At 45.7% G+C, this 66870-nt stretch overlaps 1 protein-coding gene, 1 long non-coding RNA gene and 3 pseudogenes across 5 annotated transcripts; 2 read left to right on the top strand and 3 right to left on the bottom strand.

Moving 5' to 3' along the window:
- Positions 1-10118: 10118 nt before the first annotated feature.
- On the bottom strand, positions 10119-10212 carry LOC123171656 (uncharacterized; annotated as a pseudogene).
- A 2237-nt stretch (positions 10213-12449) lies between these two features.
- LOC123171658 (uncharacterized) lies at positions 12450-12544 on the bottom strand (annotated as a pseudogene).
- Positions 12545-27248: 14704 nt separating this feature from the next.
- On the top strand, positions 27249-31978 carry LOC123165162 (uncharacterized; annotated as a pseudogene).
- A 1606-nt stretch (positions 31979-33584) lies between these two features.
- LOC123165163 (external alternative NAD(P)H-ubiquinone oxidoreductase B1, mitochondrial) lies at positions 33585-38667 on the top strand. The gene is made up of 10 exons (XM_044582793.1): positions 33585-33834; positions 34235-34496; positions 34599-34805; positions 35013-35263; positions 36069-36288; positions 36387-36491; positions 36803-37075; positions 37200-37327; positions 37858-37977; positions 38134-38667. Exons 1-10 carry the CDS (start codon positions 33725-33727, stop codon positions 38219-38221), a joined length of 1764 nt encoding a protein of 587 aa, XP_044438728.1. The 5' UTR covers positions 33585-33724; the 3' UTR covers positions 38222-38667.
- A 1223-nt stretch (positions 38668-39890) lies between these two features.
- LOC123165164 (uncharacterized) lies at positions 39891-43436 on the bottom strand. 4 transcript variants are annotated; one of them, XR_006482815.1, is made up of 4 exons: positions 43101-43436; positions 42813-42970; positions 41239-42224; positions 39891-40361 (listed from the first exon to the last, which is right to left on the bottom strand). It is a non-coding gene; the product is annotated as an uncharacterized lncRNA (long non-coding RNA). The 4 variants fall into 4 exon arrangements; XR_006482817.1 differs by having other exon boundaries at positions 41239-41894; positions 42012-42970; positions 43101-43433; XR_006482816.1 differs by having other exon boundaries at positions 41239-42914; positions 43101-43433.
- Positions 43437-66870: the final 23434 nt, after the last annotated feature.

Here is a 66870-nt window from a genome sequence, read left to right on the forward strand (position 1 = left end):
ATTTACCAAAGGCATTATGTATCCGAGGAAAAGCTCACCAGCTTATTTAATATGGAGGACATTGTCGGATAAAATCTGACAAAAGGGTCTGGTGGTCCACAAGGGATCTGATGTGAGCATCAGTACTCTACCAGAGGAAGAAGAATGCAAGGAGATCAGACTATAGAAACAACTGACTAACTCACAAGCTCAAATGCAAAGGAATTATGAATTCCAAGACAAGGGATCAGAAGCAATGCTCTGATTAGGGATGGATAAGTTGAATAGCCTTAGGGGTACAATCGATGACGATTTGATTGGTCGAGATCCAGCCCATGTTAAAGATGTCTGAGCCGGAAGGATGAATTCTAGGATCTGATTGAGGATTGCGAGCATTCGCAACATATTGAATCAATGGACTCAAAAAGATAATGACAAAGGGTGCCAATAAGATTTCGAGACTTATGGGATTAATCATAATGCTAGTAAGCAAGAATTTCAAGTGCAACAGGCTACTGAGGATTTTCGGAAGATCGAATGGTACTTTGAACACTTTTGTGAAATACTTGAATCAACTGGGGATGAGAGGATACTCGGTAAGTGCGAGAATTATCCGTAGGGGTATTCAGGTGACAAAGAACAGCAAGGCAGTAAGCTCAAAGGATTCTCGTAACAACAGAGGGAATTACGGGGTATCTTGTAGTAACAAGATCAACCGGGAAACATTGTATGAATAGCGAGTATACGTGGTTATCCATAGGAGTTTACCGATGAAAGGGAATTGCAAAAGCGATGAACACAAGTTCTCGGGTTATCAGCGGGGAGTATCTTCAGGGTCATCACGTGCAGCAGACGATCATCAGTAATAAGGGGCTCTCCGGGTGAAAGTGATAATGAGATCCTAATGTTAGATTTAGCAAAATTCATTTAACCCGAATAGAAGAGATGTCAGAGTCCCAGAGTATAGGTTGAGGAATAAAAGATCCTACTACCACCCAATGGCGACATGGGCCCGTAAGCCACACAGCCATGTTAGTAAAACAGTTTTCACTGACTAGACTCGACTTCGGACAAGGAGTTGGAAAGGGGGATTCCTACATGCAGTCGGCTCTGATACCAACTTGTGACGTCCCCGATTTGACCGTACACTAATCATGCACGCAAATGTGTACGATCAAGATCAGGGACTCACGGGAAGATATCACAACACAACTCTACAACATAAATAAGTCATACAAGCATCATAATACAAGCCAGGGGCCTCGAGGGCTCGAATACAATTGCTCGATCATAGACGAGTCAGCGGAAGCAACAATATCTGAGTACAGACTTAAGTTAAACAAGTTTTCCTTAAGAAGGCTAGCACAAAAGTAGCAACGATCGAAAAGGCAAGGCCTCCTGCCTGGGACCTCCTAACTACTCCTCGAAGCCGAACTCCATGTAGAATCATCCTCGGGATCTCTAGCTCCTGGACTCCAGCATCTGGTTGCGACAATCAGGTATAGAAAGGGGAAAAGAGGGAGAAAAGCAACCGTGAGTACTCATCCAAAGTACTCGCAAGCAAGGAGCTACACTACATATGCATGGGTATATGTGTAAAGGGGCATATCAGTGGACTGAACTGCAGAATGCCAGAATAAGAGGGGGATAGCTAATCCTGTCGAAGACTACGCTTCTGGCCATCTCCATCTTGCAGCATGTAGAAGAGAGTAGATTGAAGTCCTCCAAGTAGCATCGTATAGCATAATCCTACCCGGCGATCCCCTCCTCGTCGCCCTGTTAGAGAGCGATCACCGGGTCATATCTGGCACTTGGAAGGGTGTGTTTTATTAAGTATCCAGTTCTAGTTGTCATAAGGTCAAGGTACAACTCCGGCTCGTCCTTTTACCGAGAGACACGGCTATTCGAATAGATAAACTTCCCTGCAGGGGTGCACCACATAACCCAACACGCTCGATCCCATTTGGCCGGACACACTTTTCTGGGTCATGCCCGGCCTCGTAAGATCAACGCGTCGCAGCCCCACCTAGGCTCAACCGAGAGGTCAACACGCCGGTCTAACCCTATGCGCGCAGGGGTCTGGGCCCATCACCCTATGCACACCTGCACGTTGCGAGGGCGGCCGGAAGCAGACCTAGCCTAGTGGCGTTCCAGTCCAATCCAGCGCGCGCCGCTCCGTCGCTGACGTAAAAAAGAGCTTCGGCTGAACCACGACGCCGGGATACCCATAACTACTCCCACGTAGATGGCTAGTGCGTATAGACCAAATGGCCAGACTCAGATCAAATACCAAGATCTCGTTAAGCGTGTTAAGTATCCGCGAACGCCGACCAGGGCCAGGCCCACCCCTCACCTAGGCGGTCTCAACCTTCCCTGTCGCTCCGCCACAAAGATCCACTTGCGGGTAGTCCTACGAGCCGACCCGACTTTAGTCATCACATGTGTCATGTGTATAGTATATAAGTATATACCCGTGATCACCGCCCAGGTGATCACGGCCCGATAGTATAGCACAACAGACGGACAAGAATGTAGGGCCACTGATGGAAAACTAGCATCCTATACTAAGCATGTAGGATTGCAGGTAAAGGTAACAACAGTAGTAGCAAGGATAGGCTATGCATTAGAATAGGATATCGGAAAGCAGTAACATGCTACACTACTCTAATGCAAGCAGTATAGAGAAGAATAGGCGATATCTGGTGATCAAGGGGGGGGGTTTGCCTGGTTGCTCTGGCAAGTAGGAGGGGTCGTCAGTGACGTAGTCGACCACAGGGGCATCAGCATCGTCACGGGGTCTACCGAAGAGAAGAGGGGGGGGGGAGAAACAGTAAATACATAGCAAGCAAGTGCATAACAGGACAACAGGCAGAGCTAGACGTGTTCTAACGCGGTATGAGGTGATACCGGTGAAGGGGGGAAACATCCGGGAAAGTATCCCCGGTGTTTCACGTTTTCGGACAAATGAACCAGAGGGGAAATGTTGCAAGTTCACTATGCTAGGGACGCGTGGCGGACGAACGGACTGCGTATTCGGATTCGTCTCGTCGTTCTGAGCAACTTTCATGTACAAAGTTTTTCCATCCGAGCTACGGTTTATTTTATATTAATTTTAAAAGATTTAAATCATTTTTAGGATTTATTTAATTATTTAAATTCAACATTATCCAGAACAGTGCATGCTGACGTCAGCATGACGTCAGCAGTCAACAGAGGCGTTGACTAGCCAACTGACATGTGGGTCCCGTTCGTCATTGACTGTTTAGTCTAATTAGGGTTTAGTTAAACTAACTAGTTAATTAGATTAATTAAACAGGATTAATTAACTTAATTAATTAATTAATTAATTATTTTTATTATTATTATTTTTAAATTCTTTTTTTAACGTTTTGGAATGGGGCCCCATTGTCATAGGGCCACTGGGCCTTAGCGGGCGCGGGCGGCGGGCACTGCCCAAGCGGGCACGGGCGGGCGCCCGACCGATGGCCTCGCCCGTGGACAACGGGGAGGAGGCATGGGAGCCGTGGCCCGGGCACGACCACCGGCCACCGCTGGGGCTCTGGCGCGGTGGAGGGAGCCGCAGGAGCAGGGCCGCGGCCAAGTTCAGAGCAGGGGGGGGCTTGCGGGGGAGCAGGGGGGAACGGAGGCGAGGGCGCCGTCGACGGGGCGAGCGGCGAGCGGTGGTGCTCGCGCGGGGATAGAGGGGAGAGGGAACCGGCGCGGGAGTGAGGCAATGGTGCGGGGCGAGGCCACGGTGAGCGCGGGCCGCCGTGAGCGCGGCCGGGGCGCGTCTTGAGGCCGGACGGGGCAGGTGCGGGCGGAGGCATCGAGGGCGCGCGCTGGAGCAGCCGCAAGCAACGGCGGCCAGAGTTGCAGACGACGCGGGAGCGCGGGGGGGGGGAGGGCGCGGGTGGCGAGGCTGCGTGGGGCGGAGCGGAGCACGGTCGCGCGGCAGGGAGAGAGGAGGTCGGGGCCTCACCGCAGGTTGTAGGGAACGGGGCAGTGTTTGCTGGGGAGGATGACGGCGACGACGAGCGTGGCGGAGACGGGATGCAGGCCGGCGAGGGAGCGCTCTGGCGAGGACGGCGTCGTGGTGGTGGCGACGTAGCTCGAGGGGGGGCCAGCGGGGAAGAAGCGATGGGGCGGCGCCGGCGAGGTCCAGCGAGCGCCTGGCGTCGCCGGGGCGGCGGGGTAGGTAGCGGGGCGCCGCGGTCGTTGCCCGATCCAGATGGGATCGGGGAGTGGGGGAGCGAGGGAGTGGGGAGGTGGGGTTAGGGTTTCTGTCGGGGTGGGGATAAGGGGAATGGGGTGGCCGGTTGGGCCTGGTGGGCCGGTCGGGTGGCCGTGCGGCCTGGAGGCCTGCTGGGCCGGTTGGTCCAGCGTGGTGGGGGGGTTGTTTCCTTTTTCTTTTTTTATTTATCTTTTCTTTTTTTTGGTTCTATTTAATTTTGTTTTATAAATTATAAATATTGCACTATAATTAGTGGTTTAAAATATGTCACTACCACAAAAGTTTGGCAACTTTAATTAAATTAGTTAGAATATTTTTCTATTAAAAAGGTATTTAAATAATAGTTTAAGCCTCTGATTTAATTGCTTTAGTGTATTCAAATTCTTTATAAAAAAATGATTTCTCCAACAATATTACTTATGAATTATTTGTCATAGTTTGTACTTTTTAGTTTTGATTTTTGAAAACTTTAAATTTTGACTTTGATTTAAATCTGAATATGAACCGGCTTTGACTCGAGTGAGATTAGCAACAGTAGTGATGGTGACCTGGCATCATTAGCAGGGGATTATTGTAGCTTAATTATCCGGGCGTCACAGTCACCTCAGTTGCAAGTCCACTCTTAAGTCGCAACTAGGCACATAGCTTGTTTCAGCTCAGTTGTAAGTCAATCCTTGACTCGCAATTGGACTCGTGGTTTTGTAGTTAACCCACTTACAAGTCCATCCTTTCCTCGCAACTGGACTCGTACTTGTCTGAGTTGCAAGCCCACCCCTCCTCAACAAGCAGTTGGGGGCCCGACCAATTTTTTGTCTCAATTGCAAGTCTATCCTTGACATGCAACTAGTGTCGACCCATTTTTGGCTCAGTTACATCTCCACTCTCGACACGGAATCGAGCATAAGGCGGCCCCTTTTTGTCTTAGTTGCAATTCCAGCCTCAATACGCAACGGGGGGGGGCGACATATTCTTATTACATTTTCAAATTTATCCCCAAAACGCAACCGGGGGTGGCGTTTTATCCTAGTTGCAACTCCATCCTCGATATACAACCGAGGGCCATATTTTTGTCCCAGTTGCAAGTCCATCATCAACACGTAATTGGACCCAACCCATTTTGCTCGATGTCACAAGTCAACCCTCGACACGTGACTGGAGGTGGAGGCGATCCCTTTTTTCTCAGTTGCAAGTCCATCCTACATACGCAATTGGGGGTCCGACCCATTTTTGTCCTAGTTGCAAGTCTATCCTTCATACGCAATTGGCCCCGAACCATTTTGTCCTAGTTGCAAATCCAACCTCGAAGCAACTAGGGGTGGCTTTTTGTCCGAGTTGCAACTCCACTCTCGATACGCAACTGAGGGCCCTAATCATTTTGCCTTAATTGCAAGTGCATGCTCGACACACAATTAGACCTGACCCATTTTTGTCCCGGTTGAAAGTCCACAGTGACATGCGACGATCCCTTTTTGTCTTAGTTGCAACTCCACCCACGAGATGCAACTGGGGGCCTGATCCATTTTTGTCCCAGTTGCAACTCAATCCTCGACTTGCAACCCGGCCCATTCTCGTCCCAGTTGTAAGTTCACCCTTGACACGCAACTGGGGGTGGGGACGGTCCCTTTTTGTCCAAGTTGCAAGTTCACCCTTGATATGCAACTGGTGGGCTTGACAAATTTTTGTCGCAGTTGCAAGTCCATCCTCTTTGTTTTTCTTTTTTCCTTTCAATTTTTACTTTTTTTATTTTTGATTTTAAAACTCATGATTTTTTAATGCCAGTTGCACGACCATCATTGAACATGCAAGTAGAAGTGTCTTCCTCACCTTTCAACTTCATGTGTCGCCCCTGCCCCGCAACTGCGTGTCTTCAACATAAGTGCAACAAGCATGTCTTTATCATTTTTTTAATACATGATTATAAATTTTTACGTGTGTTCGTAACACTCTTTCCAAATACACGTTGTGCCTTTTTTGTATATATATGGAATTTTTATACACTCTAATTTTTTTCAAATGCATGATTAATTGTTTTTCCAATATATGTTTTTGAACATTTTTTCCATTATCTGTTAAACATTTTTCAAATAAACATTGAACATTCGTGTGAATAATATGAAACATTTTTTATACTACACAAACATTTTTTACATTTGTATAAACATTTTAACTGTCACGTACATATCTATTTTAACTGTCATGTACATTTTTTTAACTGTCACGTACATATTTTTGAATGGTAGGAAACATTCTTTTTGAATTAAACAAAGATGTTTATGCTGTATAACATTTTTCTCTAAAATTTCACATACATTTTTTGAAACGCATGAGCATTTATTAAATGTCACAAACATTTTTTGGGAATGTCATCAACATTTGTTTAAATTATGCTAACAAAAAATTTACACCGTGTTAACAATTTTCGAATTTGTGGTGAACATTTTTAAAACATGTGGACATTTTTATAAAAGTTAAATGAACATAAAAAAGTAATGTTTTCATGAATCTCTAAACTATACACGAAATGGTTTCTACAAGAAACAACATTCTTCTGAAAAGGACGAGACATCAAACGGACAAAAGAAAAGAAAAAGACAAGAACGAAGGACAGCCTAGCTTAACTGAATGAAGCTACGTAAACTGAAGTGAACCTAAACTAAACTGAACGGAGGCCCAAGACACTCGCGAGGTGAGCTTCCGCCTCGCTGCAAGCACCCGCCCAACCGCAAAAAGGAAAAACACAAAGGAAAGAAAAAACAAAGAAAAAAACTGATAAAAATCAACTTAGATGTGACAAGGGTGGTTTGTCAGCAAGTGGGGACAGATTAGAGGGTGAGGTATTATCTCACATCTAGATGTGTCATAAACAGACCCTTTATTTATACGTCGTTCAAGTAAAGATGGAAGGGGTTTTTCTTACCTTGTGTGGTAAAAAAAGAGAAGGAAATAAGCTTCGCCCACTCCTATCGGCAGTGGTTACCGCTTCGTTCGCTGCTCCTGGAACCGCTTCAAAGCGGTGATCGGGAGGCGATTCTTGCCTTCTTCTCTCGACACCGGCAATGCCGTGGGTCGTCGTACTCTCCGTCTGCCGCCCCGGTGGTGGGAGCGGGCTTTAAGAGGTGTTGTATCAATGGTGGAGACAGCGCCATGTCGAAATAAATCTGCTTCCACTCTTCTCTCATCTCGGTGGCACTCTAATGGGTAGCGCCGGGGAACAGGTGGCTTGGTCATCTCGTCGATCTTCAGATCTGGTGAGATTTGTGTTTGATGGTCGGCACACGACACTCTCCCAGGTGGTGTTGGTGTCAACCGTCTCGGTTGTGTTTGGTGTCTTGCAATGGGGTGCGTGGATGGCGGCAAGCAGAGGTGTTCCTCTTCTTCGATCACATCGGATGAGGTTGACGACGCTGGGATCTAGCGGACACGGGGAAGAACCCCAGCCGACGTGCCACAAAGCCTCGGTTCCATCGTTTGCAGCGGTCCGCTTCATCGGCTCGAAAAGCACCATCGTATGCGAAGGTGCTCCTCCAGATCGGCCTATGATGGCAGTTCCCTTCTTTCTTTTGCGTTGCCTCGGTGGCGATGGAGGACGATGTTGGGCGACGTTTCGGTGTGACACAAGATTCTATTGCAGTGAAATTTTAGTTTTACTTATGTCTCTTGTAATGACCACATGTATATTATTTGTAATCTGTTTGTTTAATCAAATATATCTAGTTATTTCAAAAAAAAGAAGGAAATAAGTAAGTAAAGTGTTTCTAGTCGGGCGCCGGCTGAAACTTCAGCCGTTCTATCTAGGACGACTGAACGTTCCCTTTTTTTTCTTCCCCGCAAAAAAAAACGCTCCCTTTTTCACCTGGCCCACACAGCGCCCCACTTCCTCTCCCTCATCTTCTTCCTCATGCATCGTTCCTGCTAGTGGCAAGGGCGAAGTGGCGCTTCCTTGCAGACCGGGGTTCGACACCCGTCGGGAGCAAATTTCTGCGATCTCATCTGGGTGGGCTCCTTCTATAAAAAATGACATGAGTGCTAGTGTCCATGGATTTCTTTTTTTAATCCTCTCGCGCGCGCCGTGGTCATGTACGCACCGCCCTGGACCACCACCTCCTCCTCCCCTTCGCCCATCCTCTCTCTCACCCCTCCTCCCCCCTCTCCCTCACCCTTTCTCCCCGGACGGACAAGCTGCAACCATGGGAACCGGCGTTGTTGGAACCAGCCATCATTTTTGCTAGAACCAGCTTGGAAACGAAATGGTTGATGAATCGGTGGTGGAAACTGGGGTGGGAGGCCACGTTGACCCCACCTCCGCCGACAGTGGTGCTGCTAAGTAGCTCGTGATCTCCTCTTCCATGAGATAGTACAACAACGAGAAGGACCCAGCGCCACTGTCGGCGGAGGTGGGGTCAACGTGGCCTCCGGCGAAGACATGGGCGGGGGCAACCACGTGATCGAAGATGTTGACAGGACATGGGCGGGGCGGCGGCCGACGACGCGCTGGCAGGATGCAGGGATTGGCCCAGATGCGGCGATAGACAAGAGGCTGAGGCGGCCATGTGCCGTTGAGTAGACAACATACAGGCTGGGGCTGGTCGTGTTGTAGGGCTGCCTCGTGAGGTCTGGGCTTGGCATCGTGGAGAGAGAGAGAAGGGCTCTAGGCCATCGCGTGGTTCGACGTAAAATTTTGATCGGGTGAAAATAAACCGGCTGGGACATGGTTTCAGGTAGGAAAAATCGTTGGTGGGGGCTGGCGACGTGGATCGATCGAGAGGGGAGGGGGAGTTAGGGAACGAATGGACGATGTACGAACTCCCCCTTTAGAAGTCTGGAGGAGAAAGGGAACAAATGGCACACGTTGTTCATTTTCCACAGCTCAAAAAATCTCTCTTCTCATGTACACATTCACATTGCTCCTTCTCAACCCCCTGATTTCGATCTACTTTTTTTTCAATGCCATTTGGATGCAGATCGAAACGTGCCCTTCGAAGATGGTACGCGGATGAGGTAATTGCTAGCCTCTGCTTCGAGATTTCCTAGAAAGTAACTACGGCTAGTTCTTTCTTGATCTCGATGCCAAAGAGGATACCAACAGTTCAAACTTCCTTTAGCTTGCGATGGTACAGTCCATCGTAAATGAATGGAAACCACTGCTTAGGGTTATGTTTGATGGACTAGGCATGGATGGGTTTTTATAACTCGAGCATGCTAGGAAACACCAATAAAATTATTTTCCATATTTCTTAATAGATCTAGAAACAATATTGATGGACATGAAGGATGGTGTGTTCATAGAGATCAACAAGAGGGGGCGATATAAAAGGGATAAGGCTTAGAGCTAGGGAAAAAGTAGACATCGTTGCATTGCCGGAGATCACAACCTGCAGGAAAGCACCACGAGCAATCTGATCTCTACAAGCATACCATCCCCATGTCCATCAACCATTACTAGCGGATCAATCAATGATGTGAGGGGCATGGAGCACACTCAGCTTACACAACCCATACATCCACAATTCATCAAACACAAGCAGTGAATTCCAATCACTTGAAATGGACCGCCCTGTTATGACGCTAAAGGAAGTCTGGAACAACGACGACGACCACCAGCACCACCACAACAATGTTTATGTTTTCCCACTATTCATTCTTTGTTGTATTTATCATCCTCATTGGTGATTTTACTACATTCCTTGTTTATTGTTTTCACCATCTTCATTGGTGATTTGAGAGTTCAATCCCTTTTTGACATTAAATTACTCTTGTCCTGGAGTCAAGAGAAAAAAATTATTGCACACAACAATATGGAGTTCAACAGTCATGGATTCTTGGAAAATATACCATTGTGGCGCAAATCTTTTGTTAGATGTTAACTTGTTTGTCTCTCTCTGTATGGATTCTAAATATGCACCCCTTTATACATGTGTTTTCTGAATTTGTGTGTGTCATCCTTGCGTACGGGCTATGCTAATCTTTATCGTTTCAATTTTATCGGATGTCCCCGAAGGGACCCTTTATACATGTCTTGGACTGTAGCTCCATTGTAGCTTGTCACCAATGTAAATTCATTTCGATAAATATTTTCTTCCAAAAAACTCACTGCTTTTTTTTCAACCGCAAAAAAAAACTCATTGCCTTTTCAAGCATACATACGTATTTTTTGAGGGGTACAAACTTCATTTTTGTTTTTTAGGGTTTTTGTTGAAAATATATTCTCCCCAAAACCACACTCGCGAAACCGATATGCCAATTCCTACCGCGGAAGTGTTTTGGGCCGGTCGATCGGAGGTTTTTGGCCCGAAACAACGAGAGCGTTAACCGGAGGTCAGACGGAGCGGTGAGCCGTCGGCGGTAAACGGGGGGAACGGCGGCGGCAGCGTCCCATCTGGACGGTGGCACGAAGCGGCGGCGGCGTCCCATCTGGACGGTGGCACGAAGCGGCGGCGGCGTCCCATCTGGACGGTGACACCTAGTAGGCTCTCAATGAAAGCATGAATGTCGGTTCTATATCCGGCATATCTCGTAGTAGGGTCCTAAGCTAGGCGTCTTGGAGCGATGGTAACACGGACACATGATTTTACCCAGGTTCGGGCTCTCTCGAAGAGATAATACCCTACGTCCTGCTTTTGATTGTATTCATATCGGGTGTAGTACAGAGTACATGTGTCTACCACGAGATTATTTTAATGAATATCAGATGATCTATTGACTTGTCTGGTCTCGGTTTATATAATGCACCGGATGCCTAGGGTTTAGAAGAGTCCTCGTCTTGGGCGCCAAGTCTTGTGGAATATCCCTTGCATGCGGCATGGGCTGCTCGAAGTGACCCATGAGTGAACCGCCAAGGGGGTCCTCGGCCCGATCCACCAGATCGAGGGACGACGTGGTGAGTACCCCTAGTCCAGGACACCGTCAAGGACACCAACAGTGTAAACTTCCTTTAGCTTGCGATGGTGCAGTCCATCGTAGATGAATGGAAACCACTGCTAAGGGTTGTGTTTGATGGACTAGGCATGGATGGGTTTTATAACCCGAGCATGCTACGAAATACCAATAAGATTCTTTTTCATATCTCTTACCTCGATGATAATAAATCTAGAAACAATATTGATGGACATGAAGGATGGTGTGTTCATAGAGATTAACAAGAGGGAGGATATGAAAGGGATAAGGCTTAGAGCTAGGGAAAAAGTAGACATCGTTGCATGCGGAGATCACAATCTGACAGGAAAGCACCACGAGCGATCTGATCTCTACAAGCACACATCCAAATCACTTGAAATGGATTGCACTATTATGACAACAACAACAATAGCAACAGCAGTAGCACCAGCAACAACAGCTGCAACAACAATAGCAGCAGCAGCAGCACCACCACCACCACCAACAACAACACCACCACCAACAACAATAGCAACATCAACAGCAACAGCACAGCAACAGCAACAGCAACAGCAGCAGCACCAGCAGCAGCAACAACAACAACAACAACAACAACAACAACAACAACAACAACAACAACAACAACAACAACAACAACAACAACAACAACACCAGCAACAGCAACAGCAAACAACAACAACAACAACAACAACAACAACAACAACAACAACAACAACAACAACAACAACAACAGCAGCAGCAGCAACACCAACAGCAGCAACACCAACAGCAGCAACAACAACAGCAGCAGCAGCAACAACAACAACAACAACAACAACAACAACAACAACAACAACAACAACAACAACAACAACAACAACAACAACAACAACAACAACAACAACAACAACAACAACAACAACAACAACAACAACAACAACAACAACAACAACAACAACAACAACAACAACAACAACAACAACAACAACAACAACAACAACAACAACAACAACAACAACAACAACAACAACAACAACAACAACAACAACAGCAGCAACAACAACAACAATTGCAATATTATGTTTTCCCACTATTTATTCTTTGTCGTATTTATCATCCTCATTGGTGATTTTACTATATTCCTTGTTTGTTGTTTTTACCATCCTCATTGGTGATTTAAGAGTTCAACCCCCTTTTGACATTAAATTACTCTTGTCATGAAGTCAAAAGAAAAATTAATCGCACACAACAATATGGAGTTCAACCGTCGTGGAATCTTGGAAAATATACCATGATGGTGCAAATCTTTTGTTAGATGTGAACTTGTCTGTCTCTCTCTGTATGGATTCTAAATATGCGCCCCTTTATACATGTGGTTTCTCAATTTGTGCGTGTCATGCTTGCGTATGGGCTACGCTAACCTTTGTCGTTTCAATTTTATCGGATGTTCCCGAAGGGAACCTTTATACATGTGTTGGGTTGTAGGTCCATTGTAGCCTGTCACCAATGTGAGTTCATTTCGATAAATATTGTCTTCCAAAAAACTAATTGTTTTTTTCACCCGCAAAAAAAACTCATTGCTTTTTCATGCATAAATACGCCCCCACAAACTTCATTTATTTTTTAGCAGTACAAACTACATTTTTTAGGGGTACAAACTTCATTTTTGTTGAAAAATATATTCTCCCCAAAACCATCACTGGCGAAACCGATATGCCCAATTCCTCGAAATCACTAATTAAGAAGTACTCCTTCCAAAGTTCGCTCCCACCTCCTCCGGTTGCAACAAGTGGCGCATTGCATGCGCGCCACTTGTTGCAACCTGGGAGTTTTCCCTTTTTTCATACATTCGTTTATTAAAAATGTTTTATCTCTTAAACCGTGGGTCCAAATCTTGAACCGTTTTCATCATTGGATTCCTCGCATCGAGATTTTCAAAACTAGATCCCATGTTGATAGATTTTGACGAACTTTTTTTCACAAAAACCGGACAGAAAAATCAAACTGGGAGCATGTTTTTCTCTTTTCCGAAAGAGGCACGACCGTGCCTCTCGAAAAGCACAACCGTGCCTCTCGCGGAAGGAAAAAAAAAGGCGTATTTTCGTTTCCGAGAGGCACGACTGTGCCTCTTGCGAAAGTATAACCGTGCCTCTCGCGGAAGAAAAAGAAAGAAAACACGTTTTGTTTTCAAGCACAACCGTGCCTCTCGCGAAAGGAAAAAACAAAAAACTTGTTTTTTTCGTTTCCGAGATGCACGGCCGTGCCTCTCGCGGAAAGAAAAAAACAGAAAACATGTTTTTTTGTTTCCGAGAGGCACGGCTGTGCCTCTCGCGAAAGCACAACGATGCCTCTCGCGAAAGCAAAACCGTGCCTCTCGCAGAAGGAAAAAAATAGAAAACGTGTTTTTGCCGTGCCTATTGCGAAAACAAAACCGTGTTTCTCACGGAAGCAAAAAAACACATTTTTCATGAAAAAAAGATTTCAAAATTTTTTGGTCCAAAAGCTAAGGAAGACCGTGAAAAACCAAAAAGTCGAAAAAAAGGAAAAAAACATTTGAAAAGCCGAAAACGCGTTTGAAAATAAAATAAAATTGAATGAAGCACCCAGAGAGCAACACATGGTGGTGGCTGAGCGAGCCAAGTGGTCGTTGTGAGGCTTCGAAGGAGCTCGTCATCAATTAGTTGCTCAGACGGGACTTGCCTGCTCCCTCTGCATGCTCCCATCCGTGTTCCCGACTCATTCATTATCCATCCAACGGCCGCACCATTTTCTCCTCCCCCGTGTTACTTTTTTGAAAAAAAGTAGGCAATCCCCGTATTCCCATATTCCTCCCACTCCCATCGAACACATTAACGTACGCGGAAGGAGCGATCGATCGTGGTGTCCACGTCGGCAGGGCTAGATGGAGCGAGCGCGAGGGTTGGGCAGAGGTGTCAATGGGAGAGAAAAAAAGAAGGAAAGGGCGCTCGCTGAGGGAGGTGTTACCTGGACACGTTTTTGCTCATCATCCCTTCCTCACGAAGCAAACCCCATATCCCTCCTCTTCTGTCTCTCTCGCACACGTCGCCTCCGCCTCTCTCTCTCTCTCTCTCTCTCTCTCTCTCGTCGCCTCCGCCTCCGCCTCTTGTCCTCCCCGTTCCTCTCTCCTAGCTGAGCTCCAGCCCTGCTCGTCATCCCTTCCCCTTGAGAAAGAGCACGGGCCCATCGTTGTGCCTCAGTTGCCACAAGGACATCTGGTGGATGGGATCCGATGTGGAGGAGGTGTTGGCGGCGGAGATGGTCGATGGGGGAGCCTCTTCTTCCCGCGATCTGGTCCTCCCCATTCATGGCCATCGGCAAGAGGGTCCCCTCGGATTTATTCCATCCCCGCAGGAGGCAGCCGCCCTAGGAGGGGTGGTGCACGGGCACGGCTAGCTCGGTGGTCGTGATGCTCTTCCACGACTGGTTCGCCTTCGAGTCGGCAACACAGATGAGGCCTGCTGTTGCGACCTTGCCCTCGTTCCCGCGGCGACGGACTACCCCCAAGATGGATGGCCTGTTCAGGTCGAAGCCACGGACTATGCCATGTGCAAGCTCATCATCTATGTCGACCTCCACTCTGGCTCAGGTGGCGCCGACGCCAAGCGGGGGGAGAAGGTGAGTTTGAATCTATCAGGTCTTCCTATTTCGACCCGCCGTCCGTCCCTCTCTCTCAAAGAAAATCTCAATTTTTTTATGTGCGTACAAGGTGTTCGATGAAAGAGCCTGTACACATGTGATGTTTATACTCGTATAAGTATCTTAATGTAACTTCTAGCCTTGCCATTCTAATCTAATTATGTACATTATCTTCAATTTTTCTTTCAGAGGGTAATGCCCAGCTCATTTGATGGGTCGATTTACTGTATAAGTTATTTGAGTAATGATGTGAAAGCAATGTATGAACTTGGTGAGTTCATTTCAGTTTGCTGATACTGGTTTATCGATATGTGGCCAACAAGTGTGGTGGCCTTCTCTTCCTAAATAGCAAACCTGATTTCCTTTATGTCCTTGAAGCAAATGCCACAGTGTTAGCTTGAAAATGTTTAGGATACACACAGAACCAGAAGGTAAATATGGGGTTTGACAGAAAGAGTACACACTGATTTTAGGTGCTGCACTTCAGAAACGAGCCCCTCCTTCACCCCCACAAGCTCCTGCAGGTAAATTAACCCGCAGTCGGCATATTTTTATATTCATTGCTTGGAACAGCAAGCTGAATCAACTGAATTACTCACTTTATGGCAGGTCATGGTGTACAAGACTTTAAGCCACTAATAAAAAAGAAAATGTCATGTTAGACAGCTATTTATCTATGGTAGATACACTACAGTGCACTTGATGCATCAGTCTCACCAAACGGTGTTGTGCTGGGTCTCATAGGATCACTTGCATTTCTTGGACTTTCTATGAAGCCTACAAACTAGGATGACTTGTATTTATAGTAACTACAACAGATCACTCTGATTATCTCACACGAAGCATTTCAAGCCCCTGAGTTGCGGTTGTAGTTCTTTTCAAACTGCCATGATTTTAACCAAAAGTTTAGCACAGGTGCAGATTCTTATTTTTGTGTGATAACTGATAAGTTTATGACATTTTTGTCTTGCATGTTTATTTATCGCTTATATCTCTTTACTGCAATTCGTAGGACAAGAATCGGGACATGAATCCGAACTATGATATTTTGATTTATGATCTTATTCATGGAAATTGTGCAAAATAATGAGCAACGGACATTATTTTGTCCCCGTGAAGCTCCAGGTTTGGTTCATTGCTGGGGATATGAGTTCCAGACTGTGTAGAAGAAATATAAAATAGAATTAAGCTGGACTAGATATACATATTATACTCTTTGCATTGCCTTTTATTAAACAAATTATATAACATTGTGATGGGATAACAACAATATTGAAACATCGCAAGCTGCCACTATCTATTTTGTGGGATCATCAGAAGGTGAAACTTATGTACCGTTCTATCATCCTGGTCATTAATTTGTTGGCGTGTAGCTGATGCAATATTAGTGTGTGTGCTTGTTTGTCGCTATTTTGCTGAAACAAGTACTACTATTGCATAGATTATCATTTATCACCATTAGAGTTGCAGTTTACCTTTTCCATGTAGATAATGTTCTTACCTCAAATTGACATATAGTGCATTCCAGGCATCAAGTTTTATCACTATTAAATAAGATGTAACAATTGACTTCTCTCGTGGATATTTGACAAATCAGGATACATTCTCCATTATCATCCATGGGTGGCCCTTCACCCTCAGCCACTTCTCTAAACAAATAGAGCCCTAGGAGTTTCGTCAGATCATCAGATGGGTGTGAACTCGCACCTGGCCTTGCTGCTATTTTCGCTACCGGGTAGTCAGTAATATCTCATTGCTTGCTTGACCTTATAACGTTTTATTATATTTTATCTCTCTAAGAGTTGTTTCTTGGAAAATCAAATCATGTAGACTGTGCTTCATAAAAGTTTCATAAAAAGGTCTACTGCATGACTTGCTGTGATATGTGCAATCGCTTTGTTTAGACAAAAGAAAGCATGAACCAATTAGTCATAAACTTGTGATTGTTGTTAATCTGTCGAAAGATTGTTACTCCCTCTGTAAACAAATATAAGACGTTTTATATCACTAAAGTAGTGATCTAAAATATCTTATATTTATTTACAGAGAGAGTACATCCTATTGTCTATACTAATTAAATCTTCTTATTGTTATTTGCATCTGAGTTCCTATAATGTACTTTGTGTGAGCAGCCAGATGACCTGGTCTATGTTCGTCAGCTCTGCTGACATTCATGAATCCACGTATCTCACTTACCACGTTGTCTTAAAAATCATTGACACCTCATTCTATGACAGGCTCGGCAAGAAAGGCGGCAATTGACGGATGGAGGTCAAAAGATAGATGGACTGATGTCCTAGCAGCCGAAGAATACGATAGATGAGGGATGAGAAGTCTGAAAAAGAAGCAGCAGCAGCTTCAAGCTGACCAAGATCTGCTCAACGATAGATGGACTGATGTCCTAGCAGCAGAAGAATACGGCCTCAAGCGCCCAGCCAAAAGTTACCCGAAGCGCAAATTGCTACCTCAGTTCGATGGTGAGGTGCCGGAGCCCGTACCATCATCGCGCAATGCGGCTGACCGGCCACCACGCGGTCGGGATAAAGTGGCAACTCAAGCCGAACACCAGCCCGCCCCGCCTCATCATAAAGGCAGAGGTAAAACAGCTCATGGTTATACATATGACCTTCGGCAGGAACTGGACAATAGAGCAGGATATACCAGATCAATCTACGGATCGCGAGTACGTGCCCCGACACATGATGACGGCTACCTATTCGGACGTGACAAGCCTAGTCACGCCCGGGCCGAAAATCGCAGACGGACTCCATCGGATCTACGTCGTGATGTGGCCCGATATAGAGGCGCCGCACACCCTCTTTGCTTCACTGACGAAGTAATGGAGCATGAATTCCCAGAAGGGTTTAAACCCGTGAATATTGAATCATACGATGGAACAACTGATCCCGCGGTGTGGATCGAGGATTTTCTTCTCCATATCCATATGGCCCGTGGAGATGACCTCCACGCCATCAAATACCTCCCGTTAAAACTCAAAGGGCCAGCTCGGCACTGGTTAAACAGTCTGCCTGAAAGCTCTATTGGCAGTTGGGAGGATTTGGAAGACGCCTTCCACGACAACTTCCAAGGTACATATGTCCGGCCACCAGATGCCGATGACTTAAGTCACATAGTTCAACAGCCCGGAGAGTCAGCCAGGAAATTCTGGACTAGGTTCCTAACTAAAAAAAACCAGATCGTCGACTGTCCGGATGCCGAAGCCCTAGCGGCCTTCAAACACAGCATCCGCGACGAATGGCTCGCCCGCCACCTCGGCCAAGAAAAGCCGAAGTCCATGGCAGCCCTCACGGCACTCATGACCCGCTTTTGTGCGGGTGAGGATAGTTGGCTGGCCCGTAGCAAAAACACGACAAGTGAAGCGGGCACCTCCGAGGTCAAAAACAGCAACGTCAAGCTCCGACGCAACAGGCACAAACGTCGAAGCAATGGTGATAACACTGATGACACTACAGTCAACGCCGAATTCAGTGGCTCCAAGTCCGGTCAGCGGAAAAAGCCATATAAAAGAAACAACTCGGGACCATCCAGTTTGGACCGCATACTCGATCGTCCATGCCAGATCCATGGCACCCCAGAAAAACCAGCCAACCATACCAACATGGATTGTTGGGTTTTTAAACAGGCCAGCAAGTTAAATGCCGAAAACAAGGAGAAGGGATCGCAAAGCAAGGACGATGACGAGGAGCCCCGGCCACCGAACATAGGGGGACAGAAGAAGTTTCCCCCTCGGGTCAAAACGGTGAATATGATATACGCTACCCACATCCCCAAGAGGGAGTGCAAGCGCGCGCTCAGGGACGTCTATGCGATAGAGCCAGTCGCCTCAAAATTTAATCCATGGTCATCATGCCCTATTACCTTCAATCGTCGGGATCATCCGACCAGTATCTGTCACGGCGGTTCGGCCGCACTAGTCCTTGACCCAATAATCGATGGATTCCACCTGACGCGAGTCCTAATGGACGGCGGTAGCAGCCTCAACCTGCTCTATCAGGATACAGTGCGGAAAAATGGGCATTAATCCATCTCGGATCAAGCCCACAAAGACTACCTTTAAAGGAGTCATACCAAGTGTAGAGGCCCGTTGTACGGGCTCAATCACACTAGAGGTTGTCTTCGGATCTCCGGACAACTTCCGAAGCGAAGAGTTAATCTTCGATATCGTCCCCTTTCGCAGCGGCTATCACGCACTGCTTGGACGAACCGCATTTGCTCGATTCAACGCGGTGCCACACTATGCTTATCTCAAGCTCAAGATGCCCGGACCACGCGGCGTCATAACGGTTAATGGAAACACGGAACGCTCCCTCCGCACCGAGGAGCACACCGCTGCCTTAGCAGTAGAAGTACAGAGCGGCCTTTTCAAGCAGAATCTTAATTCGGCGGCCGAGCTCCCGGACACTGTTAAGAGAGTCCGGACTATTCTGCAGTCGGACAGCTCGGCTCGTCAAGAGCTCGACTAGCAATTCGGCCTCCGTCCCAGTCCCGATCAAGTGGCGGCATTCGTACCGCGCGTACATAACTACGCACTCAAAATACCATGGGCATAGACGGAGGCATAACTAGCTTGTGATCCACAATACGGCTCGACCGCCCCCGGACACACATACTTTCATTGTTTCCTTTTTCTCCTTTTCAGGTTTCTTTTCCACAGGCCTTCCTTGATGGCCTGATCAAAGGTCCTTTCGAAGGATAAATACACCAAGACGGCAGTAAGCATGGACGTATAGGGGAATTTCCAGGTGGTCTCTTTAAATGACCACTCTACCTATTTTCAGGACCCACACGCAGCTCTCCCTTGGTCGTGGCATATTAAATAGCATGTTGCTTATTGCACTACTTGTACGAATGCGCTTTGACGTATTAACCAAATTATAATGGAAACTGTTTGCGGCCCAAATTCTACGGCTCTAGCTTACTACCCTTTTCTTCTTTTCTTTTTTGATAACCTTATCAAATAGCACCCGTACACTTTGGTACGTTTCAATTTGCCAGGGGCTTCATAGCACCCCCGCAATACGGCAACAAAGTCCGAACACTTTTTACAGTATAGTTCGGCACCCCGAATTTAGCACTATATGCATTGGCTCCGAATCATGTCTTTGATCAATAGTTGGGTTGCCCGGCTCCTGTGCTTGCTACCTTACATTCCGTTATATCGGCTACGGTAGTAAAAGGAGAACTACTGCGATTGTGCCCTGGTTTACCAGGATGAGCACCTCAGTAGAGAAAGCCGAAAACTGACTGTCATAATGCGGCGAGAGCCGGTCAGCTCTTCGGAGGTCTCAAATCTTTAGAGATTTTTTCTGCCTTACGCGAGGGATCGGTACTTACCCGATCAGGTGTGTACAGCATCCTAGTTCGGATACTAGGGGCTGCGCCTATATTTTTATTGTCAAACTCCTATGGCTAAGTGAGGGTGCTAAAGCCGCATAGTCCGATTGCCTGGTTCGTTGCGCTAAACACCTCCTTCAAGGACTAAACAATTGGATCAATAGTGTTTAGATTACATCCCGAACACCCCCGTACTACCTACGTGGGGGCAGAAGCCGACGACTGGCCAACTCTCAGATTTCCCACAACACGGCCGCACAGGAGGTGAATTTTTTTAAACAAACATTATATTACATAACGACTTTGTTTCATCATACAAGACAGAGACAACATGAATGTATTCATTCGAAAATAATGTCTTGCGCATATTGCGTCGCCACAATACGAGACCCCTCCAGGACGTCTTCAAAATACCGCTCGGGCGTGCGGTGCTCCTTGCCCTCAGGCGGTCCCTCGATCACAAGCTTGACGGCGTCCATCTTCGCCCACCACACCATGACGCGGGCGAAGGCCATGTGCACGCCCTCGATGCAGACCGACCGCTTGACGACGTCCAGCTGAGGGTAGGCATTTACCAGCCGCTTCACGAGCCCGAAGTAGCTGCTGGGTATAGCTTTGGCAGGCCACAGCCGGATTATTAAATCCTTCATGGACAGTTCGGCCACCCTATGCAGCTTGACTAGCTGTTTAGTTGATCGCTAAAGGGCACCGGATGTTCTGGCGCAAGGTATTGCGACCAGAACAGCTTCTTCATTGAGCTCCCTTCTTCGGCTCGGAAGAATTCCGCAGCAGAAGCACTGCGCGGCAGATCCGCAAACGCCCCTGGAGAACTCCAAATCTGGGTTAGTAAGAGATACTTCTTCTCCACATACTTGCTTTGCATACTAAACGCCTTACCCGCCGCGATCTTCATGGCCTCCTGGATCTCTTGGAGGGCGCCCTGGGCTTCAACCCGGGCCAATTCCGCGCTTTGGTGAGCCTTGGCGAGTTCGGTCTCTTGAGCTGAAACATCGCGCTCCAAGGTCTCGCATTTCTTCACGGCATCCTGGAGCTCTTGCTGGACCTCATCAAGCCTGGCCTCGTGCTTCTTACGAGCGGCTTGTTCCTTGGCAGCTCTCTCTCCTCGGCCTCGGCCAGGGCCTTTTTAAGGACCTCGACCTCGGTTGCCGCTCCTACAAATATTATGGCACTACGGTCAATACACATCATTCATTCTTCCTGAATATACAGCAAGTCGCAACATACCTTGCTTGTCCTCCAGCTACCTTTTTACAAGGCCGAGCTCTTTTTCGGCCCACTCCAGAATCTGCTTTAGTCCGGAAACCTCCGCAGCATGAGAGGTTGCGGCCAACAACGACCCCTGCTTATTCACATAAGACATAATTAGTTAGTTCCCTGCGAAAATTACTTGATCCTCTGTCCGGTTTTTCTTTCCGAACACCGGACAGTGTCTCAGGGGCTACTGTCTACACTAGGATTTGCTCTTTCGCGTCGCTTACCTCAAAACCTGTCAGCAGGCTGCTGCAGGCTTCGGTCAGTCCGCTCTTGACGGACTGAACCCTCTCAACCACCGTACCCATAAGGATATGGTGTTCATCCACAATGGAAGCGCCCCGTAGCGCTTCCAGTGGATTATCTGGTGCCTCTGGTTGGACAGAGGTCACCGGCGGGATAGGCACACCTCCTTCTCTTGAAGGAGGCTGCTCGCTGGATTCCGGAACCATATAGGTCTCCGAAACTGTATTCTGCTAGGGGCCGAACTGGACATGGCCCCCATCGCCAGTCTCCATGGGGATCTGCTCCCCCATGTGTCCGGCGGCCGAGGATTCGCCCTCTGGCGCCACCCTCACGGCCTCCTGAATCTCTCCCTGGCCTGGGAAGGTCCTTTGGGACAGCACCTCTCGTCGCCCTTGGCCGTGGGAGAATGAGCGGCCGGCGGTGACTCGCTGGCCATCGCCTTTGAATCCAACGAACCTCCTGATGAGGATCGCATGGAGCTCGTGGGCCGGACTGCAATAGCATAACTAAACATGTTAATACCATGAAGAGGAGAGGCCGGATACATGGACGTATACGGGTTTTTAGTACTTACGATGCGGCCAGGGGCTTGCTTCGGGGGCGCGCTCTGGGTGCTGTCGACATCCCACGCGGAGTTACCCGCGAGGGGGCCCTTCCCCCTGTTGGGCGCCTCCACCTCCAGATTTGTGGAGGCCGCCCTCTTCTTCCTTCCCCCATCAGGGGGAGAGTTGCTTTCTTCCTCCTCCTCGTCGTCGTCTTCGGCGGCAGAGGAGTGAGTCTTGTCTTCGGACGACACGTCCGAAGATCCTTTGCGGCGAGGTCCACTTTTGCCCCCCTTGGCCTTCTTCTTGGCCTTCTTCTCCGGCGCCTTGTAGGGCGCCGGAACCAGCATCTTCACCAAGAGCGGGATGACTGGTTCCTCGGGCAGCGGAGCCGAACATTGAATCCGCTCCGGCTTCTTCGTCCAACCCTGAAAAATGAATGGCGAGGCTTAAGTATCTTCGCTAAACAAGCAAGTAAAGGATGCATCTTGAAACGGGGAAAACTTACCGGACTGGCAGGATGGGCTAGGGCATGCCCACGGTCCTCGGTCATCGCCGGCAGCGTCTCCTTGCCCGTGAAAAGCACCTTCCAGATGTCCTCGTGCGTAGTTCCGAAGAACTGTTGCAGAGTCTGGTGTTTGGCCGGATCGAACTCCCATAAATGGCAAGTCTGGCTTTGGCATGGAAGGATCCGGCGAACTAGCATCACCTGGATCACGTTGACAAGCTTGACGTTCTTGTCCACCATGCTCTGAATGCGCGTTTGCAACGCTATTAGCTCGTCTGACGAAGACCAGTTCAAGGCCCTTCTCTAGCCAGGAGGTGAGCCGCATTAGGGCGCCGGACTTGAATTCGGGAGTCGCGGTCCAAGCGGCGTCTCGAGGCTCTGTGATATAGAACCACAGTTTCTGCCACTCCTTGACAGTCTCCACGAAGGTACCTTTGGGCCATGTGACGTTGGGCATCTTGCTCACCATGGCGCCTCCGCACTCTGCGTGTTGACCATCCACCACCTTCCGCTTCACATTGAATATCTTGAGCCACAGTCCGAAGTGGGGAGGAATGCGGAGGAAGGCCTCCCACACGACAATAAATGCCGAGATGTTGAGGAAGGAGTTTGGGGCTAGATCATGAAAATCTAGCCCGTAATAGAACATAAGTCCGCGGACGAAAGGGTGGAGAGGAAACCTAACCCGTGGACGAGATGGGGGATGAACACCACCCTCTCATTGGGCTTCGGGGTGGGGACGACTTGCCCCTTGGCCGGAAGCCAGTGGGCGATTTCTTTCGCCAGATACCCGGCCTCCCGAAGCTCAGTGATGTCCTTCTCCTTGACGAGGAGGCCATCCACTTGCCTTGCGCTCCAGATCCGGACATGGTTGAGTGCTTTCTTAAGGCGGAAAAGATGAGAACTTGGGCCCTGGAGCTCGAGAGTGGAAGGGCAGAGAAAGAAAGAAGGCGTGGGTGAAGAAAGGGAGTCCTTATCTCCTTATAAAGGCAGTGAATAACAAGCGCCTCCCCACTCGCCTTAAAACTCGCCTGTTCCCAAGGGCTGTGCAAACAGCACTGTTGGATTACCCACGCTCGTATTGATGAGAATCCTGCAATGAGGGGACACGATCTTTGCTTCGACAAGACGTGCCAATAAAAACCGCATCTCGAAACGTGGGACGGCGGACGAAAACGGTTCGAAATAATGACCGGGTAGACGTGATGTCACATTGCAAAAAGTTGTCAGCGGATTGGACTCGTGAAATATTATACTCTCTGCAGTTGTGTGTGTGGTATTTGTGTTGCAGATCCGGACACGTTCGTTGCGTCCGAAGACTATCTTGGAGTATTCGGAAAGGGGAACCCGCCTTGCAATGCCGAAGACAATCTGCGCGCTGGATACCTCGTCATTGAAGCCTGGTTCAGGGGCTACTGAGGGAGTCCTGGACTAAGGGGTCCTCCGGCGTCCGGCCTGTTGGACATGGGCCGGACTAGTGGGCTGTAAAGATACAAGGGAAGACTCTCTCCCGTGTCCGGATGGGACTCTCCTTGACGTGAAAGGCAAGCTTGGCATCCAATTATGAAGATTCCTTTCTCTGTAACTGACTTGGTACAACTCTAGTCCCCTCCGGTGTCTATATAAACCGGAGGGCTTAGTCCGAAGGACAGATATAGTCATACAGGCTAGACTTTTAGGGTTTTAGCCATTACGATCTCGTGGTAGATCAACTCTTGTAATACTCATATTCATCAAGATCAATCAAGCAGGAAGTAGGGTATTACCTCCATAGAGAGGGCCAGAACCTAGGTAAACATTGTGTTCGTTGTCTCCTGTTACCATCGATTTTAGACGCACAGTTCAGGACCCCCTACCCGAAATCCGTCGGTTTTGACACCGACAACCACCAAGACGATCAAGGCCGCGTCGATAGACTCAGGTGCATGAGCTCGTTGGTGGTTTCAGTTTCATAATTCTCATGACAACTAACCTCTGTTCGCCCAATCTCTGACAATTTTGCATGCCATTGCATTGTCGAGTATCTGCAGCAGGATGGAAAGCAGCGAGCAGCGATCGCATCGTCCACGGAAGTGGCCGGCAGGGGGCTAAACCTGCTACCAGGCGTGGCGAGCTTGCCGACGTTTTACTACGAGCTGTCCAGGCACGGCTGCTGGCCGGATGCTCTGTCACGGCAAGCTTTCTGGCGCGGCTGCTTGCCGGAGTCTCATGGGGTGCTGCCTTGCTGCATGCTCTGTCGCGACAAGCTTGCCTGCGCGTCTGCTCGCCAGAGTCTCATGGGATGCTAACTTGCAGCATGCTCTATCGTGGCAAGCTGGCCGGCGCGCCAGTCTCTCATGGGATGATGCCTTGCAATATGCTCTGTCGTGGCAAGGTTGCTAGCGCGCTCGCCGGAGTCTCAGTGATGCTGCGTTGCAGCATGCTTTGTCGCGGCAAGCTTGTTGGCGCGGCTGCTGCGAGCGGGTGCTACGGGTCGGCGAGCTGGTGCCCATAGAGGCGCTGCAGGGGCAAAGATCAGCTCAACGTCGGCTGCTTCGCCGTGCCAGTGCCACATTTTGGCTGGTACACGCTCGGACGGGCATGGCGCCACTTCTTCATTTTCTCCCGAACCGGCTCGTCCCGCTATTTCCGTCGAGTTGAAGGAAGATGGAGAGATGAGTCGTTTTACTCACTGATAGAAAATCATTTGGCCAGAACTTCCTCTTCACAACAAGAGACTAAAATGCTCCATGAAGTTGATTGATTGTGCCTCCACTTTTGGATGTCGTGTGCGTTGCTTTTGAATCACTTCCGTTTATGTCGTCGGTCATGTAATCTACGAGTCCTAAGCTGATGCATGGTATGAGTGTTGCATTTCCAGTGTTCTCTCTTATTTTTTTCAGTCAAGACCATGCAATAATAGTGAAGTACACACGGCAACGTGAAAGGGGAGTGCCCAACCTGGCACCGCCCCATGTTCCTCTCAGGCGGCGCGCCATGGGCGCGCCCCAACCTGGGCCAACCACTAGTACGTATTACATGATCTATTCTTCCACGGGCAGCATACCATCGTCGCCGCGGACGAGCCACGCGGGCAGGGTCGCTAACTACTCTTTGCTCTCCTTCGCCATGTCCTTGCTCAACGGGCATGTCACCACGACAACGACTGTATACGTGAGGAAGGAAAAAAATACACAGGGATTCTTTTGCCTTTATTTTTTTCGTAGAAAAAAGGGACACGGGGAGGAGAAAACGGGAGCTCCTAATCAGCGCTGTAGGCGCCAGTTCGCGCTACTGGCGCCCGCGTGAGACGCGCAGCGGGCCGGCCCAGCAACCAGTTGAGAAGCAAAACGCGAAGGAAAAAAATCCATGTTTATTCGGGCCGGTCTGGTAATCGAACTTCGGCCGCTTACTAGAACGCCAGGCGCGTTAACCACTAAGACAGGCTACCTTTGTTATCTTTTTGAGGAAACAAATAATTTGGCCCTTCCTTTAGTAGAAATATTAAACATATAGTAGTATTATATACCAGCTATAAATTATTTGAATAAACAAAACATAAATTTGAAAAAGCATTCACAAAAACCATGAATTGAATTTTTTTTTGAAAAAAGTTCGCAAAAATGGAAAAAGTTTCTGAATTTAAAAAAAGTCCATCAGATTTGAAAAAAAATTCAGCAAAGTTGAAAAGCGTTCATCGATTTCAAAAAAAAGTTCATCAAAATAGAAACAAAAGTTCACGAATTTGAATAAAGATCATCGACTTTGAAAGAAAAGTTCACCAACTTCAAAAAAGTTCATCGAATTTGAAATAAAAGTTCACCAACTTCAAAAAAGTTCATCAACTTTGAAAAAGAGTTCACCAATTTGAAAAAAGTTCATCGAATTTCAATAAAGTTCATAGATTTTGAAAAGGTTCATCAAATTTGAAACAAAAATCAACGATTTTGAGAAAAAAGTTCATTGAATTTGAAAAAAGTTCACCTAAATTGAAAAAAGTTCATCGATTTTGAAAATAAGTTCACGTAAATTGAAAAAAGTTCATCGATTCTGAGAAAAAGTTCATCGATTTTAAGAAATAGTTCATCAAATTTGAAAAATAAGTTCCTCTATTCTGAAAATGTTCATCAATTGGAAAAAAGTTCACGAGTTTCGAAAGATTTAGTTCATGGATTTAGAGAAGAAGTCCATCTATTTGAAGAAAACAATTACGAATTTCGAAAAAAGAAAGTAAAAAAGGATAGAGAAAAAAGCAAAAGAAAAAGAAAAAAGGAAAAAGAAGAACAAATAAATTGAGGAAAACATGTATTTCAGCACATCTGGTTAAGTGGTCGAGTTGGTTATACGTTGATACTTGGTAACCGGCGACGCAGGTTCGAATCCTAGCTTGTGTGCGCCCTTTTTGTGCAGTTTTATCTGGAGTTTAAGAAACAGGAAAAATAGAAGTTGGGCCGAGCCCAGGTAGCGCCGCTGCAGGCGCCTGTTTGCCGGAAATGCCGGAGAAAACGGTGCGGCCGTTGGATGCCAAATGAACGAGTCGGGAGCACGGATGGGAGAAGTGTTTTGGGCCTGTCCATCGGAGGTTTTCGGCCCAAAACAACGAGAGCGTTAACCGGAGGTCCGACGGAGCAGTGAGCCGTCGGCGGTAAACGGGAGGAATGGCGGCGGCGTCCCATCTGGACGGAGGCACGAAGCGGCGGCGGAAGGAGGAGGAAGTAGAAGCAGGCGTGGAGGCGGCAGAGGACCTCATCTCGGAGCTGCCGGAGGCGCTGCGGCTGCACGTCCTCTGTCTGCTCCCGCTCAAATCCGCCATCCGCACGGGCGCGCTCTCCACCCGGTGGTGCTCCCTCTGGACGCACCGCTGGCCGGCGCCCTCCTCCCTCGACTTCCGCCTCGGCATCGGCGACTCCCCGCACCCTCTCCTCGAAACCCTAGAGCGGCGCGGGCGGCGGCGCCTCCAGCGGTTCGCCCTCTCCTTCGGCATCGGCGCGTTCAAGGCCGAGCACTTCCGCCGCTGCCTCGACCTCGCCGTCGCCTGCGCCGTCGAGGACCTGCACGTCCACCGCGTGCACCACTTCTTCGCCCGCTTCTACAAGTTCCGGCTCCCGCTGGGGGACCCCCACCTCGCCCGCCTCTCGTTCCGCTACATCAGCGTCGACCTCCCCGACTCCTTCTCCGCCCGCTCCCACCCCTTCACCGCCCTCGAGGTCATCCACCTCCGCTGCGTCCACATCTCCAACGACACAGTCAGCAGCCTGGTCGCCGCGTGCCCCCTCCTCCACACCCTCGATTTGCGCTACTGCGAAGGCCTCGACTCCGTGAGCGTCGCGGCGGCCGGGGCGCACCTGAGGAGCCTCACCGTTGCAGAGTGCGATCCGTGCATCGATGTTCTTTTTGCCGACGAGGCATCCGGTCTGTGCTCATTCCGCTACAGCGGCGCCTACATGCCCGCCTACAGCATCCCGGCCACCATCACTAGTCTTGCTGAACTTTACATCTGCTTCGGAGCATCTAACCGCCGGCGACGCTTGTCAGGCACCAGAATCCGGTTTTATGGACAGGAGGCTCACGCTTGCGAGCTGCGCAGAAACTAGCTTCAACAACTAACCAGTCTGTCCAACCTCACTGTGCTTACCCTCTGCAGCAGTATCCTACGGGTTCGTCGCTCTCTGCATTTCATGCCGTCCGGTTGATCCCAATACTCAGTTACTGTCTTACTGATAACCTTCTTCATTGCTATGCTTTGCAGAGACTGTCTGCCAAAGCTCGTGCCAGATTAGCTGCCACAGGCGCTGCACCATGCAGATTGCTGAATTTGAGAGAGCTTCAGCTACTGATGTTCGAAGTGGAGATCAACAACATGAACGACATTTACTCTTTCCTTGTGGCATGCTGTGGCCCTCGTTTGGAGAGGCTATTTGTGCAGGTGAACATTAGCTGTTGTACATTCCATTGCTTGATAACCTTTGTTGATGAACTGTTAAAGAAATTGCCTTATGACCTTGACAAATGCATTCAGTTACTAGTCATTGTATTGTTGCTTGTGCTTAGTTATTTTGAATGCTTACTACACCCCCTTGCAGCTTCCGACAATCAATTATCCATATGAGCCAGAGGATGAACCATCAGGATCAGAATCAGAGGAAAATGGATCAATGGAAGAGCTATCATACCAAGAGGCACATGGGGAAGATGAGTTGGATGAAGACTTGTCAGAAGGAGAAGCACCAGAGAAAGATGGGCTAGAGGAACAGCTGTCAGAGGGAGATGCCCTGGAGGAAGATGAGTTAGAGGAAGAGTTGTCAGAGGGAGATGAACTAGAGGAAGAGCTGTCAGAAGGAAATGAACTAGTGGAAGAGTTGTCAGGGGGAGAGCCACCTGAGGAAAAACAATCACATAAACAGGGGTTAGAGGAACATGGGTCAATGGAAGAGCTATCTGATGGAGGGCAATCAGAGGAAGAGACACTAGAGCACGGCGATGTCTTTGAGAACCTTATGTTGCTCAAAATGATGAATTTCATGGGACGCTACAATGAGATGCAGCTAGTAAGCCTTGTGTTGAAGAAGGCTATTAGCCTCAAGCAACTGATACTATTTACTCCCAAGATTAATCACCCAGAAGAGCTCCACAAGGATCATATGAATACTTCCCATTTGCTTGAAAGAAAACTATTTTCTCTCAGAAAGGCCTCGCCAAATGCTCAGATAGTTCTCAGCGAGCCTGACGATAGTGCAGTCCAGCCGTTGCATGAGGCTTTAGTCAAGATTTACTGATTTTTGTTGTTGTGGAGTTATGATTGGATAATGTGAAATATCAGAAACTAGCAACCATTAGGTAAGACAAAGAACAAGCTAATCTGCAAGGTAGGCAGGATGCTGTGTTCTCTAGTCCATGAAGGATCATGGAGTATGTTGTCTGGGCCTTATATTCGTAGATCCTTAAGACTATAAAAAACACCATGATTACCCAGTATCTACATTGGCCTGTTGCCTTGTTGTCGGACAAGAAAGTCCTGCAAAAACACTGTAGAAGGCCGAGACTTGTTATTATTGTCAATTCGCATTTATCTTTGTGTTCATCAATTCGCATTTAGTACCGCAGTAGTTCAATCAGTTGGTAGGAGTGTTGCAATTTTTTTTTCAATTTTCCTTATTTATTGTCATTATTGCCATCTTTATTACTGATTAAAGTTCTTTTCCTGGCATTAAGAGAGAAACATAAACATGTACAGTAATATGGAGTTTCAACAGGCATGAATCCTGCAAACCGTACCCTAATGGTGCTAGCTGAGGCCAAATTATGTACTATCTATATGTTTGATCAGATGTTGACCTGTCTGTCACTTTCTGCATCCGATATGTGTCACTTTCTACATGTGCTCTACTGTAAACTCGTTTTAGCCTGCCACTGGTGTAATCCTCAAACTTATGATTACAGTAGTTCAGTTTAGCCTGTCACTGGCGTAACTCTCAGGGAATTTGTCGCTGGTGACAGCTCAAGCCATGTCATGTTTGTTTAACTATGTTATGTGTCAGGTCAGGCCACTCCGAATAGTCATCATTTGATGCCTTGCTGGTGTGGTCATCATGTATAAACAAACAGCATGGTCATCATGTATAAACAAACAGCATGGTGGTTCTGTGCTGTTGGGGCAGATTGTGTGAATCAGACCTAAACGAAGTTACCAAGTTACTCAGTTACTGATGCCTCCTACATTTCACGCCATCCGGTTGATCCCAATGCTCAATTACTGATAACCATCTTTGTTGCTATGCTTTGAAGAGACTGTCTGCCAAGGCTCGTGCCAGATCAGTTGCCAGAAACGCTGCACCACGCAAATTGCAGAATTTGAGAGAGAAAGCTACTGATGTTTAAAACGGAGATCGACAACATGAACGGCATTTACTGTTTACTTGTGGCCTGCTGTGGCCCTTGATTGGAGAGGTTATTTGTGCAGGTGAATACCAGCTGTTATATATTCCATTGCCTGATAGCCGTTGTTGATGTCCACCGTTAAATTGCCTTATGACCTTGACAAAAGCATTCACTTAGTAGTCATTGTATTGTTGCTTGCGCTTGATGTGCATTTTTTTGGAATGCTTACTATGCCCTCACCAGCTTCTGACAGGGAGTTATCCATATGAGCCAGAGGATGAACCATCAGGATTAGAATCAGAGGAAAATGGGTCAATGCAAGAGTTATCAGAGCAAGAGGCACCTGAGGAAGATGAGCTGGGTGAAGACTTGTAAGAAGGAGAAGCACTGGAGAAAGATAAACTAGAGGAAGAGCGCAGATGCTCTGGAGGAAGATGAGCTAGAGGAAGAGCAGACAGAGGGAGCTGTCAGAGGGAAATGAACTAGAAGAGTTGCCAGGGGGAGAGCCACCTGAGGAAAAGCAATCACAGAAACAGGGGTTAGAGGAACAGGGGTCAATGGAACAGCTATCTGATGGAGGGCAATCAGAGGGAGAGACACTAGAGGATGGCGATGGCTTTGAGAAACTTATGTTGCTCAATATGACGAATTTCATGGGGCGCGGCAATGAGATGCAGCTAGTAAGCTTGTGGTGAAGAAGTCTACAAGTCTCAAGCAATTGATACTATTTACTCCCAAGATTAATCACCTAGAAGAGCTCCCGAAGGATCATATGAATACTTGCCATTTTCTTGAAAGAAAAAAGAATGACCTCTCAGAAAGGCCTCACCAAATGCTCAGATAGTTCTCAGCAAGCATGATGATAGTGCAACCCAGCCGTTGCACGAGGCTTTTGTCAAGATTTACTGATTTGTTTGTTGTGGAGTTATGATCGGATAATGTGAAATATCAGAAACTAGCAATCATTAGGTAAGACAAAGAACAAGCTAGTCTGCAAGGTAGGCGGGATGCTGTGTTCTGCAGTCCATGAAGGATCATGGAGTATGTCGTCTGTGCCTTCTATTTTGCAGCTTAAGTGCTTAACTCTTTAAGACTCTTATAAAAATATCATGATTACCCAGTGTCTACACTAGCCTGTTGCCTTGTTGGTGGACAAGAAAGTCTTGCAAAAACACTTTAGAAGGCTGAGACTTGGTGTGCTCTATCTCTGCTGCTCAATTTGCATTTAGTACGGCAGTACTTTAATCAGCTGGTACGACAACGAGTGTTGCAGTTTTATTTATTTTTTCAGTTTTCCTTATGTATTATTGTCGGTATTGCCATCTTCATTGCTGATTAAAAGTTATTTTCCTGGTGCCAGTAGAAAATCTAAAACATGTACAGTAATATGGAGTTTCCACAGGCATGAATCCTGGGAACTGCACCCTAATTTTGGTAGTTGATGCCAAATTATGTACTACTGATATGTTTGATCAGATGTTGACTTGTCTGTCATTCTGAATCTGAATTCTGAATATGTGTCACTTTCTACATGTGCTCAACTGGAAACTCAGTTTAGCCTGCCACTTGTGTAATCCTCAAACATATGACTGCAGGACAAGTTCTTTGTAGCATGTGCTGTACTGTAAATTCAGTTGAGCCTGTCTCCGGTGTGACGGAAGAATTTGTGGCTGGTGACAGCATCAGGCCCATGTCATGTTTGCCTACCTATGTTGTGTGTCAGGTCAAGCGTCTCTAAATAATCATCATTTGGTGCGCTGCTGGTGTGGTCATCATGTATAAATAAGCAACATAGTGGAGTTGCCGGTGTTGGTTGGTTGTGTGCTGTTGTGGGTCAGAGCATGTGCACCAGATCCAAAGGAAGTTACCAAGGCGCCAGACCTTTACGCCCAAGATTTTACAAGATAGGCTGGGTGTTCAGTTCTGTAATCGATCGAAGATCTTATTGATCCAGTTTCTTATGAATCACATTGTTGCCTTATTGGTGTTTTGCCTGGAACTAAGTGGTCATAATTCAGTGCAATAGCTGGGGAACAAGGTCGTATGAATATAGTGTAGTAGGTTGAGACTTGCTATGCTTTTTTTCTTCTTTTTTTTGTTGCTCTCAACAATCTTCATTTAGTACAGCATTGCAGTGATCAGCTGGAAGATCAGCAACAGTTACAGTGTTATGTTTTCCCACTTTTTCGTTGTGAATTGTCCTAGCATCTTCACTACTGCTTTAAGAGTTTACTTCCCTTTAGGCATGAGAAAAACTAAATCATGCAGTACATCCGTATGTAGTTCAACAGGAATGAATCCTGGAAACTGTACCCAGATGGTGCCACTTGAGGCCAAAATTCTTCTTCTATATTTCTATTGTCAGATGTCGACTTGCCTGTCACTCTCTGCATCTGAAAAGATCTGAACATGTGTCCCTCTGTACATGGGTTGTCACTGTAAATAAATTCAGTGTAGCCTGCCACTTGTGTATTTCATAAACATCTGACCACAGCAGAATTTGTAGCTGGTGGCAAGCATGTCTTTTTGGGTGGGAATGTGCTAAGCATGTTACGTTTGCTTGCTTATTATGTCAGGTCAAACCCCTCTAAGCTCTAATTAACCATCATCAGTGGTGCCTTGCTGAATAAAGATAGAGAAAGAAACATGATGCAGTGGTCACTGGCGGTGGTGTGCTGGTGTGGGTCAGCGCATGTGCACCAGATCAGATCTAGACGAAGTTACAATGGAATCAATCGATCAGATCTTATCCCCAGAGTGTGGAGGTTGATAATAATCATTGATTTATGCAGAGACCGGTGAGCATTGCCATTGCCCAGCGGCCAGGTAAAGAGCAGAGCAGGTAGGTTGTTGGCCTGTTGGTCTCCACATCGCTTTCGATCTCCAGTCTTGTTAAGTCTCGGTCGATGCTATATGCGTGAAATCTTACATTTGGGTACGTCCAAATTTTTATTTTTATTTTTTTCTTTTTCTCTCCTGCATGCTGCATGTATATCACTTGACTGAGTCTTGATTAAAATCATCCGTGCAATTTTTTTTATATATTTTTTTGCATGTTAAATTTCAGTCAAGTGAGACCTAGCCACGCCCTTCAATCTTTACCTATCTATAGTACTACTACAATAGTACCTCACCTGATCAGCCTGATTTGGATTTAGCAGTGAGGCTGAGCCGAGAGGTCCGGGGCAGCTGAGGAAGAGCAGGATGGGCTTCTCCTTCTTCGCCTCTCGCGCTGCCGCCAGGTTCCTGCAGGACATCCGGCGCCCCTCCTCCGCCGGCGTCTCCACCGCGGCGCTCCTCCTCACGGCCGCCAGGTGCCTCCCCCACCCCAGACCCCCTCCGACCCCCCATGTCCCCTCTAATAAAGTTCTTCCATTTCCCTCCCTTTTGTTGCGTGATGATGGTGATCCACTGTTCCTTGCCGCCCCTTTTGTCTGCTTTACCCTTGCTCTTTTTGTTCTTTCTCATAGCTGTGTCCTTTGTCTAGCACTCTACGATCCAGATAATCTTAGCCAACAGGGAGGTGATGTTCATGGAGTGGACATCCATCCATCCATCCGATGTGCTACTCCATGAACAGCCAGCAACCCCTGTACTTGATGAACAGTCCTTTTTTATCCGATTTTTTGTCCATAAAATCCAATCCTGTTCTTCCGGATCGAGGTGGTTGGCAGCATTTGCGAGCCTCAGAGATTTTCTTCACTGGCTTTGCAGCGGCGGAGGCATCGTGGCCTATGCCGATTCCGCCAGGGCGGAGGAGGCTCCGGAGCCACCGCCCAGGAAGAAGAAGGTGGTGGTTCTCGGCACCGGCTGGGCCGGCACCTCCTTCCTCAAGAACCTCGACTCCTCCCGCTACGAGGTGAAGGTCATCTCGCCCCGTAACTACTTCGCGTTCACGCCCCTGCTCCCCAGCGTCACCTGCGGGACCGTGGAGGCGCGCAGCGTCGTCGAGCCGATACGGAGGATGTTCGAGAAGGTAACACCGTGGCTGCTGAACTGATGCTCTTGTGCTTACTGTTATGCAGAGCTGTGGAGTAACACAGTGGCTGGCTGCTTCTCTTGTTCTTCTTTTTTGCAGAAGGGGAAGGATGTCGCGTATTATGAAGCAGAGTGCTTCAAGATCGATCCGACGAAGAAAGCCGTCCACTGCCGCTCTGCCGTTGGGACTAATTTGGATGGGAATGGCGATTTCATGCTTGATTATGATTACCTGGTCGTCGCTCTTGGGGCTACTGTCAATACATTTAACACTCCTGGCGTGATGGAGCATTGCCACTTTCTGAAGGTAAAAATCTTGTGCAGCATTGTGTTGTGTGTCTCTTTTTACTGTTCTGCTTTCTCTCATGTTTCAGTCCTGAGATGTGTAAGTTATTCTGTTTAATGTTCTGCAACATCTTCAGATATATTGTACTGTAAAGTATTAGGAAATTTACATTCATGGGACTACTATTAGCCACATCTTGTACTTACAGCCTCACATTGTAAAAGCCAGGAAGTGGAGGATGCCCAGAAGATTCGGAAGAGTGTGATAGACTGCTTTGAAAGGGCGTCAATTCCTAACATCAGCGAAGAGGAGAAAAGGAAGATCCTTCACTTTGTGATTATTGGTGGTGGACCTACTGGGGTTGAATTTGCTGCGGAGTTGCATGATTTTCTTGTCGAAGATCTGGTGAAGCTGTATCCTGCAATTGCACAATTTGTGAAGATAACAATTATTCAATCAGGAGAACATATATTGAATACGTAAGTCGGTACTAAATTACCATATTATGAGGGTTGAACGATCCTGCAGTAATAGCCATGGTTCACTTGCATTGCGTGGTATATTCAAAGAACTATTATGTCAGGCTCTCATCGCTAACAACATGTTTTGGTATGAATTAAAAGCCTCCAGGGGAATTAATGTATCGGTATGTCAGTCTTCGTTCCCAGATAATGAGGATTGTACTGCTGGTTCACATCTACTCCCTCCGTCCCATAATGTAAGACGTTTTTGCAAGCTATGTTGGTTTACAAAAACATCTTACATTATGGGACAGAGTAGTAGCAGACTAGAAGATGCATGCTGCAAGTACTGAGGTCCCCAGCAAATCTCCTCCTGGATAATTCTTAAATACTCTAAGGAAAAAGTGAATAACAATTTGGGATATTTTCCATGTTCAGGAAAACAATTTAGTCACTAGAAGTGGAAAATATATCCCAGTCACTGATTCCTTACCAGGATAGATAGACCAAAACCACCTTACCCCCAAGCAGTGCCAGTGTAGGATTAATTCTTACCAAATCTTGTTAGTAGTTTTTGGATTGTGGCGGTTTCTTCCGTGTTATTCCCCCCTTCCTTTTCTTTTAAAAATGAATGTTCCTAACTGCTATGAAATTATCACGCTTACTGTAGATATTGTGATTTTGTTGGGGAATTGGACGCTTGATTTGACAAGGGAAAAATTTGCCCACTGTTTCAATATCCATGGCTTTGTTTGTAGCATCAGTAGATCTTCTCTTTTCTCCATGTTTATTGTGAGATGATATATCTGTTTCATTCATGTAGGTTTGACCAAAGGATAGCTGTGTTTGCTGAATCAAAGTTCCAAAGAGATGGCATCGAGTTGAGTACAGGATTCAGAGTGATAAAGGTCTCCGATGATTCAATTACAGTGAAGTGCAAATCATCTGGTGTAGAAACATTGGTGCCGTATGGAATGGCTATTTGGTCTGCGGGTATTGGTACTCGCCCCGTCATTACAGACTTCATGAATCAAGTTGGTCAGGTTGTTAAATCTGAATCAAAGTAGTGTGTTCAGGTTACCAAGTTATGTTTAACTTCTAACATTTTGTTGACGAATGCAAATGTTCTCTCTTTCAACAGGGCAAACGACGTGCCTTGGCAACTAATGAATGGTTAAGAGTTCCTGAGTGTGATAGTGTCTATGCAATTGGTGACTGTTCTTCAATAAGTCAAAGGAAAATAATGGTATATGTAAAGCATTTCATAAATATTTTTGCACCCTCTTTGCATTTTCGAACTTCCTAGGCGGAGATATCATAGGAACAGCTACACACACCGCACTCAGAATTATCACTGCACTGTTATGGTTTCTTGGTAGATCTGTCATCGGTGTCAAATTAGTCATTCTATTGGTATGCGTGTACGTTCCAGTTTCCTCCATATAAGTATAGCGAAGTTTATCACGCTGAATAAATAAGCACACTGAACATCTAAGTTAGCAAAGTTCAGTGCATGTTTCATCCTCCCTCTGACACGTTTGCTTTTGTTTTTTGCAGGAGGACATTTCAACAATATTTAAAGTAGCAGACAAGGATAACTCTGGCACCTTGACACTGAAAGAAATAAACGATGTTCTAGAAGATATTTGTATAAGATACCCTCAAGTAGAACTGTATATGAAAAGTATGCACATGGTCGACATTGCTGATTTGATAAAAGGTGGCGTAGGTGATTCCAACAAGGAGTCGATGGTGGTTAACATAGAGGAGTTCAAAAAAGCTCTGTGTCATGTCGACTCCCAAGTTAAAACTGTTCCGGCGACTGCTCAGGTTGTCTCTATTTCCATAGAATACATTGGTTGATGATATTTTAGAATAGATAATGTTTTGGTCCGTGAACAACCCATTTGTGTTTGTGCGGATACTCCCTCATTGTTTCTCTGATATTTGTCAGGTTGCTGCGCAACAAGGGTATTATCTTGCTGACTGCTTTAACAAAAAGGATCACTGCGTAGAGCATCCAGAAGGTCCGTTGCGCCTGACGGGGTCAGGGGAGGGGCATCACAATTTCCGCCCATTCCGGTATTTAGCTTCCCGTTACAGCTGTACTCGTACCCTCATACTCACATCTTCTTTTAGGCCTGAAAGGCATAACCTGTACTTCAAACTTTGCACAGCTTTGGGGTCACATCATGACTCTAGAGAGTAATCAATTGCTGTCAGTGATTACCTACTTGGATAGGAGCGGTCTGTACCTAAAATTGCTTAATAAATACTGTTACATATGTACAGTTGCTCTTTCAATTATGCAGCATTCAACAATTAGGAAATTAGCAATATGGTTACCTAAAACCCTCTCGGTTTCTGGTTACCATACTTAAACCTATTATCTCCATGGCACCTTTCTAGGAAGAACATGCTTCAGTTGCTATATGGTTATCCTTTGGCTTCAAAGCAACCTAGGTTTGATTCATTACTAGAGCAGTGCCAGACTTCTTCACAAACTTTCCCAGTGGGAATACTGGGAGGGAGTTGTGGCTAGCTTCATTTTGATCATCAGCTCTCGCGTCATTATCTTGTACACTTGCTCATCTTTTGCCCTGGCATCAAAGGTACAAGCATCTTGGGCAATTCGCGCCCTTGGGCGGGGAGCAAGCCGCGGCAGAGCTCCCGGGCGACTGGGTCTCCATGGGCCACAGCACCCAGTGGCTTTGGTACTCGGTGTACGCAAGGTAAGAACCATGACTGACCCATCACCATCCACCACTCTGTCCGAAGGAAGAAACCATGGCAACTGAAATCCGCCTTATCCACCTTATTCGCCTTATCTTCTTCCTGGGTCGTTTAGCCGCAACTGAGATCGTCCCTTTCCATGAATGCATGAGCAGCAAGCAGGTGAGCTGGCGCACTCGGGTCCTGGTGGTATCCGACTGGACCCGGAGGTTCATATTCGGGAGGGACTCGAGCCGGATCTAGGCACTCGATTCCAGGATGCAATGCAGCAAGACCTCTCTGTACAGTACGTATTTGATTGGGCAAATAAGCAAGCAAGGCTGTCTGTCTGTTGATTGTTCCTTCCCTGTCCTGCCAACGGAGCCATCATCCTTCGTCTGCTGCATGTGAATATGCGATGGTCCTCTTCTCTTCTCTGGATGTGGTTGGTTGTGAATCTGAACTTCTGGAGCGTACCTGGGGCGACGAACTGACCTAGTGCCCACAGTTCATTGGTAAATGTGCAAAATGCGTGTGAATTTGGTGTACATGGCTCTGTTTTTCTTTTTTCTTGTTTTGAACTGGCTCTGCTGATTTTCGTTCCATGTTCATTTCATTGTTAGTGGACCCCCTCACATCTTGTGGGGATAATTATAAAGAACAATGTAGGTTATTCTCTCCATTAACATCGGGTTTTTTTTACGCGTCCATTAACATCGGGTTTTTTTTACGCGTCCATTAACATCGTTGATCTGTATGCAACGTCGCACACGATGGTTTGTTTGGTAGCAGTAGTCAGTGCTGGTTTACGCTGGAAGAAAACCGCCAAATAAGAAGTAGATGCGACTTTGGCCATCAGTGAGCAGCAGTAGCAGTAACAAGTTAACACAGTACTGTACATGATCACTTGGCCAACTCTACGGGTATCCGTGAGAACGTACATGATCACGTGGTGATTGGCGTGTACGTGTACTGTATTTGTCTGGTCCTCCTGGCCAGATGGATACGAGTGGGGGCTCGGTACAACGTACTTTGTACCACACTGGGCGGGCGTCAGTGACAGTGAATGATCCATCTCCTACGTTAGATGTACAGGCCATTCCAGGGTAGAACGAACCTACCACTGCCAGATAGCTGGGCCCAGTGCAAGCGATATTTAACATGCTCTTTATACAAAAGTAAATAAACAATGTTTGAATTTTTGGCCGGAAAGAGGACGCATTTGCCTTGGGGGTTAACCCAAATTTCCAAAATGGTGGGCTCTCCCCCTGCTACTGAGATTAGGTATGGCAGCTGCGATCCCAATGCACTAGATGTATATACCTATCCGCAAAAGTTAGTGCTTGTCCCCGGAGCTTTTCAGATTTCATCAAAGGAGAAGAAGAAAAGAGCATTTCGAGAAGAACATGTAGGCCTCCCACCCTAACCCTTTCCAAAAAGAATGTCTAGTGCAGGCTTGAGGTGTGAGGTTCAAGACATACCTGATAGATAGTTAGATACACACTACAATTTTTTGTCTATGACCTGCCGACTCGCTTTGTTTCGCGGCATGCCCTAGCATGTAAGTAGCACAAATCTTTAGCAAAATTAAAGAAAGAACACGTTGGTGGTGCTGCTTTTAGCAAAACACTCGTTGCTTTGATTAACAATTCTCTAACCAGAATACTTAATAACCTCCTGGTTTCCCCTACTAGCTAAGGGTGGAGCTTCCTTAGTGCCAAAGGGGGGCATATGCCCCCCTCCCTGTAAAAATTGCTTAACGTGTCACACGTGGGAATAGGTATTTGACATGTCACGTTACATTTTTCCATGAAAATTCAAAAGATAGTTGAATTAAACCAAGAATTGGAAGGGTAGGAGTGAAAGATTTAAACTAGAAACTACAAGTAAGCGAAAATAATGCTTTTTGTAGCAATGGTTATAACATTGTAAATTATAGTGATCTAATGCATCCTTTCATGCTCAACTCCATATTATATTTACAAATATCAAGAGTACTCATTGCCAAACATTTGCATGGAACATGCGGGAACCATCATGAAGGCTTTAGCTGCAAAGATTGCACTCATGGATACAACAAAAGGGACATGTGTGACATCTGCTAAGGGACACAACCTAATTATATGGTAAGTCATCACTGAGCTTAACTATTGTTCAAACACCGTGGTAAAGAAATTAGAATTTTCTGCAAAAGAGGACTATGACCAACGGAATATGCCATTTTCTGCAGATTTGGAAAGGGGACTATGACCAACTTATATATGACCAACGAAATATCCCATCCACACCCCAGCAATATGCCATTTTGTTCAATTTAAAAGGGGACTGATATCACTGAGCTTATCCAGCCCACGGAATATGCCATTTTGTTCAAACACCGCTGTAAAGAAATTAGAATTTTCCCCTGCAAGTAGAAGTGCACAATTGTTACTTGTCACTAAAAACGCTAACTATTGTTAATGAAAATGCATATTATTTATTGTACAATATTTTACAACAGCACTTCCAAATCTGCACCTAACCATATATCAAGTATTGTTCCTAACAAACTACATTACAGTAAATTCCGCCACTCCATTCTGAACCTATATCAAACTACAGTACAATAATTTCTGAACCTATATCAAACTACAGTACGGTATTTTCTGAACCTATATCAAACTACAGTACAGTATTTTCTGAACCTATATCAAACTACAGTACAGTATTTTCTGAACCTATATCAAACTACAGTACAGTATTTTTTGAACCTATATCAAACTACAGTACACATTGATCATAACAGGATAATGCACAGGGGAGCACACAACGACATCACACATTGATCATAGGCCCAAGCAGGCATATTTACGTGGATGAGGTTCATGAGCACATCAGACGATAGACTACAGAGCACGAACAGGTAGACGTCAACAGATTGCAAAGCTCGTTTACATATAAGCTAAATGTGCTATTATTTCTAGTGAAAAACCATGATATTCCAATTCCTGTTTGTAATGTTAAATACTAATTAAAGAACTGTGGGGCAGTGCTTCAAAACTTTAAATTGCAAAAGCAATAAACCTGGGAAGCAAAGCCTCCAGGACATGCATAGGAGGACAACTCACATCAAAAATAGAATATGACCTTTTATGCTAGTCAACCAGAAGGCCAATTGAATATACGTAATTAATTGCTATCAAGAGAGCCAAAGCAACACATGGATTTCATTTTTTTATTGGATGAAGCGCATAATGTATACTGTATAAACAAATTCAAAGTTCAGTTATGGTCAACCATACCTTGATACAAGTAGGTCTAATATTGCAAACTGTAACCGCGATGTCGACAAAATAAGCTGCACATCGAGCACTGAAATATCATCTGCACATCAGAGACCTTGCAGGATGCTCTATCCAATTTGTTGTGAGTCCAGAATATGCTCTTTCTTAAGATTAAAATCATATAGATAAAAGATGTACAAAACAACAGACAATCAAAACCCAGTGCTAGAAGTAAGGCTCCTCATAGTAAAAAAAATCATGTTGAGCAAATCTTGACCTTTCAGGATGCTCTATCCAAGTTGAGAGATATTTTAAAGCAGTAAATGGTGTTTGGAGTAGCACTTGACAATGGCATAGGAATGCTCATGTGTACAAATTTCATGGTAATTAGAGAAAGTAGCAAAGCTCAGGTGCACATGGGTCCACAACACCATATTGCAAATCAACCAGAGTAATAGACATCATTACTTTGGATAACCTATAGCCGAGTTACATTGGATACGGATGCTACTGCAGTGAAAATCTTAGTATCACACCATTGTTGACAAAAGATAGGAGGGGCTACTACTGCGTCATTATATTATTTATAAGCAAAAATTTACATGAGTAATTCTAAACTCTTAGCTGCCCACAATCTGAATTGTCAACAGCCATATTCAATTCCCTTTGATAACCTAAAGACACCATGCCCAATGAGAAGAAGACAAATGAGATTAGAGTGCAAGTTACTGAATCATATATAGGATAAACACCTCCTGAACCTGTTTTTTCTGAGTAGGGGCCCGCCTCACCTTGTCGTTGTAGCCTACAGGTTGGCGCTTGGGGGGGAGGGGGGGGGGCATGGAGAGGCCAGGGATGTGGTTCTCCTGTTGCAAGCGCCGATTGGAGATGCAGCAGGCCAAGGGGCTAGCAGCATCTCACTTCTTCCTCGTCTTTTTTTGGTGGAGACCAAGCCTCTCCTTCTCCTAAGCGCCGTGTAACAGGGGGAGCACGCACCAACGATCCTCGAGTGCAATAAAGAAGGAATGAGTTAGGCGAGATAAGCAGGGGTGAGGGCGTTATATACTGCCAATTTTTGGAGCAAAGATAAGCCGAAACTAACAGCGTCAGATCAACCAAACATCCAAAACATCTGAACCTGAGATGACAACCCAGAGATCCACATTCCGTATATACTGCCAATAGTAAAACTATCCATCAAACCCAAATCAGTCACTTATCAAGCAAAAACAAGCCAAGACTAACTGCATCCGATCACCAGATGCCATAACACCCAATCCAACAGCTGCCACAATAACAAAGAGATCCCCACTCCGTATATTTCACTAATATACAAACAGTTGTTATGTCCAGTTGACCGTTTCTAAAGCAAAGTTAAGTTGAAACTAAAAGCATCAGACAACCAAAACACCCCAAATTCCATAACCTGAGATCCCATGGCACCCAGTCCAACAGTGAACCATCTCATGAACCTAATTAAGTAGTGTATATATGAACCTAAACAACATGACATAGCTGAACAACAACACGAATAGCAGCTGCATGCGGATCCAATTGATATATAGTAAACAAAAGGCCCAGAAAAAAATCACCTCCAGAGGACGTCTCCAAGGAGCATCAAGTCGCCATCCTTGTCTCCGTCCTGCTCACCGTCTCCACGAAACTCATCTCCTTGTTCCCACACTTGCCTGGCTCTGAGATTCAAATCGTCAGAAGCCCACCAGAAGAGCAACGCATCGCGTGCTCGTCTCTGCGGAGCAACGACGCGATTAGCGGTCTACACAGTCTTCCCAACGGGGAGAGCAGCGGCGTCGGTGGCGGCGATGGGTGAAAAAGGGAAGGAAAGGCGGTGGGAGCGCGACAAATCTGAGGCGGCTCACCTCGGTTTGCCCTCTTCCCGGAGGAGCACGAACTTGAGGACACGCTCCGGTCCTCCTCCCGTTGATGGCGAAGCAGGAGGACGGGCGGCAGCAGTTGGTGGTCGATCTCCTCTTCCACCGCTACCCGTTGCCCCTCCACAACCCGAGGGCCGGTGGTGAGGAACGAGCACGACGGGGAGAGCGGCGGCGGTGGCAAGCTCGGCCCGACGCGGAGCAGTAGTGGCCGTGTTGCTTCTCGGAGGGCGGCGGCGCGAGGGAAGGCAACGAAGAGAAGGGGAGGGGGCGGCGGCGGCAACACGAGAGAGAGATGCGAGGGAGAGACGCAGCCCTACCTGTCTCACCGATTGGGGAGGGAGCAACCAATGGTGAGAAGCCACTTGGCCCAGGTTTAGGTGAAATCTCACAAATGCCCTCAGCGGTTCACAGGAATATCAGGCGGTGGCAGTAGATCTTTTCGTCTTGAGGGCGCCGACGAACCGCACACGCCACTTCGTAGACATAGTCGCTGACCAGCGCGGCCCACCAGGGATCGACCCCACACGTCAGCGAGGTAAGACAGTAATTCTGGAGTAAACAAAACCAGTAAGAAAAACCAGATGGACGCTACTATTCATTGTAGCAGTGATCTGGCTTGATCCAATGGCCCAGATCTCTCCCGAGCGAGATCACACGGTCAAGAACGCATCAGACAACAGATCCGACGGCCAGGAATCAAGAGCGGTGAGGATGCTGGGTGGCTCCCAACTAACATATTCCTGGATTTAAGCTTAACAATTAAGGACATCTCACGCATATGGAGGAGGGGGCATGGGTCCCCTTGCATGTTAAGTGTTGTTTCCATATATGGTACCTACATATTGCATACTATTCGGTGAGTATAGCCATCCCCTAGTTTTTTCTCCACAACTACGTCATGTCGGGTGCTCTGGTTGTTCTTCTATACTTATCGTGTTGTTCCTGGCCGGGAAAGGCCATGCGCAAGAATTCATCAGTAAAATGAAAGAGTAGAATGGGTTCAACGCCCTACCCCCAACCCTTTGCTGCCTACTGGTCATGGTAAGGAAATCCATCAGTGTAGTGTTTTTGTCCGTTAAGGATGCCTTTGTTACAGTTATGTTTGTCGTAACGTATATTTACAACAATTTTTTTTGGCTTCAAAGCCTTTGTTCTCTCGAGTTGGTTTTTGAAAAGTCTTCTCATTAAGTATATGTCCAAACAAAACGATAATGCTAGATTGTCCGCTTTGTAACGTGGTTTCAAGGTAAGACATCGAAATCAAAACTGACGCAAATTGACCTCAGGCCAAGCTGGCGGCCACATATGTTTCTGCGAGGATGGTTGTATCAGATGGAGCCAGGCAGTCCATCGTCCACTATCTGGCGGATAGTGGAGCCACACTTTGCAATGGAAAGACCTCGATGGCATCCCAATATTCACATTTATTGTGGGCGTGCGAGAGAGGGAGTGTTTACGAGGTACTCCCTTGATTCAAAAATTCATGGTTTTTTGGATATTGATATGGTCTTCAATATTAACTTTTGACCACTAATTTCCACAAACATACGCATACACACACTAGTGCTATCTAAGCTAGGGTGTACTATATTTATTCTACACCCCTAGTAAATTTATATTAAATGTAGTAAAGTTGTGTACAAAAAGTAGTAGTTTTGGAATGATTTTTTTACTATCCTAATTGTGTACAAAAAGTTTTCTCTACAATGTAGTAAATTTGTGTATCTAGCTCTGTCGGAAAAGGCAGTACCTAGGAGGCGCTTAGGCACGCTTAGGCGCTAGCCAATGACCAAACGCCTCGGCTAGGGCATTAACGAAACTCTAGGCAGGAGAAGCAAAAAAAATTGCCCGTTGAAATGTGAAATCCTGCTTTATTGCACAAATATGCCAAAATGGTCATATTTCAATGGCAGTACTTGGTAGTTTACTCACTTATTTGCTCCAAGTTAATATAGGTACACATAAAAAACCCTAAAACACCCTGCTATCCAAATTATATGTTCGCCTAGGATGTGCCTAGGGCGCTTAAGCGCCATCTAGACGCTAGGCGAAGGCCAACCACCTCGTTTACACCTAGCGCTTTTTCCAACCTTGGTATCTAGTAAAGAATAATGTAGAAAATCTGTGGCTTGGCTAGTAAAAAAGGTTATTCCAAAATTACTACTTTTGTACACAACTTTAATATATTTTGTGAAAATATACTATGCGTGTAGAACTATTCTACACTATCGATTAGAATAACACAAGAAAGTTACTATATTATAAATATACTTTTTGAGATAAATCTAAACATTTCATTTACAAGTTTTTGATCTAAATATTTAAAATAACATTTGTTGTTGATATTTTTTTACATTAAGGCTTGTCAAAGCGACATGTATTTTGTGATATGAAGGAATCATACTCTATAGACACCTCAATATCTTACGATTGACTATGTTTTATATGGTAGTTTTGGGTATCCTGCTAATAGACCATCCTTATGTGGCACATCATTACTAGTCTCTTAGAGTGTGTTATCCACAAACAAGGACAATCAAACAGAATCATGTGACAACCACTAAGCTCTTCAAATATTGCCCTTATTTGGCGGTTTCCATCCGAAGCTTGTACTCCCTCCGGTCCTTTTTCCTCTGCATATAAGAATTGTCTGAAGTCAAACTTCGTAAAGTTTGACCATATTTATATGAAAAAATATTAACAACTACAATGCTAAATTTATACAATATGAAAATTGAAGTCATGACGCATCTAATGTTGTTGATTCCACATTCTGAATATTGGAATTTTTTTCTATAAATTTGGTCAAAGTTTACGAGGTTTGACTTCAGACAAATCTTATATGCGAACTAAAAAGGACCGGAGGGAGTACCAGATTATGTAAACCATTGTCACCATGTATACAATACCCCAAAGGATGAGTTAGGGATGATGCTAGGGTTCTTCGAGGGTCTGGTGGAGAGTAACTTGTGACCATAAGTGTAGGCAATTAATGGTAGATCTTTTCAATAAGTAAACATATCGACCCACAAGAAGCTTAATGAATTGCTAAGTGCAAAAATAGTAAAGATCGCCCTAAATGCTAAACGATGTGACAATGTTACGGTTTGTGACGGTGGAGTTGCAATGAAATGTGAGTAACAATAAAATAAAAACGTGTAAGAGTGCAACAAAGGGCCAATCATTAGTAAGTCTAAGGACAAGCCAGCTGTGTTATTTATGGTGATCAAACATTTCTTGAGGACGGCAGAAATATCACATAGTTGTTAATTTCATAATGATTTGCATTGATTATTATTGCTTGCTTGGTGTTGTGTGGATATGTACTAATTCTATGTGCTGCAAAACCATTGAATCACACAAACTTATGATTTTGCTCTCATCAAGCATCTGAAAATACTAAAATTTATTAAGGCATGAAGCCCAACTATAGACACCTCCTCTAGGGTCCCTATTCACCCCATTTAACTTTCAAGACAAGTGTAGTCCCATACTGCTAGTTGAGGAGAAGAAATACCAATATATAAGATGAGTTGTTCTACTTGTACTTGTAGCATGAGGAAAAGGGAGCAACAATGCACACACACACTCACTTGACTCAACTCGCCACAGAATGCGTCCATCGCTTTTCATGAATTGAGTTCAAGCTAATGTTACGTGGCTTGTTGAAAGAACTAAAAAAAATGCTGAGCAATGCACTGCTAATACTCTGGGTATACGTGTCAATGCCCGAGCTCGTTGATGACACGTTCCTTACTTTTCCAGTTTTCTTTCAGCGCATGGCAGTTTGTAGTTTTCTGTGCTTTTCAGATGTGTCCCCATGCGCCATCTCAGTTGAAAGTATGCAAACAAGAGAGTCTAGTGATAGACACATATTGTACACCAAATTTGAACTCACACAAGCTTGCCAAGTTTTTTGTGCTGTGTTCTCCGTTATCCCACTCTCGGCGATTTCATGCAGAACCGTACGGGGGAATAAGCCTCCGAAACATAATTCTTTGTGAACCTACACCGGGTGAGGGGTGATACATCTTTTAGGAAGCTTCTGAAACGACCGCGCGCTTCTAATCGACTACAGTGTCGACGACGGATCATCGGCTTTCACTACTTCCTCTAGGAGGATGGTCACAACATCTTCCCACCCATAGGCGGTGAACCTGTTGCGCGGGGGCTTCCAACGAGCTTATATTCTTTGAACCATTTTTTGTTGGCATTCACGCTTGTTCTTTGTAAGAATTTGCTAAGAGGTAATAATACCAGTGGTGCTTGAACTTGTCATGGATGTTCACTTTAGTGCCTGAACTTGAAAAATACGCCGAACTGGTTCTAAAACTTGGCATGAATGTGCAAATACGGTGCTAATCCCATTTTTAGACGTAAACTGTGCTACCGTATTTCGCTGGCGTGACATAGGGTCCATTTGTAGAGACGAAAAAAGTTTATTAGTTGAAAATCATGTTTTTATGACTAGTGGGTCCTGCTGTCAGTACGCTAATATCTTGTGCTAGCCACTCCACCGGAAAGCCTTATGTCCCAAATTTCGCCCCTTTTGTTAATGTACTGTAAGCACTAGTAGAAAATTGGGCTTTGGTCACATGGCAATATTCACATTAGTCCCGGTTCAGTCACGAACCGGGACTAATGTGAGCATTGGTCCCGGTTCGTGCGGCCAGGGGCCTGCCGGGCCTCGTGGGGGCATTGGTCCCGGTTCGTCCGGACCCTTTGGTCCCGGTTGGTGGGACAAACCGGGACCAATGGGCCACGCTCCTGGCCCACCACCCTTTAGTCCCGGTTCATAACACAAACCGGGACTAAAGGGCTGGTCCTAGTTGCGGCCAGTGTTTAGTCCCACCTCGCCAACCGAAGGGCGCTCACACCAGTTTATAAGCCCGTCCCTCTCTGCCTTGTTGAGCTCCTCTCAAAGTGAAAATAGATGCCCTTATACAGGGAATTTGACCTAAATTCACAGTAAATTTCTTTGAATTTCATAGAAATTTATTATGAATTTAGGTTGAATTTTCTCTATAGGCGCATCTATGTTCATTTTTTTATAGTAAATAAAAATAAATAAACCTTAATAAAATAAAATAAAATAAACTATAGTAACTAAAATAAATAAACCTTAATAAATTAAATAAAAATAGCAGCAGTAAAATAAATAAAAAATAAATAAAATAATTAAAGTAAAATACATAAGTAATTAGAAATAAAATAAATAAGTTTTTTGTTGTAAGTAGAAACAAAACAAAACAAATAAAGCAAAAGAGAAAACAAAAAACAGAGAAAAAAATTATGCCACCTACTGGGCCACCACGGCCTGAATACGACTTGAAACCCATCCGTGGGCCAGGATTCAGGCCCGCAGAAGGCCCAGTAGGCCCCACAGGCAAAGAGAACGGTTAGGCCCGAAAGCCTGCAGTTGAGAGGAGCTCGAGAGGGTGGGCGCAGCAGCGCTTATAAACCACTCTCGAGCCCTCTCAACTAGCGAGGTGGGACTAAACTTTTGACGCGGGGCAGCACAAGGCCTTTGGTCCCGGTTGGTGCCACCAACCGGGACTAAAGGGGGCATTGGTCCCGGTTCGTGGCACCAACCGGGACCAAAGGCCTTTAGTCCCGGTTGGTGCCACGAACCGGGACCAAAGAGTTCCCTATATATACCCCATCGCCACAGCAGAGCACTCCACAGTGCTCTGTTTTTTCTGGCCGGCGAGGGGAGGGCATTTGGGTGCTCTAGCTCACCTCCTATGCACATGAGGTGTTCGATGAAATGTCTGAGCCACACTAGTTAATCTTTCTCCTCTCGAAACTCGACCTCCGAGCTCCATTTTCCCCGAGATTTGTCTAGGTTTAGCGGTCCGTCACGTCCCGTCCCCGTCTTCACCGCCGTCGATCGCCCGCGCCGATCTCGTCGCCAGCACCACCGTGGTGAGCCTCTTGTTCTTATCTTCTTTCTGAAAGGAAAAAATTCTTACTTTAGATAGTTACTTGTCTAATTTTGTTACTTTTATTATTCCTTCTTATTACATAGTGCGATGGTTTTGGTATCCGCCCCCGTCGGCCCTCGTCCTGTCTATGATTCGGATGTGGTATATATTATCTTTTTATAACTATTTGGTTCATTTATTGTTTATGACAAATATACCGACCAACGTGACATAGATTTTATTTATCTAGGAGGTGGTTGAACCGGAAATTCTAACCGACCCTATTGTCGAGAGGTTAAATTTAGTTGAAGAAGAAAACAATTACTTGAAGGAAAAAATAAAAAAATTGAGGAGGAGAAGATGATATTGGAGTTGCATGTTGCGGATGTCGTCGATGATCACAAGATCAAGATGGATGCAATGCGCTTGAAGATTAGAAAGATTAGAAAATATGCCATTCATACCGAGGCTTGGTATCATTATGCCGTTGGATCAATTGTTACCTTGGTTGCGATTATGATCGCATTTGTTTTCGCATTGAAATGTTTTACATAGTTTCAATGTATGGTTTAATTAATTAGATGCTCTGGAGAGCTATATATATGTTGTTAGATGAGAACTATGTATGTACTTTGGTTTTAATGTGATGATGAACTTCTATTAATTTGGTCACTTAATTATCTATTCATGATGTTCTGTAATGGTTTTTGACACACTTAATTATATATAATGCACGCAGATGAACCGGCAATGGATGTACGGTGACAGACACACCTCCGAGTACATTAAGGGCGTGCATGATTTTCTCGAAGTGGCTGAGGCAAACAAGCAGAATGGTTTTATGTGTTGTCCATGCCCTATATGTGGGAATACGAAGTCTTACTCTGACCGGAAAATCCTTCACACCCACCTGCTTTACAAGGGTTTCATGCCACACTATAATGTTTGGACGAGGCACGGAGAAATAGGGGTTATGATGGAAGACGGCGAAGAAGAAGAGGACGATGACAACTATGTGCCCCCTGAATACGGTGATGCTGCAACGGGGGAAGCTGCTGAAGATCAAGAGGAACCAGACGATGTGCCCAATGATGCTGCAAGGGGGGAAGCTGCTGAAGATCAAGAGGAACCAGTGCCCGATGATGATGATCTCCGCCGGGTCATTGTCGATGCAAGGACGCAATGCGAAAGTCAAAAGGAGAAGCTGAAGTTCGATCGCATGTTAGAGGATCACAAAAAAGGGTTGTACCCCAATTGCGAAGATGGCAACACAAAGCTCGGTACCGTACTGGAATTGCTGCAGTGGAAGGCAGAGAATGCTGTGCCTGACAAAGGATTTGAGAAGCTATTGAAAATATTGAAGAAGAAGCTTCCAAAGGATAACGAATTGCCCGACAGTACATACGCAGCAAAGAAGGTCGTATGCCCTCTAGGATTGGAGGTGCAGAAGATACATGCATGCCCTAATGACTGCATCCTCTACCGCGGTGCGTACAAGGATCTGAACGCATGCCCGGTATGCGGTGCATTGCGGTATAAGATCAGACGAGATGACCCTGGTGATGTTGACGGCGAGCCCCCCAGGAAGAGGGTTCCTGCGAAGGTGATGTGGTATGCTCCTATAATACCACGGTTGAAACGTCTGTTCAGAAACGAAGAGCATGCCAAGTTGATGCGATGGCACAGTGAGGACCGTAAGAAAGACGGGAAGTTGAGAGCACCCGCTGACGGGTCGCAGTGGAGAAAAATCGAGAGAAAGTACTGGGCTGAGTTTGCAGCTGACCCAAGGAACGTATGGTTTGGTTTAAGCGCGGATGGCATTAATCCTTTCGGGGAGCAGAGCAGCAATCACAGCACCTGGCCCGTGACTCTATGTATGTATAACCTTCCTCCTTGGATGTGCATGAAGCGGAAGTTCATTATGATGCCAGTTCTCATCCAAGGCCCTAAGCAACCCGGCAACGACATTGATGTGTACCTAAGGCCATTAGTTGAAGAACTTTTACAGCTGTGGAATGGAAACGGTGTACGTACGTGGGATGAGCACAAACAGGAGGAATTTAACCTGCACGCGTTGCTGTTTGTAACCATCAACGATTGGCCCGCTCTCAGTAACCTTTCAGGACAGACAAACAAGGGATACCACGCATGCACGCACTGTTTAGATGACACTGAAAGTATATACCTGGACAAATGCAGGAAGAATGTGTACCTGGGCCATCGTCGATTTCTTCCGACCAACCATCAATGTCGAAAGAAAGGCAAGCATTTCAAAGGCGAGGCAGATCACCGGAAGAAGCCCGCCATGCGTACCGGTGATCACGTACTTGCTATGGTCAATGATTTACACGTAATCTTTGGAAAGGGTCCCGGCGGACTAGCTGTTCCGAATGACGCTGAGGGACACGCACCCATGTGGAAGAAGAAATCTATATTTTGGGACCTACCCTACTGGAAAGAGCTAGAGGTCCGCTCTTCAATCGACGTGATGCACGTGACGAAGAACCTTTGCGTGAACCTGCTAGGCTTCTTGGGCGTGTATGGGAAGACAAAAGATACACCTGAGGCACGGGAGGACCTGCAACGTTTGCACGAAAAAGACGGCATGCCTCCGAAGCAGTATGAAGGTCCTGCCAGCTACGCTCTTACGAAAGAAGAGAAAGAAATCTTCTTTGAATGCCTGCTCAGTATGAAGGTCCCGACTGGCTTCTCGTCGAATATAAAGGGAATAATAAATATGCCAGAGAAAAAGTTCCAGAACCTAAAGTCTCATGACTGCCACGTGATTATGACGCAACTGCTTCCGGTTGCATTGAGGGGGCTTCTACCGGAAAACGTCCGATTAGCCATTGTGAAGCTATGTGCATTCCTCAATGCAATCTCTCAGAAGGTGATCGATCCAGAAATCATACCAAGGCTAAGGAGTGATGTGGCGCAATGTCTTGTCAGTTTCGAGCTGGTGTTCCCACCATCCTTCTTCAATATCATGACGCACGTCCTAGTTCATCTAGTCGACGAGATTGTCATTCTGGGGCCCGTATTTCTACACAATATGTTCCCCTTTGAGAGGTTCATGGGAGTCCTAAAGAAATATGTCCGTAACCGCGCTAGGCCAGAAGGAAGCATCTCCATGGGCCATCAAACAGAGGATGTCATTGGGTTTTGTGTTGACTTCATTCCTGGCCTTAAGAAGATAGGTCTCCCTAAATCGCGGTATGAGGGGAGACTGACTGGAAAAGGCACGCTTGGAGGGGACTCAATAATATGCAGGGACGGATATTCTTGGTCTCAAGCACACTACACAGTTCTACAGAACTCTACCTTGGTGACCCCGTATGTCGATGAACACAAGAACAGTCTGCGCTCCAAACACCCGGAGCAGTGTGACGACTGGATTACATGTGAACACATCAGGACTTTCAGCAGTTGGTTGGAAACACGTCTCAGAGGTGACACCACTGTTTGTGATGAGTTGTACTCGTTGTCCAGGGGACCATCTTCGACTGTATTGACTTACAAAGGATACGAGATAAATGGGAATACATTTTACACGATCGCCCAAGATCAAAAGAGCACCAACCAAAACAGCGGTGTCCGCTTTGATGCAGCAACCGAGAGGGGAAAGGACACATATTATGGTTACATAATGGACATATGGGAACTTGACTACGGACATGATTTTAAGGTCCCTTTGTTTAAGTGCAAATGGGTCAATCTGTCAGGAGGCGGGGTACAGGTAGACCCACAGTACGGAATGACAACAGTGGATCTGAACAATCTTGGGTACACTGACGAACCGTTCGTCCTAGCCAATGATGTGGCACAGGTTATCTATGTGAAGGACATGTCTACCAGACCGAGAAAAAGAAAAGATAAGGAAGCGAATACATCATACGATGAGCCAAAGCGCCACATAGTTCTTTCAGGAAAAAGGGACATTGTGGGAGTGGAGGGCAAGACAGACATGTCTGAAGATTATGAAAAGTTTCATGAAATTCCTCCCTTCAAAGTCAAGGCTGACCCAAGCATCCTGATAAACGATGAAGATTATCCATGGTTACGGCGCAATAAGCAAATGACACAAGCGAAGAAAAAGTGAAGACTTTCTCCCGCAACTATTATGATGATACCATGCCAACTTTGTAACAGACGAGTATGATACCATTGTCCGTTTTGTACACGAAGTGCATCTAGTTTTTGCCGTAACCCTCTCAACTTTCTTGCACATGCTATGTGGATGAAATGATGATACCATGCCAACTTTCAACCTTTTCAGAGTTCATTTGAAATGCTTTTCAATTTTAGGGTCTTATAGCTCAAAATAATTAGTAAATGCATGAAAAATAACAGGCCAAAAATTAAAAATTATGCCACCTACTGGGCCACCACGGCCTGAATACGATTAGAAACCCATCCATGGGCCAGGATTCAGGCCCGCAGAAGGCCCAGTAGGCCCACAGGCATGTACAGAGAGGTTAGGCCCGTAAGCCTGCTTTAGAGAGGAGCTCGACAGCTCAGGCGCACCGCACCTTATAAACAGGTGCGGCTCTCTCTCAGCTAGCGAGGTGGGACTAAACTCACCACCACGCCGCTGTGCAAGGCCATTGGTCCCGGTTGGTGGCACGAACCGGGACCAATTCCACCCTTTGGTCCCGGTTGGTGCCACGAACCGGTACTAATGAGGCTGTGGCCCCACGAGCACCTTTAGTACCGGTTCGTGGCACGAACCGGTACTAGAGTTTCTTACTAAGCAGTTTTTTAGTCCCACCTCGCTAGCTGAGAGGCACTAGGAGCGGTTTATAAGCCCTGAGTGCAGAGACGATGAAGAAGAGGCGCAATGCTCACGTTGCTTAGCTTCAAGCCTTGAGGAATAAGGTAGACTGCATGGAGCTATGTGCAGTGCAGTCTACACTATTCCGAAAGGCTTGAAGCAAATCAACGAGCATTGCGCCTCTTTTTTATTTTTAATAACTTATTACAACTCCGGACTTCTTGTGTTCCGACAAAATAAAATAAACTTTAATAAAATTTATGAAACTAAAATTAACAAAGTATTTTCTGTTCAAAACATTATAAGAAACCTCTAGTATTATTGAAACTAAAATCATATAAAATTGATGCAACTAAAATTATCGAAGTATTTTCTGTTCAAAATCATTAAAAGCAAAAAGAATTTTCATAAAGAACTTTTTTTGATAGAAACTTTAATAGCAAAAAGAATTATCATAAAGTAAAATAAATAAGTAATTAGAAACAAAACAAAATAAAATAAATAAGTTTTTTGTTGTAAGTAGAAACAAAACAAAATAAATAAAGCAAAAAGAAAACAAAAAACTAAATACAGCAAAAAGAATTTTCATAAAGAACTTTTTTGATAGAAACTTTAATAGCAAAAGAATTATCATAAAGTAAAATAAATAAGTAATTAGAAACAAAATAAAATAAAATAAATAAGTTTTTTGTTGTAAGAAGAAACAAAACAAAATAAATAAAACAAAAAAGAAAACAAAAAAACTAAATACAAAAAAAAATGTTGGGGCGCTGTCCGCTGGGCCCTCCAACCCTCGGGTTTGCAAATACATGCCCAGAAGGGCTAGAGGGCTCAACGGGCAGCGCGCCAAAGTTAGGCCCAGAAGCCTGCAATAGAGAGGAGTTCGAGACAGCAGCCGCAGCGGGGCTTATAAACCACTCCGAGCCCTTCTCAACTAGCGAGGTGGGACTAAACTTTTGGCCGCGACGTTCGTGGCACCAACCGGGACCAATGCCCCCCCTTTAGTCCCGGTTGGTGCCACCAACCGGGACCAAAGGCCTCCGCTTCCTGCCCTTTGCGCTGCTGAAAAGAGGGCTTTGGTCCCGGTTGGTGGCACCAACCGGGACTAATGCCTACCTTTAGTCCCGGTTGGTTCCACGAACCGGGACTAAAGGCTTTGCTATATAAGTTCACACTTAGGAAATTTTCAGAGTTACCTAGCAGTTGCCGCCCCGACGACGCCGACGCCCGCCCCGATGCCGCCAGGCTGCCCGGACGCCGCCCGCCGCCCCGCCGTCGCCGTCGCCCGTGCCCGTCGTCGTTGCCCGCGCCCTCGCCGTCAGCCGCGCCCCTGCCCCGACGCGCGCCGCCCCGGCCCGTCCCCGTCGTCGCCGTCGCCCTGCCCGCCCTTCGCCGCCGACGCCTCTGCCCCTGCCCCGACCATGCCGCCGTCGCCTTGGTCAGGGCCGGCACTGCCCCCCTAATTCCTCCATGTTTTTTCTGCACATTTATATGCTTAATTATATGTATATGTATGAGTATATGTATGTGTGTATATCTGTTTATATGTCCTTTTTTTAGATCTTTTTTTTTGCATTTTCTCTGTGTATATGTATGTATATATGTTCTCTGTGTATATATATGTTCATGTATATATGCAAAAGATAGATTTTTAGAAAAGTTAGGATTTTTTCTGTTCATAGATTTTTTTGGTGATATTAATTATTGTAGAATATGCAAATGTTTGTATATTCATATGAACAATGCATTAGGCAAAACCTTTACTTTTTTCGAAATTTTCTATTTGAACATTTTTTTATGAATGAGAGGAAAAAGGAAAATAAGAAGAGGAAGAAAGGAGAAGAAGAGGAGAGGAAGAAGAGGAGAAATAAATAAGAAGAGGAAAAAAGAAGAAAAAGAAGAGGAGAAGAAGAAAGGAATAGAAGAGAAGAAGAAAAAATAGAAAAGATTCTATTTTTTCTTCTTCTCTCCTCTATTCCTTTCTTCTTCTCCTCTTTTTTTTCTTCTTTTTTTCTTCGATCTTCTCCTCTATTCCTTTTCTTCTTCTCCTCTTTTTGTTTCTTCTTCGTTTTCTTATGTTTTATCGGGTCTGTCGTCGTCGATATACCCCTCTCCCGATAACTTCAACACGAGGGGGGGTCGATATACCCCCTCCCCGATAATATTATTTTCCCATGTACGTTCATTGTCGTTGTCGATATAACCCCCTCCCGATAACTTCAACACGTGGGGGGGGGTCGATATACCCCCTCCCCGATAACATTATTTTCCCATGTATGTATGTCGTCGTTGTCGATATATATAACTCCCTCCCAGATAACTTCGACATGATGGACGGTCGATATTTATACCCCCTCTCGACCGTGATAACTTATACCACGGGAGCACCCCCCGGCCCTCTCGCTCGACCAAAACTCTCGATCACACCCAAACCGTAGAAAAAAACGATGTCGGTCTCCTACCCCCTCCCGCCGCGCCCCTACCCTTGAAGCGTTGCTGAGGCCACCCCAAACCCGGAATAAGCTAGGTCTACGTTTGCACTAACCACCTGCTGTCATGTTTGTGTAATAATTGCCATGTTGTAATATTTGCAGAAACAATGGAGCACGGACGAGACGAGCAAGCAGAAGAGGTGTTGGGGGACATAATCTTAGCCGGAGGTGATATCTTGTCGTATCTTAACGACAATGATGGTCTGGAAGAACAGGGTGAAGAAGCAGGCTACGGTGATCGAAGAGTGGAGGAGGAAAGACATGATTATGATGGCTCCGGTGACCCAATGCTGGTGCAAGAAGGAGCCCGTGGTGACGGCTCCGGTGACCGAACAGAGTCCGGCCAGGTAAATATATTAGTTAAGCCTGTGCTGACTAGCTAATTGATGCATTCATTGTTTTGGTATGTACACATATTAATTAACACTCGTCTTTCTTCTTTTTTCTAGCCCTCCGGATCGAGCACAACTGCGGTAAAGAGACGAGGCCCGAAGAGAAAGTTGCGCTCGGATGAAAGGTTTGAGATCACAGCAATCGCGCGCGACGGCCAACCGATTGAACCCATCGGGACAAAGGATGCATTTACTGCTCAGTGCGGGGTTCTAGTTAGGGACAAGATCCCGATCAGCATCCACCAATGGTATAAGCCTAAGAAGGAAGACCCTGAGGTGTCTTATGTCAATGATATGCAGAAAGATGATCTTTGGACTGAGCTGAAGGCAAATTTCACCCTACCGCCAGAGGAGGATCCGGAGAAGCCAGTTAAAGAGCAATTAATCAGGTCTCATGCTCTTAAGAAGATGGCAGACCTATTCAGGAGGTGGAAGAATGAGCTGAAAACGTTTGTCGACAAAGAAGAGACACCAGAATTCATCGGCCGGTATGAGAAGATCAGAGATCACTGACCCGCATTTGTGGCCCACAAGACATCGGAAAAGAGTAAGAAGATGTCAGCGACAAACAAGAAGAATGCTGCGAAGAAGAAGCTTCACCATCGCACGGGGTTAGGTGGCTACCTCAAAGCCCGGCCTAAGTGGGCCAAGGATGAGAATGATCTGCTTGAAAAAGGGATCGAACCACAGACAATGAACTGGACAGACCGTTGCCAGACTTGGTTCTTCGGGGCTGGCGGAACCTTGGACCCTGTATCAGGGAGGTGCATTTGGACGAACGAGCTTTTGAGAATACCAGTCAAGAAGATTCAGCAATATATCAATGCAGCGCAGGAAGGGACGTTCGTTCTAGACAGAGAGAACGACGAGCTCATAATGGCCCTCGGGAATCCTGAGCACCCTGGACGGACACGAGGCACGCCAGGCTCCGTTCCGTGGAAGGCTGGTTTTCCAGACGCAGGCGGTTACAAAAGCCAGGAGAGGAGGAAAAAATGGAGCAGACCCAAATTCAGAAGCTGCATGAAAGGGTTCAAGCGCTAGAGGAACGAGACAGCAATCGACATGCCGAAACTACCCCCGAAGCTACCCCGCCATCTCAGCGGAGAAGTAGCGTGGCTTCCACCGAGCTGCTTCAGCTGGAGCATGTCTTGACGGCTCCTGCTAGCTACCCCGTGGATGCTATCACGGAGTCTCAACATTGCCACCTTATGGCGCAATGGCAGAACTTCAAAGTCAAGGCAGCTGTTGGCTCTGTTTTACCTCCTGAACCCGGCGCAACCTACCATTGCCGGCCGATTCCAGAAGGATATGCTAGGGTGATGGTGGAAATAACGGAGGGATTTGAGGACCTCCAGCTTGACCACCCTACCGGTGAAGGGGAGACTCGGCTGGGTTTAGCTCTGAAGACTCCGTGCCTATGGCGGAAGGAGCTCATCAACCTTCCGAACTGGACGGCTCCGGCGAGTAAGGGCAGTCCGCCTCCTCCTCCGCCTCCTCCTCCGGCGAGTGATCAGGGCACTCAGCCTCCTTCTCCGGCGCGTGGCGGCACTCCGCCTCCTCCTCCGGCGAGTGATCAGGGCACTCAGCCTCCTTCTCTGGCGCGTGGCGGCACTCCGCCTCCTTCTCCGCCTGCGCCGGCGCGCCAGAGCAGCCAGCCTCCTCCTTCTCCGCCTCGTCAGCAAGGGCGGAAGAGACCCGCCGCCGCTGCGGCTGCTCCGGCGCGTCGTAGTCCTTCTCCTCCGCCTCGTAAGCAAGGAAAGAAGACAGCCGCAGCCGCTCCGTCTGCTCTGCCGGCGTCTAGCAGTACAGCTGCCAGAGGCGGGAGGCAATACAGATTCGGTCCTTCTCTGAAGACTCCAGAGAAGTTACCATACGAGAGGACCGAGGAGGAAACCAGGAAGATCGTGCGAGCCGAAGTGACAAACTTCTTTGAAGGGGTGAAAGCAAAGAAACATCCACCTCCGGAGGAGAAGGTAGATCCGGTGAAAGCAAAGCGCACTCTGGCTGCCCTGACAAAACCACCAAAGTCTCCGCCGAGAGGCAACTATGAGCGCATTCTTGCAAAGACATATGCCGAAGCGGAGCGGTCGGGAAGTACTGTCAGTGATCAAAGGTTAAAAGAACGACGAGCTGGGAAAAAAATTGCCCAGCTCGGCGAGCAAGCGAACCAATCGTGCCCCCCGCTCAAGGTGTCAAAAGACATCGTCGCTAATGATCCGAGGATGGTGCCCGGTTATAGCAATCTTGGAGATTACCTGCCCGACAATGTACATTATGAAATCATGGAGGTGGACGAACACAAATACCATTACGGGAAGCCTCTCGTCAAAGATGAAAGATCTCTAACAACGATGATGCGAAGATTACATGATTGGTACATGAAAACCTGCAGAGAGTCTGATGGGATGAGTACTTTGGGCTGAGAGTTAAACCGGAGCATGACCTCGTTGGAATTGAACTGCTGAATGTTCCATTTGAGGATTTCTTCCAGTTTTACAATCAAAAGGCCCTCGATAAAACAACGATCACTTGCTACTATCTGTAAGTAGTACTACTTCTGTCATTAAGTCTCTCTATATAGGTCAGCTCTTTCATTGCATGTATTTATAATTATCCTCACTATATTATGCAGATTGAAGATCACCGAATTGAAGAAAAGACAAATCGGTGATATTGGGTTCATTAACACAAATCTCATAGATGCATATACGGTAGAAAAACATCCCAAAGAAGCCGATGCCAACTTGCTACAATCGTTCGTATTAAATCAAAACAAAGATATAATACTCTTTCCTTACAACTTCAAGTGAGTGTTACTGTCTTGTGCATATTCGGTTTCCCTTATTAGTCCAGGTTATGGTAATGTAATTGATGACTTATGCATTCATGCGCAACTTCCACTATATTCTCCTAGAGATTAAGCTTGAGCAGGGAGTAGTAACCGTCTTAGACTCGAGACGAAAAGATCCCCAGGACTATGCGAACATGACTCAAATGCTCGAGAAGTAAGTTAAATCGATCATTATCCACCATATCAGCAACTTTGTTCATTTCCTGATATCAAGTAATTGTTTTCTTTGTCTGGCAGGGTTTGGAGAAAATTCACCACAAAAGCTCCGGGACTGCCGAAGAAGCTGCAATTTAAACACCCGAAAGTAAGTACTATAGTAGCATGTTCCGCGCATCTCCTAGTGATTCAAGCGTTAGTTTCATCAATACCATTTAGCATGCTTGCTTATCAGTTTGATTGACCTCTATTTCTTGTAAAGTGGTTGTGGCAGGAACCCGGGAATAATTACTGTGGATACTACGTTTGCGAGTCCATCCGCTACACGACCTGTGAGCGGGGCTACTCTGAAGAACAATATGAAGTGCGTAAGCAATAATATTCACAATTTTATTTTATTACCATCATTTGTGTTGAGTTTCATTTATTCATATATATATATATATATATATTGACCCCCTTCTTCAACTTAGATGTTTCAGAAGCGGGATGAACTCCTAGCACCAGATCGTATGCGAGGAATACAAGAGGAATTGGCTGCATTCTTCCTTGACCACGTGATCGCTGAAAACGGAGAATACTATGTGGACCCTGTGTTCTTACAATTTAATTAGGAGATTGTATTGTAAGAGATAATTATTGTATATATGTAGCCGGTAGTGTCGGATAGATATACGAGAACTTGTTGTTCGACCAATCTCTCGGAGAAGGAGAGGTGGTCGATATCACTTCTCTCTGTATGCATATGTTCATGACGATCTTCTGTTTCCTTCATTTGATTACTAGCTAGCGTGTCTAGTCCTCTCCATACGTATATAGTACGTAGCGTCGACCAAGCACGGAGATAAGAGAGGACACTTCTGTCTATTAATTAGCTAGCTAACACAATATATGAAACACCTAAATTAACCCCCCAACCCCCCCTTTCAAAACAAAAAACAAAAACCCCAGCCCCTGAAATGCTGACGCGTGGATGCCTATTGGTCCCGGTTGGTGACACCAACCGGGACAAAAGGCCCTGCCTATTGGTCCCGGTTGGTGGCACCAACCGGAACCAAAGGCCCCCCTGCCTGGGCTGGCAGCAGAGGCCACGTGGAGGACCTTCTGTCCCGGTTCGTGTAAGAACCGGGACTAAAGGGTTAGGGCTTTAGTAACGACCCTTTAGTCCCGGTTTGAAAACCGGGACAAAAGGCCCTTACAAACCGGGGTAAAAGCCCCTTTTCCTACTAGTGAAGGTAAAATTTGTGTGCTTCTTAAATGGGCTGCAGTTAGTACTTCCCATTTAGCACATACTAATTTTTTACTTCTCTCATATTAGCACATATAATTTTTTTACTTGTCTTAAAAAACATATTATTTTTTTACAAAAACTCTAAAAGTTTGTATAAATTATAATCACAGTAATACAAATCCTACCACTCTGCATTTTGACACTTTAACATCAGTAGATTATAATCATAATAATAAACTTAGATTCAAATATTCGTGTGGTACTATTAATTACTTCATGGTAAACAAATATTCATGTGCATGTATTATTTTGAAAAATCTATAAACCAGGCACCATGCCATGTCATGGGTTATAAATATTTGTGGTACATAATCAACAACCCCGTGGTATACAAATATTCATGCGCACACAAAATAAATATATAAATGTATGCAATAGAATAACTTACTAAAAATGTTCCTGTATTTTTTAGAAATATTCACCTATGATTTAGAAAATACTAAATTGTGAATACAAAAAAATTATGCATGTGTGGCTTATATTTAATTTATAGAAATTTATGAATTACAACATTTACTAATATTCACTGGTGTATAATTTGGCTTATATTCTTAATTTTTATATAATTTAAATACAATCCATGAGTGAATATTCATATATACATTTTAATCTTAAATTATGAATAATTTTTAATTATACAAATTTTTTCATAAACAACATATTTATGAATTACGAAGATGTGCGTATAATTACTCAAATGTTTGGATAATGAAAATAAAATTTATGAACCTTAATTTTTAAAAGAAAATTATATTATTTTATATTATAGATGTGTTAAATGGGCTACACTGACTGAAACCCATTTATGTAGCGCAAGGGTTTACCTTACAGTACATTAAGACTAATGAGCCATAATTTTCGTGCCTAAAAAAAGGAGCCATAATTTTCCAGTTAGACGTATCCAATAGAGTGGCTAGCACAGGCCGCTTACACGTATTCAATTCCTGGTGTCCACTGTTTTTCTTCAAATTTTCATCATGCACTGACAGGGCGGGACCAGTAGTCATACACACATGGAATTAAGCTAAAATTCTTTTTCGTCTCTACAAGTGGGCCCCTGTGCCATGTCAGCCAAATACGATGGCATGTCAGCACACTTTACGTCTACAAAAAGGATTAGTGCCGTATTTACACGTTCATGCCAAGTTTTAGCACCAGTTTGGCGTATTTTTCAAGTTCGTGCACTAAAGTTCGTGTGTATTTAGTGTACTATACAAAATGCATCTGCTTTTTTTTCCTTCCATGTTTCTTTTTTGAGAAACCCATGTTTTATTTACCTGTTAGTGGGCCCCTATGCCATGTCAGCCAAATCCGATGGCATGTCAGCACACTTTACGTCTACAAAAAGGATTAGTGCCGTATTTACACGTTCATGCCAAGTTTTAGCACCAGTTTGGCGTATTTTTCAAGTTCGTGCACTAAAGTGAACTTCCATGATAAGTTCAGGCACCACTGATGTTATTACCTCATTTGCTAAATATTTCTAACTTGTCTGTGTGTGATTTCCTCCGTCAACACAATTGTTATGTGGTACGGTATGTTATTATGCTCGGAGCCTTGGGCGAGCGAGCAAGGCTGCCTCTCTTGTTCGTTCCCTTCCTGTCCTACCAAGTGCCAACGGATCCATCATCCTTCTCCGCTGCATGTGATTGATTATGAATATGAGACGCATCTACAAGTGTCACTTTGGTTGCCGCAGTTTGTGCGCGCTTTTCACGCGAAGCTGGGGCCAGAATGTTTTATCTTGTTCGTAATAAATGTAAAAAGTTCGTGTGTATTTAGTGTACTATACAAAATGCATCTGCTTTTTTTTTCCTTCCATGTTTCTTTTTTGAGAAACCCATGTTTTATTTACCTGTTAGTGGATTTATTTTTTCAAGGGCCGACCAAAAAAATAAAATAGACATGTGGGTGCTGGGATTCGAGCCCAGGTCTCCACAGCCACAACATGGAATTCTAACCACTGAACTACAGCCACATTATTTACAATTGAATTTCTGTCAATTTATTTAATAATTATTGTGGGTCGAGTAATAATCTAGGTTGTTTTCTACCCCCATGCAATGCCGCAAGCAGCACGTTCTACTTTACGCTCGAACATGACACAAATTAGTAGTACTATTCTTTTTTCTTACAGCTAAAATTAGTACTAGTTGCATGGGACCTGAACTATCAGTGACCAGTTGTAGGCTAGGCTGGTGGCAGCAACAGTAACAGCAAACATAACTAGTTCTGGTTGGGAACCATCAGTGACTGTACGACAGTACGAGTAATAACCGTAAAAAACGTAGTAGTAGCAGCACATCAGATGGTGATCGACGACGATGGCGTGTATAGTACTGTATTTGTCTGGTCCTGGCCAGCCAAACGGATACGAGTGGACGTGGCTCAGTACGCCGTGGATCGCTTTTGTACCACACGGAGCGTGAGTGAACAATGGTCCGTTTCCTACGCCAGATGCACGTACATGTGATGTACATGTACGCCGCTACAGGGTACTACGTACCGCAGAGCGGGGCCCACCATGTCGGTTCTTGTCAGTTATATCGGCCATCGCTGAAATGTACCGAGATTTCGGCAACCAGTTCTGTCGAATGTCCGATCTTTTTTCTTGTTTCCATAAGAGCATCTCCAACAGCCGCCAAACACGCGGTATGCTAAAAATCAGTTTTCAGCGCGTCGATCGTTTAGTTTGGCGCGGCGGGAAGCGCTGGCTCCAGCACCCGTGGTAAAATGCAGCGCGCGCTAGCACAAACAACATATGCGCTTCAAACACAAGCAAGAAGATCAAACACAAATAAAATAAATCAACAATAAATAGTTCAGTTTCATTATTACAACTCAAACAAATAGTTTATCTTTCAATACAACAAATAGTTCAACAATACAATATCAAACGCATAAATCATGATGCTTTTTGTCGGCCATTCCAAGCCCAGCACTCCTCAATGAGATCCTTCTGAAAATCATCATGCGCTTCAGGACGTCGAATGACATGATAGGAGGCAATAAAACGGGCCACCCTTTCAGCCCTCCGCCGCACTCGCACGGGATGTCCCAAGAGCTCATAATGAGAGTAGTATATATCTTGGCCACGCTCATTCTCGATGATCATGTTGTGCATGATCACATAAGCGTGCATGATGTATCAAAGCATCTTTTGATTCCAAAATCTAGCCGGTCCTCTCACAATAGCAAATTGGGCTTGCAAAATCCTAAAAGTTCTCTCCATATCTTTTCTAGCCGCCACCGTGCTTCGGTTTTTTATTAATGTGCATAGCTAGGATCATTGCAAGATCCTCCTCCTCTTCCATATCAAATTCTTCTTCGAAAGAATCATACGGCGAACTCATCTACAATATTCAATTTAAATTAGGCTTTAAAAACTACAAACAACATGCATCAAATTCATGTAAAAATATGAAGTTGAAGCAATACATACCTTGCGGGCGTTTTGTCAAACACCTTGCGGGCGCCGAGCGGCAGTGGGCGGCCGGGCGTTGTTCGTCGGAGGACTGCCGCGCGCGACGGGCAGCGGTGACTAGAGGGAGACGGAGGAAGCCGCAGCGGCGCGGGGATAGGCCGAGAAAGCGCCGGAACGATCGCTGGAAGAAATGGGGTGGCGCGGGCGGCGGCGCCGCATGCCAGTGGCTGGATGGGGCAGGTGGAGTTGCGAGCGAGCGCTCGAGAGTTCAGCGCGTGGGAGCGGGCGCAGCAAATAAGCGGCGTGCTATGGCGTTTTGGCCCGCGCGCTGAACTAGATATGTTGTGCGCGCGGTTTTTGAGCGGTAGCGCGCGTAAAAAGGACTAACTTTTCAGCGTGGCGCTTATATAGCACGGCTGTGGGAGATGCTCTAACCAATATTTGCATGGTTTATAAAAGACGATTATGGATGAAACTGGTCCTAATTCGAGGGCCACTGAACTTTTTGCTCAGAGAGAGAGGATGATTTGGGGTTTCCCAATTTTCAATTTTCCATGGACAACGCTAACGCCCACACGTGTGGTGGGAGTCAAACCCGCCCACACGCCCTATAGCATACAGACTACGTCATGTCATCGCATGCATGCATGTGAAAATCTTTTTGGATTTTCTGTTTTTAAAATGTTTTATCTCTTAAATGAAAAATCCGATTGAAGATCCGTTTTCACCATTAAATCCCTCGCGACGAGATCTTCGAAACTAGATCTCATATCAATATATTTTGACGAAACTTTTTTTGGGTTAAAAGTTGCTGTGTCTATTGCACATGAATTGCCATGATATTTACACTGAAATTGCCATGATATGTTTCAGCTATTTTCTTCCACATTTAAAAGTAAATTTTGACATATTATAAAACAAGGAATTAAGAAACTAGACTTGCCATGCATCATAAATTAAAATTGTCATGATACATGCACTTAAAATTGCCATGGTTCATACAAAAAAATATTTTCATGGTCAAAGTACTGGAATTGCCATTATCGAAAAACTAAAATTGCCATAATCTACAAACTAAAATTGCCACATGGCAACGTTAGTTTAAGCACCATGGCAACTATAGTGTAAACATCATGGCAACTTTTGGAAAAAAAAACATTTCGTCGAAACATATCAACATGGGGTCTAGTTTTGAAGATCTCGTCGAAACGGATTTAATGGTGAAAACGGATTTTTAATTCAATTTTTAATTAGGAGATAAAACATTTTTAAGCCGAAAATTAAAAAAAATTCTGCTGATGTTATCTGTTCATACGTGGCAAAATGAGTGGTGATGGAGGCGTGTGGGCGATGTGCAAATACCCACACGTGTGGGCGTTAGTTTTTTCGTTTTCCATAATGGTGGCCCATCTCCCTACTGTACTGAGATTAGCCACAAAAGCTGCGGTCTCAATGTACCAGACGTCCCTATGTGCAAAAATTAGTGCTTGCTCCTGATCTGTTCAGATTTCATCCAAGAAGAAGAAGAGAAAAGGAGCATTTCAAGAGGAACATGTAGGCCTCCCGCTCCAACTCTTTCCAGAAAGAATGTCCAGTCCAGGCTTGAGGTGTGAGGTCCAAGAAACACCTGATTAGATAGTTAGATACACGCACACTTGCGCGTAGATCTTTTTTGTCTCTGATCTGTCAAAGTTCCTTCGTTTTGCAGCATTGTCCCGACCCGAAATGCAAAACAACGATTCTTAGAAGAATTTAAAAAAGAAACAGTTGGTGGTGCCTCTTTTAGCAAAACACTCATTGCTTTGACTAACAATTCTCTGTCCGGGATGCTTAATAATCTGCTGGTTTTCCTTACTAGCTAAGAGAGGAGCTTCCTTATGGCCGAAGGGGATGCTAGGATTAAGTATGTTAATTAAGGGTTATATCTCCACTTGTCCAAACCATCGAGCGGTTACTTTAGGCAACCGGTGCAACTCTTGTAACAGTCACGTCCCATCAGGAGCTATAAATATATAACTTGTCATCATCAATATACAAAACTCTTCTCTCTCTCTTGCGACTGACTCTGTGTCTTTACTTTAACACGTTATCAGCATGCTCCCGGCAGAGCAACCCCATCAGCCTCACCGCACGACGTGGAAGACAAATGGTAGCGACCCAAAGAGCGGCGGGACCCATGGCTGCACAAGCCACGACCATATGGAGCCACGTTGCTGACAGAACAACAAAATGTTGCCTTATAGTACATCATAAGGCATCATATCCATCAAGATCTTAAATAAGAGTACTTGGAGGATGAATCTCCTAGTGCCCGCAAAACGAGGTATGAAGCCTAGAAACTCAAACCACGAGAAAGGCATATCACAGAGTTATGCCGCACCCCACGATATCTGGTTATTTGTATCAGCAATTCCTAGGATGCAAAGGACCTCAAGGGTAAAGGTTCAAGTCTTC

Source organism: Triticum aestivum, chromosome 7D (assembly GCF_018294505.1).
Source record: "Triticum aestivum cultivar Chinese Spring chromosome 7D, IWGSC CS RefSeq v2.1, whole genome shotgun sequence".
NCBI classification, from domain to species: Eukaryota; Viridiplantae; Streptophyta; class Magnoliopsida; order Poales; family Poaceae; genus Triticum; species Triticum aestivum.

Excerpts from the sequence above, each read along its gene's own strand:
- LOC123165163 (XM_044582793.1), top strand. The coding sequence starts at position 33,725 with ATGGGCTTCTCCTTCTTCGCCTCTCGCGCTGCCGCCAGGTTCCTGCAG. Across the intron at positions 36,492-36,802 it reads TAAGTCAAAGGAAAATAATG|GAGGACATTTCAACAATATT; the intron begins GTATATGTAAAG and ends TGTTTTTTGCAG. Across the intron at positions 37,978-38,133 it reads TGGTACTCGGTGTACGCAAG|CAAGCAGGTGAGCTGGCGCA; the intron begins GTAAGAACCATG and ends ATGCATGAGCAG.